This window comes from Cornus florida, unplaced genomic scaffold, assembly GCF_030987335.1.
Source record: "Cornus florida cultivar Cherokee Brave unplaced genomic scaffold, ASM3098733v1 CherokeeBrave_3.0.0_Hap2_Chr04, whole genome shotgun sequence".
Lineage (NCBI taxonomy): Eukaryota > Viridiplantae > Streptophyta > Magnoliopsida > Cornales > Cornaceae > Cornus > Cornus florida.
In genome coordinates this window covers 74,489,221-74,561,309 of record NW_026775574.1, presented here as the reverse complement: position 1 = coordinate 74,561,309, position 72,089 = coordinate 74,489,221, and the positions used below count along the sequence as shown (strand labels likewise).

Here is a 72,089-nt window from a genome sequence, read left to right as displayed (position 1 = left end):
AGGGTTCATAATTACAAAAACAGGTGTGTGTATATATATATATATTTATATAGATCACAAAGCTAATACACGTGTTAATAGATTATACTACTAATACATAAATACCCATATATTCATCTCTTTAGTAAATCAATTCCTTAACCCAAACTAAGACATTTTTAATTTATGTTATTAAAAAATATATGTGTGTGTATATATATATATAATACATATATATTTAATTCAAGTGCTTGCTTGTACATAAAGGTTTCCACTTCTTTATATACAAATTAAATTTAAGAATTGAAGATCCAGTCTCTTGTCTAGTCCAATTCCATTAATTAAATACCGTAACCAATTAATTAAGCAAGAGTCCTTTAAATTGATACTGCTAACTAAGCAAAACTCATAATAAATGAATATATCTTGATACATATAGCAACACAATTCCATCCAAGAAAACATGGATACCAGAACCTATGTATATAGTCTGTATACAAGTGATCTTAAGCTCTTATAAATCAAGTCACAAATAATGGTTCCCAGTACTCATGGTCAGTAATTCGTAATCCAATAGCAGTACAAGTCGACAAAAATGAGTACTTTCTATCAACATTCATTCAATCTGAATAATTAAGCATAGACAAAATTAATATTCTAAGTGCTCCAATTAAGTGCACGTGGAATTACATATATTAGAACCTATATGTATGTATGTGTGTGTGTGTATATATATACTATCAACATTCATTCAATCTGAATAATTAAGCATAGACAAAATTAATATTCTAAGTGCTCCAATTAAGTGCACGTGGAATTACATATATTAGAACCTATATGTATGTGTGTGTGTGTGTGTATATATATATACAACTTAGTTACATCTACCAATTCATTTTACATTTGATTAGAGTACTAAACAGTAACTCAACAATCACAAAATAATCTGCTCATCAAGTTCATAATTTTAATCAAATCATTGGTTAAAATTCGTTAGAACATGATAGATTAATTCCTTGAGAATTTATTTTTCTATAAATCAAGTTGTAAATATATATAAAAGTATAAAGCAAGATTAACTTGCCTGGAAAATATTAATCCTTCCTTCTTAAGCAAATACCCGACCACCGTCCCTTTTTCCAGCTACTGCAAAAGGCACAACGTCAGATCTCTCTTCTCTCTTGCTCTCATTTTTTTTTTTATAGAATATCGTATGTATCCTCTTACTACTGATATAATCAAGTGATAACTAGTAGTTAAGATAATCTAGGATTCCTTCAAATTTAAAAGACAATCATTTATCTCAAGTATTCATTAATTAAAATAACAATATAGATATATAAAAATATAATTATACATAAATTTCGGGTATTACAGATAGGGTTTCGGGCTAAAGGGCCGCCCACTTCTTCGGGACGCAACCCCGCGTTATGCCGCCTTTACGACACCCCGAGCAAACAAGGGCCCTCCGGCTGACTTGATACCCGCCCTTCACAACGGTTTGCACGCCTGTTGAACTTGCAAGAACTTTGGTGCGCGCGGCCCTCCAGCCATCCGATGCGCGCGGCCCTCCGGCTTCAAAGGACGCATCTTCATAGGGAGATGAAGGCTCTCCTCCAACAGCATTGATTGCCCACCGACGCTTTAGTGCACCCACTTCATTCTCAAGACCCCCGGATCGACAAGGGGCACCCCTTTGTGCTTTGCCCCAAGTCCTGCTCTGATACCATTTATCACGGGCCTAGAGATTTGGTGCAGCAACACGGCCCGTGCGGCACCAAGGCGTTACTTCAGCTCGCACAAACGCCCTGATCAGCCACCAAAACCTGCCCTCCCAAGGATACATGCTGACTGGTTTTGACCTGCCTTGGTCTCATCAGGGGAACGGCTCCAGCTCTCGACCAGTTTGTGCAGGGATGGCCAACTCCCTTCTTCATAGTCAAGTCCACGACTAGCGACAAGCACCTCGAACTAAACCGAGTCAACCTGCCTGAACTCTGAAGAGGTACCATCTTGTACTCCTGCACGCCCCTTCCCTGGAACCATTCCCAGTCAATGAATATTCTTAGCCAACCAGTATGCGTGTCGTCTATGCTCATGGCGTCGTTAGGAATCAAAACGTGACAGTAGGCTCAGCTAAACCCACCCCAACTCCTCCCCATTACCATTACTAATTTTATATATATAAAACAATGTGCCACTGTGTTGCTCTGTCTATGAATCCATCTCAAGGACATATTAAAATTCATCACTAAAATGTTCTTACTTTTCTACTTAATTTCCAATCTTCTTACTTTTCTACTTTCTTTTCAATCATTCATGCCAAACAAAGCATTCGAATTTGAAGACTACACAATATCAAAATTCATCACTAAAATGTGAATGTGACCAAAAAATGAATCGAGCAACTCTCCCTAGAACATCCCAACTATCATCGATCATTGTCATTGATGGTGGAGACAGTAATCTACCTTATGATCCCAACTCGGCTATAAAATGTTGGACATCAATAAACACTAATTATAAGAACTTAAACTTTCAAGCTCCCAAAATGGAAGGTTGAGTGGTGACTATGCTCCCACAAAAATGCATGCTTTGCCCTTTAATTTGGGCGACAAATTCAAGCATCCACTTTGTTGTATGAGACTCGAACTATTAACTTTTACTTTAGAAAGTGAGGATGTATCGAAGTCCTAAATTTTTTTTATTTAAACTATTAATCGAGTTGTGTTGAGATTCGATGCAGTATAGCACGGTGTTCTACTGCATCAGACGGCTCACAATGCACACATGAGTGTGCAATCACATATTTGTGGGTTGTGAGTTGTCTGGTACAATACAACACCCGTACTATACTACAGAGAATTCAAGTTCAATCGAGTTTTATATGGACTATAACATGCTTTCGTTCCGAGAAATACTTGCAAAACTTCAAACTTGTGCACCTTTTGAGAAATTAACACATGATCGAGTGTGCGATCACATGTTTGTGCGTGGAGTCGTTCGGTACAATACAACACTCGTACTGTACTACAGAGAATTTAAGCTCAATTGAGTTTTATATAGACTACAACATGCTTGCGCGACGAGAAATACTTACAAAACTTCAAACTCATGCACAAAAATCAACATTTTATGTGATACAATATATATCTAATTGGAATAAGGTTAATTGAGAGAGCTCAATTTTTGCGATGGCGAATATTAATTAGCTGGTAATGTACACTTCTATAGTTGTAAAACTGGTCATGCTGTCATGATTTCTATTAGAATCCACTTTCTGAGACACAATTTTAGAATTGAAAGAAAATTTAACCATAATTGAGAGGGGACAAAAATATCACAAGGGATAGTATTCTTCAACACAACAATAATCAAAATTATTTTTTATTTTTCAGGTAAGAAAAAAATTCAAATTGTTTGTAATGTCTTAACATAATTTAATTGGAATTTAGATCTACTATTGCTAACACTGCTTTGTTCCGAAAGTTTTAACGGATTTATCTGACATAGCTTCAGTTTGATGTGTGTAAGGAGAAATGCGGATTTACTTGACACATCTTCGATTTGATGTTTTTACGAAGGAAAGGAGATTACACCTATTACAAATTAAATGTCATACTTGGTAGCATGGAATTTATGTACATCTAGAAAATTGGAGTAAAATTAGTTCAAGGTTGGAATTATTTTCACCTTTAATTCAAATTCTAAGATGGGGAGGAATGCAAGAAAATGTGTAATTCTAATGTTATCAATGTCCATGAAGATGAAGATCAAATTAACCTACTGTACAAGTGTTAGCTCAACTATTGAAAGATAGGGAGGCTCAGCCCAGTTCTAGGCCCAAGTAAGGCGCCTCTTTCAAAAACATGTAAATCCAAGTCCAGACATTTATGTTAGCAGGCTTGGGCCGGCATGGGACAGCCCGTTTATATACAATAAAACAGTCTCCAACCTGCATTTATACTCCTCAAGCAATTGCACAATGACTTTAATATATAGTAGCTGATGGATTATTGATTCAATAAAAGTATAGAAAAGCCAAATTTATGCATCCCATCTACCTTCCAGACGGAATCGGTAGGGACTCGAGTCCCCATAATAACAAAACAGGTGTGTGAGTTTCTTACTATTCCATAATAAATAAATAAAAAGGAAGAAAAAATTAACAAAAGATGTGTATGTATCTAGACTTGTCAATATATTGAATTCGGACAGGATTTGGCCTGACTCGATCCAAATCCAATAAACATTTTACTCCATCTGATCCGATTCAATAATTCAATGAATTTTTTATTAGTGAATTCATATCTTATTTGTTAATAAACGGATATTCGACCCGATAATCCGATCCAATCCAATAAAGGTATAGTTTTTTTATGTAAAATAAATAAATTAATAAATGAAATTAATGTCAAAAGAGAATAAAAGGCAATGCTTAAAAAAAAAAAGAAAAAAAAAAAAAAGAAAGAAGATATAAAAGAAAAGATAAACAGAATATGGAAGGAAAAAGAAAAAATAGATCATTTACTCTTTAATAAATATTATGACATTATTAGTATATATATTAGGAGATTTATTAATATGTGGATGAAAACACCACATTATTGTACATATGACATTAATCTTTCTTTTTTTTTTTTGATTATTTTAATACAAATCTAATAGGAGTATTGATATATATATATATATATATATATATATATATATATATATATAATTTTATTCGGATCGAATCAGCATAATTCATATGATTTGCTAAGTTAATGAATTATTGAATTCGGATCGCAATCAGGTTATCAAATTTTTTGTTCAATCCATATCCGACTAATCGTATCGGATTCAAATCCATTGACACGTCTGTATCCATAGAGCCACGGATCTATTGATGGCCGCTTTTACTAATTTTTTTTTGTTTTTGTATTATATACCTTTGAATTATTATTTTTTTGTAACATGTGCCCATAAAATTTTGAAATTGTCCCCACCATATAAGTTTACCCTCCTCGTATAATTTTTTGGGTGCTGTATATATATATATATATATATATATATATATGTGCACTAGAAATATAATTGTTGTATAATTCCGTAGATGGGGTACACAATTAAGCTTCATCACGTGAGCGGGCTTGTCATGGGACTTTAACTAGTAGCGCTGGCCATATGAAGAAGACGGTGTGAGGGAGTGAATAAACAGTGGGAGTGGGAGCACCAAATGCAAAATGTATACTACTATATGATTCAATGGCGTGATAATTGAGGAAAGAGTGGATGTGACGTTTGGGCTGTAACACTGTTTTGTTTTTTTGCGCAGGACTCCATTGTCCGTTGACGTTGTTTTCATGCTTTTTCATGATTGCTACTCACTTAGCTAAACGTTACATTAATTGAATGGCACGTGAATATAAAATTCATCTGTTGTGTGTGTGTGTCACTGTGTGTTGTGGTTGCGTCTATGACTTTGAAATGGGGTTGCCAATCTCTCTCTCTGTCATTCCCCATATAATATAAAATATGTATATTTGTATCACAACAAATAACACATTCATACATACATTTTATTTATGATAATATTTATGCCATGTTTGCGGGCTTCGAATTTCTGGGTTGGATTTGGATTTTTAAAAAATTTAAGATTATGTTTGTATGGAATTGAAGCATTTGAATTAAAATTGGTAAAATTGAAAAAAAGTTTAGTTCAATTTTGTAAGTTTTTTTCTTCAATTCCACTAATTTAAATTTTATGTACCCGAACATAGCCTAGTAAATTTCGAACTAAATTTCTTCTTTTATTAAATTCAAAACACTGATTCGGTACTCCTAAACGAAATATAGGATAAATAACACTGATTTCTCCTTAAGTTTTGTAAAATACACTATTTTTTCCCCTTTTAGCCAAATTACAATATTTATTTATCTTCCTTAAAATTTGTAGATAAATAACACATGCATCCTAATCGTTAAGGTCAACACGGTCAATAATAAAAAAAATTCTAATGTCAACAATTTTATAATTTTTAAATTCTAATTCAACCTGTGAAAGACATTTTTATTGCAATTGTAATTTATATATAAGAAAGAGAAAAACATAATTACAAATACGACAATTTTGACAGACGCCCAAAAAGAAAAAAAGCCAACTTTGTATGTGGACAATTTATCTAGCATGAAGAATCTTATTGCCAGTCAATTAATGAGTAGTGAGAGGCGCCACATGTCAATGTAAAAAAATTATTCAATGATATATATCGTTTAGGTTCTGAAGGGCATTTCAACTTGGATCATGATTAAGAAAAGGAAAATGTATCATTGAATCATTCTTTAATAAAAAAGTGTCATTGAATCATTCTTTATTAAAAGTTAAACTTTATTCCTCACAACCATTGAGAATTTTTTTTACATTAACATATGCCCGCTCTCACTACTCATTAATTGACTGGCAATAAGATAGATATGTGTGTGTGTGTGTGTGTGTGTGGCAATTATTCCAAAATGTAGAAAGCGGAATGTTTTGTTATATAATTGTCTTTCACATCATGATTCACCATTCCAATATCATTATATATATATATATATATTTATGAATCAATCGATTTATGACGATATACATCAGAATAACATATAATATTATTACTTATAGTACAATTACGAACCATGATTCATACAACTCATGTATAAGTTTGATATAACTAAACAAAAGTTGTTTTCTGAATAAGATTATATGAACAAAGAGTTAAAAAAACAATTACTTTTTTTCTCAAAAAATAAATGTCTTTCCCATAAATGTCAAATAATAATTGTTCGACTTTAAATAGACTTATCTAAGAATTGAATAAAGTTATTTCTTTTAGTGAGATTAATGAAAATAAAATGTATGCATGAGTTTGAATAGTTTGCAGATGTCTCGATAGTTCAGTATGTTAGTGTCTCTGATAGATTTTAGAGTACCAAACTTCGATTCTCTATACCTACTAATCTAACTCCTAACTCTTCTTATTTTCAAAAAAAAAAAAAAAATTAATTAGGTTAATAGTTCTACAATGTACCCCAACTGTGGATAGGGAACAGTTTAAGTAGATCCCAACACACACTAACACAAATTATTGTGTCTTTTATGATGTGGTTCCTTTATCGTTACACACTAGCAACGAATTAAATATTATCTCAAAATCACCGTGACTTTTTATTGTGATGGTGATTGCTTGTCGTCAAGTTGAGCGTATTTAAGGTAATATATTATTACACATTTTTATAAATTGATCGATTTACGATGATATTCGTCTCAGTCTGTTATACTATAACCACGAACGATACCGTGACCGATACCACAATTATAAACCATAATTCACACAACTCATGTATAATTTTGAGTATGGCTAAACAAAAGTTGAAATGCCCCTTTCAAATTTGTCAAATTTTCTATTAAAACAATTGTTTTCTGAGAGTTAAGAAAACAATTACTTTTTTCTCAAAAAATAAATGTCTTTCCCATAAATGTCAAATAATAATAAACTTATCTAAGAATTGAATAAAGTTAATTCTTTAAGTGAGACAAATAAAAACAAGGGTAAAGTACAGCCACACCCCCTGAGGTTTAGTAAAAAGAGACTCAGAGGAAACTTACTTGTTTTTTGGACAAAGACACTCTTTGAAGGTTCAAAAATGGACAAAGACACCCCTTTACATGAAAAATTGACCAAATTACCCTTTAACCGTTTAGGAGACTTTTTTAACTTTACAATTTAATAAATTGGACCAATTTACCCTCATGAATAATTTATGCATTAAAAAAAGTAAAAAAAAAAACTTTATATTGTTCACTTTTTTTTTTTTTTTTTTTTTTTGTTATTTACTTTATAAATGTCCCGACTTCTTAAAAATGTTGACGTCTAAAAACATTTTTTTGATTCAATACATATATTTCAAATAAATTATATTTTGTTATTACTTCATTTTTTTAAAAAAAAAAAAAAAATTAAGATGCTTAATTCTTTCATCTAAAAAAATTAAACCAATTTCTCTTCCTTAAAAAAAAAATATGATACTAGTATAACTTTATGCATCTTAAATTATAAAGCAAATATTATACATTTCCCAATATAAAAGAAAATAGGTATCAGTATAACTTTATGCATCTTAATTTTATACATACCTTTGATTTTTTTTTTTTCCCTTTGTTTTATTATTATTTTTTTCCCTTTTATGTTGGGAAATGCATAATATTTGATATATAATTTAAGATGCATAAAGTTATACTGGTACCATATTTTTTATTTTTAAGGAAAAGAGATTGGTTTAATTTATTTAGATGAAAGAATTAAGCATCTTAATTTAAAAATAAAAAAGAAAAAGAAAAGAAGTAATAACAAAATATAATTTATTTGAAATATATGTATTAGATCAAAAAATTATTTTAAACGTCTATATTTTTAAGAAGTTGGGACATTTATAAAGTAAAAAAAAAAAATAATAATGTGAACAATATAAAGTTTTTTTTTTTTTTGTTATATTTTTTTTTTATGCATAAATTATTCATAAGGGTAGATTGGTCCAATTTGTAAAGTTAAAAAAGTATCATAAACGGTCAAAGGGTAATTTGGATAATTTTTTTATGTAAAGGGGTGTCTTTATCCATTTTTGAACTTTTAGGGGTATCTTTGTCTAAAAAATAAGTAAATTTAATTTAAGTATTTTTTTACCAAATCTCAAGAAGTGTGGATGTACTTACTCTGAAAATAAAATATGTGCATGAATTTGAATAGCTTAATAGTCTCTAAAATGCACCCGTACCGTGAGGTGGTGAACAGTTTAATTAGATCCCAACACGCACTAACACAAATTGTTGTGTGTTTTATGATGTGTGCCATTTATTCATGTCACAGTAGCAACAAATTAAATATTACATCAAAATCACCAATTATGACTTTTTATTGTGATGGTGATCGCTTGTCGCCAAGTTGAGGGTATTAAAGGCAATATATTAAAAATATGAGGTGCTTAGCACGTGTGTAATCTTATTTAGAAGGTTTCTTGAAATTATTGACCATGATTACCATTTTGGTCCCAGTTCATGTGAAAGGTCAACCAATGGTCAAAACTTTTTCAATTGTTAATACAGCACGACTCTGCTACCAACTACCGTGGATTACCGGTTATTCCGGTATTTTTGTAAAAAAAAATATTTTTCCTCAGGTGAAAAAAAAAAAAAAAAAATTGCAAATCTATTAAAATGTAATTGAGAAAAGACATACTTGAGTGGAATGATAAATTCACTTCACTTCTTTATAAATGCATTTTTTTTTAATCTTAAATTAAATCTAGATTTATATTATATTTATACTATTTATAAAAGTGTATTTTTTTTTTTTCTATATATATTTTAAATGCAAAAATAAAGTAATAAATTTTTTCCTTTCATTAAATTAAAAGTGTTTCCGTTAAATGTATTGTTATATGTGTGTGTGCGCGCTTTTCTTTTTATGGACAATGTTGAGACTTTAAATAGCTTGCACCTTTTGATTTTCCTTTTTTTTTTTTATCAAATAATATTTTAAGTATTAAATGAAATAATTTAAATGGTTTACACCTTTGAAATTCCCCAATAGTTACGCACCACTTTCATAATATTGAGAATTTAAATAAATTTTTTAAATGCAAAACTAAAGTTTATATTAAATGTGTTGTTTTTTAATATATTTATTTATGGAGAATACTGAGAATTTAAATAGCTTTTACTTTTGCACCTTTTGATTTTCCTTTTTTTTATCAAATAATATTTTAAGTATTAAATGAAATAATTTAAATGGTTTGCACCTTTGAAATTCCCCAATAGTTTCGCACCACTTTCATAATATTGAGAATTTAAATACTCCGTAAATTTTTTAAATGCAAAAATAAAGTTTATATGAAATGTGTTGTTTTTTTATATATTTATTTATGGAGAATATTGAGAATTTAAATAGCTTTTACTTTTTGAAAATTTTTGATAAATATATATATTTTTTTCTTAGCAAGAAACACACCAACTCAGTTGCACACACTTTTTACCCACGCCCGGCTCGAACCCCTCCCCCATTTAGAAAAAAAAAAATGTTAAATAGTTTACACTTTTTGAAATTTTTAAAAGTTAATTTATTGAGAATTTAAAGATCTTGCACCTTTTTAATTTTCCTTTTCAATTTTCCCACCAAGTACAAACTACTTCCATAATATTGATTGATTTTTTATATTTTTAATCAAATAATATTTTAAGTATTTAGTAGTAATTTTAGTCATGTCCTATGATCTTATTATTAACTTTTAGGTTAATGTTATTATATATTATTTATAATCATTAAAATATATATATATTTAAAAATATTTTGAACTAGCATGTATTTTCTTAAAAACGTAAAATGTCTATTATACTTACTGTTGTGAATTGAATAAAGGACAATAATGTCATTTTACCTAAAAAATGGAGTATTTCTCACTCATATATATTAATACTTCTAGTTATGTTGCAATGGTGATGGCCAAATAAATTAACCATGACATGTTGCTAAAAAGAAAGGTGATTTACAAAATCGAAAAATTCGTATCAACTAATTCATGTGTGATCCATTTTCAAGAAGCGTGTTACCATCAATGATGGACTAAAAAATTATATAAGAGAGGGTGGTATTGAATAATAAGAATATATAATGGCAATAATGGAGCCAGAAATTCTCATCAATGGGAATAATCTTTGACAATACTTTAATAAATAATTTACATCAGAATAATAAATTTAACAATAAAAGTATTGATATCAATATATTTTTTCATTACACTTTAAAAATGGATTTCATATAACCAAATCTACTTAAATATTCACATTAAATGGATGAATAATGAAATAACCTAGTTAACTGAAATTCAAAATAGCAAAATTATTCATTGAAAAAAAAAACATGATAATTAACATATTTCATTCTAAAATATTAGTAAAATCTCTCTAAGAAGAAGAAGAATAATGGAATGGGTGATGATGTTAATTTTCTTTTAAATTTAATATTGTGGGTCTATAAGGAAAAAAAAATGTATGGATTTTTTTTTTTTTTTTTAACTTTGGGTTGGTAAAAGAGGTCCTTTGACAATTTCATAGGAATTCAGTGGGGACATTTATATAATTAACTAAAAAAATTTATACAAAAAATAACAGTAACAAGAAAGTCCATCCGCCCCCACGGGACCCTACGTGGCTTTGCCACTTTATAATGGGGTTTTATTAAAAATTAAGTGGGGATATTTTTTAAATTTTAACAAAAAATACAAGGAAGTTGGTAAATAAAAAAATTTTAGTGGGGGCGGCCAACCCCATTGCTCCCTTAACAAGTCCTAGAATGTCATGGTTAATAATAATAATAAAAATAATAATAATAATAATAAAGATGAAAATGGTAGAAAAGATGGTCAATGATGATGCAGATACTTCATCTTTATCTTAAGGGAAAAGTGACAGGAACATGATGGCTGGAGAAAAGGATGGTTGGGCGAGAGGGAGGGAAAGAACCAAGAGGAAGGAACTTTTGTTGTTTGGCAGAAGGGAGACACCATAAAATGGGAAGAGGGTGAAGGTCTAGTTTAGACCCATCATTTTATAAGTGGCGCAAAAGAGAAGGGAGGCTTCTTTCCATAGCGTGCACTTTCTTTTTCTTTTTTGACTAAGAATGGTAAGATCAAGTTATATGATACTCTTTCCTTCCTTTTTCCATTTTGGTTATTCTCAACTAAAAGTAACACGAGAAAAATCTCATTTACTTAGGTGGGAGTACCTCATTTATCCCTCATCATTTTTTATAATTTTTTTATTCAACTTATCAAATTAAAAGTGGAAAATGATGAAAAAAATATGATGATAAGTTGTGATTGAAATTCTCTTCTTTTTAGGTTTTATTATCTATTGTAATTTCTTTTCATTTTTTTTTTTTTTAATTTTTTTTACCTGTAATTGTTAGAGAGTTAAGAATTAGTGGGACGAGAATTCAAATCTAGAAGTATAGGATGGGAAGAACTTAAGACTTGATCATTTATCACTCGAGTAATATCGTTACACTTCTATTGGAACTTGGTATGTAAAGTTACTAACCGTACTATAATTTTATATTTTTTCATAAAATATTGAGAATTCTGAAATAAATAGAATATATATATGGGTTGTTTTGTAGGGTGGAGCCATAAATTTACTTAAGAGGGAACAACCAAGAACTATGGTAAGATAAAAAATCTGAACCATAACAATAAATAATAAATTTTAAATATTGATTTGTAATACTGTCTTTCAATACGATATAATTGTAATAAAAATTTAAATATTTCATCTATTACATGACAACCTCATAATTTACGCCATTACAGTTTATTGATGTTAATGAGATCTTTGTCATTTTTTATTTTTTTTCTTAAAAATAGAAAATCTTAATTTTCAAAGAGAACAATATTAACTAAAAAAAAATGTGAATTGGGATTTCTTGTTTGGGGTTTATAGTGAAGATTTCAGATTCTCTTAATTCTGCCTCACGATGCTTTTGCTTTGAAAATAAATTGATAGAGTAAAAGAGAGAAAATTAATGATAGCCAAAATAGAGAAGATGAATAAAAGTTGGAAACTAAGTGGATAGAAAGCCCAAGATTTAAACAATTTTAGAAGCGACAAGGTCACGGTTGTAGCCCTCGGAAGAAAAATGTTCACAATTTCAAAGTTCAAATATGTATTTAAAATAAAAATAACAAAAAGTCTAGTGAGGGCAACTGTATCAACGGACTATATGTGACTCCACCACTTTTAGGGGAACGATTAAAGTTTAAGAGTGTGCAGGGTTCTTTATTATAATTATGTTACTAGTAACAAACGGTGATATCTAAAATAGAAACCTAGCTAAATGATTCAGACAGAATTCTTGGAAGGAAGGAGGAGAAATAGATTAGCCAACGGGAGCTATAGTGAATGTATGGATGTATGTTGCTTCTTCGGGGTTTTGAGGTTGTTCAATCTTGACTATATGCATGTATGAGACCTATTTATAGTTTCAGACTCTTGAGGGGTCCCACAAGTTCATTCTCGAGACTCTTCTCGGGCCGTGCCTATCTCGATAGACAATCATGATTCCTTTAGGCCAATAAGGTAACAACAGTATTTTAGCTATAAAAATGCTCTATAACATTAAATGCACCCATCCCCAAGCTGAGCACATTTAATGTGATTATAAGTGTTGCTCAAGGCATATGATTTCACCATCCCTGTAACGACCCGGTCATTTGCCTTCCTTTCTTTTTTCCTGAAATTTTACGAATGAATTTTTTTCGTTTAATTTTCTTTTTTGAGCTCTGTTTCGTGTCGCTTAGTATCATCTCGAATGCTCAGAATTGGTTTCTGAGATTCTTTCATGTGAATTGACAACTTCCTTTGAGGATCGAGTCATTTTCGCATTTTTCGTTTTTGGACACTATGCGTTATTTCGTCCATTTCCCTATTCTATCTTTTCCCCATTTGTCATATTGTTGGCACAACCTCACTTCTCATGCTCGGAGTTGGTTTTTGACTTCACATGCCTTCATCTTGAGTGGTTTCCTCGAAATACGTATCTTTACTTTTGCAAGAAAGTACTCTAGTTGCTCCCTGTGTCCATAGGGGCATGGATGCAAAGTTTCTTGAAATTATTTTCTTTTCTTGGGGTATTTTTTGTAAATATCTTTTGAAGATATTTTATTTCAGGGGTTTTTAAGAAAATATTTTATGAAGATATTTTCATTCTGGGCCATAAGTGCAGTTTTCACTTTTCGGATGGGCCATTGTGCAATTAATGAAAGTTATTGCAAAATGTCTTGTTTTGAGCCTGGATCCTCATACAGGATTCATTTTCACATTTCGTCGAGTTGTGTACTCTTGGAATTTCCTCCTAATCGATGTTTTCCAGTTTCAGGGTTTCTGGCCCCGGTTTGCGCCAAACTTGTTTTGGACATAACTTTTTACTCGGGACTTGGTTTTCTACGCCGTTTCTTCCATTATTCATATTTTATCATTTTGAATCTTTTTTGTTCACAAAGTTTTTCCATTTGAGCGCGCCTGCTCAAATTTTACTTTTTCAGACTCGACGGGGCCCGTTTGGGGCACTTTTTGAGATTTCTATAAAAGGGGGGTGAGATATTTCATTTTTCATCTTCTCCCTTCTTCATGCACGACCTGGAGCTCCTATGGCAGCCCAAGGGGTGCTGCCATCTTCTCTCTCCTCTTTTGGTTCACTTTTCCTTGATGGAAAGTCTTCGGCCTTAACGTTTGTTGTTCCCCTCGCCGTGCTCTACCTTTCCCCCTTATTAGAATTCAGTTTTGAACATTTCTTAAGTTTGGTTTTGAGGTCAAGTTATGATTTTGATGGGGCTTTGATGGGGGTTATGTTCACGACGTTGTCCCTGACAAAACCTAGTAATTTCGTCGGATTCGGAACCGTTCCATTTTGATGGCTTTTGAGATTTTCATCTCAAATTGAGGTAGGGAATGTTCTAGGTTTAAATTCTTGTTATATAGCTTGCTTGTGATACTTATACTACTTGTTTGCATAATTAAATATAAAATCTAGAGATTTTATTATTTATTTTTCTTGTACGGGATCTAATTTTCCCGGTTGCTCATGACTTGGTTTAAACATGTAGCATAATTTTATATTGCCCCTTGATATGCTCGTTGTCGTGTATTAAAATTAGAACATTTGAATAAGTATTAAAGATTTTATTTAATATGTATCTTAGGTGAAAGATTAATTCACATGGCCTTAACTAGCTTGAAATCAATATGTGTTAGCATATTAAATTAGGTCTTAGCATGCTCTTCAACATAGTTGAATTTGAAAGTAATTGGAGGTATTTTGAAAATTAGTAATTATTAATTAATTTGATTAATTAATTTGCACCGAGTGCACTATTCACTCTATTTAAATTCCGACTTGATATTCTTGATTTACATGCCATATAGCTTCACATATATTTGATTTAGAATATTCGGTTAGGTTTTGAAACCTTTTATTTAATTAAATTCCATGTTTAAGATTTAATCCTCATGGTGATATACAACTTGGAATTGTATTGTGGCATGTTAGAAAATTAAGCTTAGATTTAGTTGTTCACATGTATTAAATTGGGATTAATTGCATGAGAATTGCAACTTTTAATTTATATTTAACTTTAGTGAAAGTTTAATTTGCATGGTCGTAAATTGCATGAACTAAGCTTGTAATGTGATATTACATTAGTCCTTGGCATGTTCTCTAAGATATGTTAAATTGAGAGCATTTGGTTAAGTTTGAAAATTTAGAGATTTTAATTAAAAGAATTAATTAAAATCTATTTTGTGGTCCCATTAGCTTAATTAAGATTTTAACTTGATATTTGTATTGGCCATGATTTGTTTACTAATATATATTAATTGTGGACCATTTGAAGTTGCTTTAGAACCTTGGTAATTAAATTAGCATGATTTAATTAGAGTTCTACTTTATTGTTTCAATAACCTAATTGAGTTTTAGAATGGATATAGGTGATTACCTTGCCATGCCCTTTAACATGTATTAAATTGAGGTTAATTGAAATTGAATCGGAAATCTAGAGAATTTAATTGTGTTTATCTATTTAAATTCTATCAATTTACTCCATGATCTAGTTGTGTTTTAGAAGTGGTTTCTATATTCAAATCATGGATTTAGACTTGTTGTATATTCATTTGGTTATGTTTTGAACATTGGATAACATAGTTGCTATGTTTGTACTCATGGGAATATGTTTTTCTTATTGAATATATTGTTGCCTTGTGTAATGATTTGCACACTTCGTATTTAACATCATTCATGCATAGTGTGTAACGAATCGCACACTGAAAATTCGACATTCATCACATCATATTAGTTGTGGACTTAGAATATGTATTGTATAGGTTTCCAAATTTGGTTGTGCTTAATAGATAGTTGATTATCTTACATATTCCTGTTGATATATGCGTTGTTGCACAACTTGTTGATTTTGGAAACTTGGGGATGTCGTTGTTTGACTATGGCTAGGACGTGGTTCTAGTACGGGGGATAGTCCTTCTATATGGTCTAGTGCGCACGTAGGGAGGTTACCCATGGGCTAGTAACCCTAAAGTAGCTATGTTGTCGGTCTGATCCAGCGTGACGTCCGAGTATCCACTTTGTTTGATTTCACATTTCATTTTCAAGTTGATAACTAGATGATGTTGTAACTTGTTGTTTCTTATTTGTCGTTCCATTTTAAGTTACAGGATGTTAACTTTGCGAAATTGTGCTTTACACTTTGTATTGGAAGTTCCAATGTTGGTTAAATTGTATCGATATTGAAAATCGTGTTTTGACGTTCTAATAAAGCTTAGGATTGATCCTATTGATTCATTTATAACATAGACGTTAGGTGGCATGAACCACTACTGTTATTTTGTGCTTTAGATTCTAAGTTGATGGCTTTGAGAACTTAAACCTTGTTACATTGTATAACATGCTCTTTTGTTGTTGAATTGCATGGATAATGTGATTCTTGTTAACTTGTATTCAAATATGCTTTTGTCATGTTGTATGGATTACTCTAGACCTAGTTCAATTGTTTTGAAAATGCAATTCATGTTAATCTATGCTCAAGCATTCTTCTTGTCGTGTTCTTTGGATTATCCCAACCATGATTCGTTTCATACACGTATGTATATCATGATTCTTGTTGCTTAGACTCTAAGGTAGCTTAGGATGCTCCCCGAGTCTCACTTGGACATAGACGTTAGGTGGCATGAGCCCCTTTAACATGTTTCACCTTAAGGTGATAAATTTGTAAAATGCTAGATCGATGCATGCTCATCTCCTACGAGTAGCTTTATGTTACTCACCCCTACGATACTGGGGCATATTTCAGGTATGAAGACTTGGTTCGTGAAGCCTAGCATTCCTTGGATGTCGTGTAGCTTTCAAGTTTCCATTTCACGCAAATGTTAACATGAAATGTCATTTTGTAGACTTATATGTCAAAATATGTATATTTGATTCCATGTATGTAATGTGTACTTAAGTACACTCCTTTCAATGTATTTGATATTTATAAGATGAGGCCGGAGGCCAATGACCATCATATTGTGTTTTATGTACTTTTTCATTTCATGAAATATTGTGAAAATCTTGAAAAATCGCAAGTCATTGCTTCACCATAGTTGCATCGGGTGTGGGAATTCCATTCTCATTCTTTCATAGGGTCTTATTAATTTTGTATGAAGTGTGGCCAAGGGCCAAACGGTCATTTGACCCCGTTTTATATTTTTGAATTTTGAGTTTTCATTCCAAGTTTCATTTTTGCCTTTTTGCCCGTTGGGGGGTCGGATTTTGTATCGGTGGTATATTTAAGTCATGGACCATTGTAGCACGTCCAAATAGGTAAGTTACGTTTGCATGCATGGTCGTTTCCTGGCAAAACCTTATCGTTTGTGTTTTGAGCCTCTTGTGAATTCATTTCGCATTTTTTTAGCATTTTCTGATCTAGGGGCATTATGGACCTTCTACGGTGGTTTTATTTTCTTCTTTCAACATGGTTGAATAGAAAACATGATTTTAAGGGGGGTTTCTTTTCCGTGTTTTTCCAGAAAATGTCATATTGGCATCGGAAATCGCATCCGAAATTCAGCTCTCAGTTTTTAAATTTAGCAGCTTTTTGGACCCTCTGGACCAGTTTTCTTGAGAGGGCATTTTGGGCATTTCACAGTGAGTTTTTTTCGATTTTTCTTGAAAATCACGTAGAAAACTTGATTTTGAGGGGGGTTTCTTTTTTGTGTTTTTGCAAAAAAATTCATCTAGGCCTTCAAATTCAGCCTTTGATCTGGATTTTTCTGGAAAATAACCCCATAGCAGCTTTTGGGCTGCTGCTGCCAGCCATGGTGCACTCAGCGCGCGCGCGGTGTGCATGGGCACGCGCATGGGTATGCGCATGGGGCTGTCATGGCCCCTCGTCGGGCCGCCACGACGTCAATTCTTTTTTTGGGTTTTTCTCCTTCGTCCGAACTCCGATTCAAGTGAATTTTTTTTTGAACTTGACTAATTTTTCATTGTCTTTCCAACGGTGTGCTCAGTTGCACCTGGTTCTTTCTGGATAATTACCAGTTTACCCTTTTTGTCTGAAGTGCTCGTTTTTCTTTGTCATGCCGTTTCTCCTTCATCCGGACTCCGAATCATCGATTCTTGAGTCCATCTTGATTAGTTTTTCGTTGTCCTTCCAGTGGTGTACTCGGTGGCGCCCGAATCTACAGTTTTCAGAAATGACCATTTTGCCCTTGGGGGCCTGTTCGGTCTTTTTCTAATCATTCGTTCCCGCATTAGTTCTTATTGAGTTCCACGACCTCATGGAAAGTCACTTTGACTTCTTAGAGTCTTGTTTTCTATTTTTGCTTCCGCATTCGGATCCGTTATCGGGTCAACCTTCGGTTCATCACAGGACACGTTAGCCTAAAAATCAGGGTCGTCACAATCCCATTGGCCAAACCTATAGCCAAGGAGAGCTCTAACTTCTCATTCTCCAAACCAAAGGTCTTTTTGCATTCCAAGTAAAGATTTGTAGGCTCTCAAGACTAGCCTACCTTGATCCTCTCTAAGCGTCCATCTCGAGTGCCTTACGGAAGGTCTTGCTCTTGAGCGTGAATGTGGGTTCCTCGACGCACCCCATTGAGGCTTCCTCTTTCTTGACTTATGCCATGTTGCTGTGGGAGTGGGGCCCATATGGTTGCCATGTGGACCCATAGCCCCTTTACTATATTTCATGGAAATCCATTTGTACATCCCCTTTCTTCATCGCATAGTGAAATTTCTTTAATGTTTTTACCATGTAGTTTATAAGTCAAATCACTTTTAATTTCAGTGTTCTAATTGTTTTTCTGGTGGTCTGGCGTAAGAAATGAGATACTGATGATGGAGTATGACAGAGAAAGAAAATATGGAGGATAGAGACTAAGAGCCAACGAGATCGAACACATGAAGTTAATGGATGTATTGTTTTAGTAATTTCATTCACAAATTAAGACAAGATAAGTTGGGGCATATATATATTTTTTAATGTAAAATATCTATTTCTTTAAGCTTTTTAAGGGATTTTTTGAGTTGTAAGTAAATTTTGAGTATAACATCAGCAAACAAGAGTATAAGATTTTATGGCAAGGGAAATCAGTGTTACTCAAACTTGAAGTAGAGGAGAGGTTAGTGTTGTATCTAAAACTAGAAGGGAGGTCCCTGTTATTTTGTAATCTACAGAAGAGAAAAGCGAATTATTGTTAGAAACAGAGTATACAAAACAGAAACTTTGGACGAAATTTTGAGTAGGTCCAGCTAAGAATTTCTTGCGGATTTAAAGACCAATGCATTCCTCTCTACAAAGAGATGAACGTGGTATATTTATTTTCTCAAATTATTTTTCGGGTGAATGAGAAATTTGCTTTAAAAAAAGATGTTTTGATGAGCTTATAAGACAAGAAATATGTATGCAAAATGTGGGAAGTGGTTGTCCCACATTGAATAAAAAGTGAAACTAATAAGAGTATATATAACCCAAGTTTGGAACTTAAATTTGGGCCTAAGAGCACCCAAATTTTTTAGAGTGGGAGGACCTAGGCTAGCTTAGGTCCAAACCATTTACCATACACACGCCGCCTGCTTGACCCGGTTCAGGCGTGAGCTTGATTGTAAAATTTGATTGATTTTTTGAACTGGGCCTTGGCGTTTTGGCTTAATCGAATTTTTTGGTTGGGCTTATTCTAATGAATTTCACGAATGGGTGTGGTTGGTCTGAACCATCGCGTCCTGTGAAGGTGACGGCTCAGGTCTCCCTTCTTTGCATATAGTTATGAGTCCAGTAGGAGAAAGTGTGACGACCCAAGTTTTTCAACCCAGTGTGTCAGTGATGAACCGAAAGATGACCCGATAACGGATCCGAAATGCGGAAGCAAAAGACAAACCAACAGTCTCTAGAGATACATCATGGCTCTAAGACACCATTATGACCCTCAACGAGGTCACGGAACCCAAAGGAATTAAATGGGGAAGCAACGTTTCAAAAACGAACAAGATTGAACCTAGGGGCAAAATTGTCATTTCCAGCTTAAAAGTGGGTGACATCGAGCACACCATTGGAAAGACAACGAAAAATTAATGAATTTGGACTCAAGAATCACTTGATTCGGAGTCCGGATGAAGAAGATATGGCTTACGGAAGAAGAAGGGGCAAAACGGTCAAAAAGTGCAAACCCTAGATCATCTAACCGGTTAGGAGACCTTCCTAACCGGTTAGGAGGCCAAAAATCACGAGAAAAACACTGCCTATGCACATGTAACCGGTTACGAAACCCCTCGTAATCGTTTACATGTGAATGAGGCAGCTCAAAAACCTGGCAGTAGGGATTTTTCTAGAAAAAATAGAAATTTGAGGGCCAAGATGACATTTTCTAAAAAAACTCAAAGAAGAAACCCCCCTCAAAATCGAGTTTTCTACATGAATCGCGAGGAAAATCAAAAAATACTCAAAGAAAAATGCCCAAAATGCCCTCCCAATAAAACTGGTCCAGAGGGTCCAAAAAGTTGCTAAATTTAAAAACTGAGAGCTGAACTTTGGATGCGATTTCCGATGCCAAGATGGCATTTTCTGGAAAAACACGAAAAAAAACCCCCCCCTAAAATCACATTTTCTAAGTGACCATGTGAAGAACGAAATTTATTTCCTAAAGGAAATTTTCAAAATACCCTTAGGTCAGAATATGCAACAAAAGTGTAAAATGAGTCCGTAGGAGGCTCATTTCACCAAAGAAGAAGCTTTGCTAGGAAACGACCATGCAAGCAAACGTAACTTACCTAGTAAGATGTGCTACAATGGTCCATGGCCCAAAAATATGGCTGAAGCAAAATATGACCCCCCCAACGGCCAAAATGCCAAAATGAAGTTTGGAATGAAAACTTGAAACCTAAAATCATGAAATGATTTCGAAATGCCGTTTGGCCCTTGGCCACACTTCATGCATGTTAAATGAATGCTAATGGAAGAAGTTCATACACAATGCATGCTCCGGTGCAAAATAGCATACTAAAACGCATGGTTTTCCATATGTTCTCATTGAAAGCAAAAATTAACATCCATGACATAAATGTAATTTCAAAAAAAGTTTGGCCATCGGCCTCATGTCATATACATAAAATGAGAATCAAAAAGTGTGCTTAGGCACACATTACAAGTCTAGAAGCAAATATACACATTTAACATATAAGGTTATAAATGGCTTTTTAAGCCAACTTTCACAAGAATTGAACCCTTCAAATTCCCAAATCATCCAAGCATGGTGAGAATCTCTAACCTTGAATTCTGTACCTGAAATATGCCCCAGTATCGTAAGGGTGAGTAACATAAAGCTACTCGTAGGAAATGAGCATGCATCGACCTACGTTTTACAAGTTTGCATGATTAATTATTATGGTTCATTCCACCTAACGTCTATGTCAAAGGTGAGACTCAAGGAGCATCCTAGCTACCTAAGATCATTTCTAGCATCAATCACCTCATTCATGCAATTTTAGCAACACAGAGTCATACTTACACAAAGTAACAACATAGGAGCATGCTTACACCAAGCAATAACATAGGAGCATACTTACACAAAGCAACAAATATAGATTCTCAAAGTCATCAATTTGAAATCTAAAGAACGAAAACGACATAAGTGATCATGCCACCTAACGTCTATGTTCCAAACGAATCTATAGGATCATTCCTAATTTACATTTGAACAACACGACATGAATGTACTTGACAACATCAAAAGCTTAGAATGATTCATTAAAATCATAAAACAAGAATGTACTTAACAACATTAAAAGCTCACAATGATTTATTAAAAACCATGAACATGAATGTACTTAACAACATTAAAATGATTTATTAGAATCATAAAACATGGATGTATTTGGCAACATCAAAATCTATAAAGATCATAAAGCATGGATGTACTTAACAACATCAAAATCGTCGATAGCCAAAACCACAAGTCACAATATAAACATGATTGCTAACTTGGAATTGAATGCGAAAATAAATAATGGAAGACTTGGACATCTAGACTCGGAATTCTGCCGAGATCAATGGTTGTTCCGGGCACTAACCCGCAAGGAAAACCACCCTAAGTGCGCACTATCTCAATTGGGGAGAACTCATACCTCCCGCACTAAGGCCGAACTTTAGCCATATCATAGTAACCATGTCCCAAGTGACTCTAAAATGAATAAGTTAACAACTTATATATATACGAAACCACATCCCATGCACAAGTAGTTTGTAACCACACATTACATGCTCTAAATCCACAACTACTATAGGATAACAAATGTCGAATCTTCAGAGCGCGATTCGTTGTGCGCTATATAACATCACATGTCGAATCTTTAGTGTGCGATTCGTTACACGCTATGGCAATATAATATAATATTGAAATCACAAATTCATGAATCCATTACAAGTCAAAAATCATGCTTTAAACATACAACCATTGTCAAATACATGATCAAATCATTAATACAATAGAAACGAAAATTTATCAAATAACCAAATTAATTTCCCTAAGCTTCATATCTCAACCAAATGGTCCCTAATTAAAACATGTTATACAACATATCATGGTATCCACATATATTCACTAAAATCTCAAGTAGGACAATGGTACATCAAGGTAGAATTTAATTATATCATGATAATTAAACTTCTAAATTTCAAGCAACTTCAAATGGTCCCAATTTAATACATACTAGTACACAAGTCCTAGTTCTCATGATTATCAAGTTAAAAGCTTAACTAGGCCTAGGGAACCATTAAATAGATTTTAATTAATGATTTAAGTTAAAATTTCTAGATTTTCATACTTGTCCAAATGCTCTCAAATTAAAGTATGTTAACAAACATGCTTAGACTTAATTTAAAAGTATATTACAAGTTCATTTCATGCAAGGTACGGCCATGGAAATTTATCTTTCACAAAAAAAAAATATTAAATAAAAAACTCAACTCTTATTCAAATAATCTCTATTTAATATATGTTAACAAACATATTAAAGCTTAATTTATCATCATGCCACAATTCAAATCTAAGCTATACACATCCTTGAAATTTAAATCTTACACAAAAAAATAAATAATACTAACTTTCTAGATTTGATACAAGGCATACATATGAGTTGTATAATCATGGAAAACACTCAATACAACACACAAACAATCCTAAAACATTCTCTACCTCCATTTGAGATGAAATCTCAAATCCCCGCCAAAATGAAACGGCCCCGAATCCGACGAAACTTCTAGGTTTTGTCGGGGACAACACGGTTTATATGAATCCCCAAGAAGCCCCATGAAAATCCAAACTTAACCTCAATCCCGAACTCGAAATTTGGTCAGAAATGGTTTCTAATAAGGGGGAAAGGTGCACGGCGTCAAGGCAAGCATTAAACGTTAAAGCCGAAGACTTTTCATCAAAGAAAAGTGGATCAAAGGAGGAGAGAGAAAGTGGCAGCCATGGGAGGGAGCTTGGCCGGCCATGGGAGAGGAAGAAGAAGAAGAGATCTGATTTTTTTGTTCTTAAGTCCCATATTTATAGTAAGTCTCAAAAAGTGCCCCGAAAGGGCCCCGCCAGGTTCGAAAAAGTGGATTTTGAGCAAACGCACTCAAACGGAAAAATTCCGTGAACAAAAAAGATTCAAAATGAGAAAATATGAACAACGGAAGAAACGGCATCAAAAACTGAGTCCCGTACAGAAAGTTATGCCCAAAACAAGTTTGGCGCAAACCGGGGCCAGAAACCCTAAAACTGGAGAAAAACGACTAGAAGGAAATTCCATGAATTTACTAGTCAACAAAAAGTGAAAATGAATCTCGTACGAGGATCCAGGCTCCAGACGAGATATTTTGTAATAACTTTCATTAATTGCACAATGGCCCATACAAAAAGTGAAAACTGCACTTATGACCCAGAATGAAAATATCTTCCAAAAATATTTTCTTAAAAACTGAAATAAAATATCTTCAAAATATATTTACAAAAAACACCCAAAGAAATAAAATTAATTCCAAAGATTTATGCATCCATGCCCCTATGGGCACCGGGAGCAACTAGAGTACTTTCTTACAAAAGTAAAGATACGTATTTCGAGAAAATCACTCAAGATGAAGACACGTGAAGTCAAAAACTAACTCCGAGCACGAAAAGTGAAGTTTTGCCAAACAAGCGACAAACGGAGAAAAGACAGAATAGGAAAAAAGACGAAACAAGGAAAAAGACGAAAGACGCATAGTGTCCGAAAAATAAAAATACAAAATTGACTCGGTCCTCAAAGGAAGTTGTCAATCCATGGAAAAGAATCTCAGAAACCATTTCCGAGTACTCGAGATGACACTAAGCGACACGAAACAGAGCTCAGAAGGGAAAAGACAATGGAAAAAATTTTATCTGAAAAATCCGGGTCATTACAAAAAGTAATACATTGAGCTGGTTCGCTTATTTCTCTGGTCTGAAGTGTTGCCACTGGAGAAAGAAGGGTCGTTATATCCTAAAATACAAATGCTTCGGTATCATGGGAAACAGATGCTACAGAATCCGTCAGCATCATAGCAAAGTAAATATGTCTTAAGGACATGGAATTAAATTTTACCATCGGCCTATTGTCAGGTTCCTTATACATATAGTTTATTATATTCATTTATAATTTTATATAATATTTAATACTATTGTCACAGTATTATATACATGCATATTATTATTTTATAACAATAATTATATATATATATATATATATATATATATAACAATTATCCCATATAAAATCCGTCTAACTAGCTTCATGACAAAAATGCTAAGAGACCTATGCATTGTAATAGATGTACACTTGTGTGCATTGTAATATATGTGCACTCCGTAATCACGTATATGTTCAGGGAAGAAAAAGACCAAAAGAGATCAAGTAAATTTATATAATGAGTTTCGTTGAATCTAGAATCAGTATTTTTAACGAAGACTTTTTCAACCCAAAGCCATATAGAGCAAGGGTGAATTAGATAATCAGAGCTATATATTATATAATTTATCTTTGTATTTAAATTGTGATACTATAGTGTATCATATTATAGACATATTTTATTAACAATTATCCCTTATAAAAAACACGTCTAACTAGCTTCATGACAAAAATGGTAAGAGACCCCTGCATTGTAATATATGTACACTCCGTGTGTGTGCGCGCGCGCGCGCATTGTAATATATGTGCACCCTATATATGTTCAAGGAAGAAAAAGATCAAATGAGTGCAAGAAAATTTAGATATTGAGTTTCGTTGAATTTAAAATTTGTATTTTTAAAGAAGACCTTTCTAATCCTAAGTCATATAGAGTGAATTAGAGAATGGGAGTCCGAAAGCGATAAAATTTAAGTCACATAAAACAAGAGAGAGTGGTCGTGCGCGAAGCCTGTCTTAGATGCAAACTTTAGGTTAAATAAGTAATTATTATTATTATATTTTAAAATTATTTAGTACAGTTTATTTTTCACATTTTGGAGCCTGACTTTGCAATGAGCCTTGGTGGGCGTTTTTAGTTCTTGTTTGGTAGTTTTGCTTCTGCTTTTACGCAAAAACTTCTTCTGAAATGTGTGATGTTGGACTAAAAAAGAATTACTTGTACTTTACTTTTTTAATTAGGCTTTTTTTACGAGTGCATGTCACTCTTCTATAAAATTTTACTTGTTTTGGGCAGACATTATCCTATAAATTTGGTTGTTGTACAATTATAGGAAATGTTCCACTCACCCACTTTTTTTTTTTTTAATAGAAATAATAAAAAAATAAAAAAATAAAAAAGTCTGACAAAAAAAACAAAATTACTCCTTAAAATTGGAATGTAAGAGTAGTTTAGAATAATTATTTTGAAAGAAAACAATAATTTTATATTGAAAAAGTAAAGTGAAAACACCATTCTTCAAAAACAATCACCTCACATTCAATAATTTAGAATAAAATTATGCAAATGATAATTTTTTTCTTTAGCTTGAACTTGAATCCTCACTTTTTACTTTGAGAATTAGATGAAATATCACTAAGTAATTATTATCATTTCATCTACTACTAATTTTTTCGTGAAATTTTACTACTTTGAATATTGAATAGTGAAATTTCGCCTATAAAAATGGTAAAATTCATCATTTTTAATTTTAAATTTCAAAAATGGTAAAGTTTATGGCATTGAAATCCATTAAAATAAAATAAAATTCACCATTTAAATTGTTAAAATTCAAAATGTGTAGTTTATGGTGGTGAAATTTATCACCGAAAGTGATGAAATTTCAAAGTAAATATGAAAAACTACAGTGCAGAAAATTCATGAAAAAATAAGTTAATGGGGAAGATTCTGGTTTGTTACATAACCAAAACAAATAAAAAATTAAAAAAAAAAATATTCTCTTTCAAAAGGTCAAGTAATCTCAAAAAGTTTAAATAATTAATAATAATAATAATAATAGAGAGCTCATGAGTGTAACTCACCTCGTTATAGCTTTCCTCTAATAATATTAAAATAATAATAATAATAAACGTGTAATGCTTTAATAATTAATCAATTTTTAATGTTACTCCAATAAGAAGTATCCAATAGAAATTTTTGTCAATATTAAATACAATTAGTCTCTCCTCTTAGACGTTTAACATTAAACTAGGTAATAACAATTGACGAACATTTTTTTTAATTTTTTTTCCTAGTTAATTAATCACGCACTCCCTCTCAGATTTTGTTTGCACCTAAAATGTCTTTTTATCATTTTATTAATAAATATTAATAAAAAGTTATAAAGTAAAGACACAGGACATAAATACGGTATAGACATATAGACGCGGTGATACATCAAATCTAAAAACAAAATAAAAACACTGATACAACAAGAATATGATAATAAACGAAGTGATACAACACTGTTACAACAATATTTCATACAAGAAAATAATAATAAAATAAAATAAATACTATTAAGTGACCTTTTGATATTCATTCCATAAATGTCCATGTTAGATAGAAATAATATTTATGGTAAAATTGACTTTAATATTTAATTTTAAATTAAAATGCTGGTAGAAATTTTTTAAAATCATTTTTGTAATTTAAAAAAAAATTGTCAAATTTGTAATTGAATAGTATTTAATAGTCCTTTATTATTTTTGTAATTTTAAAATATCAATCAATGAATCAAAAACTGATGTCCTAGGGTTTCCATCTTTCTACGGATCAAAAGAAAAAAAAGATTGACATGGGGTGCGAACACCGTGACTCTGTGCCAAAATCAAGTTTTATGCTTTATTCGATTGGACGGAAATGATTGAAGAGGAATGGATTTGGGGAGGAGAGAGGGGGATGGGAGAAGTGAAGGAACATGTTCGTGTTGATTGGAGGGAAGGAAAAAGACAGTGAAAGCAAGGAGGGATGAAGAGAGGGAGAATGGATTATACCACAAATATGTAGTTTTCATTTTTAACCTTCTCAAAATTTAAAAATAGATATTTAATTTTTATTATTTTATATAATGATGTATAATTGTATATTGATAGAAAGAATATAACAATCCTTTTTCCCTTCCTTCAAAAAAAAAAAAAAGTTTTCACCACATCTATTGTTTGTGGCATTATGCCATCCATCCATCCCATTTATTATAATCAAACCACTAAAGTTTACCAAAAGGGCATTTACGAAATAATTCATTAAATTGTAACTTAAATTTGATTACCGTTAATTTATTATTAGTATTATTATTGTTGTTACTCCCACTTCCACTAAAATTGTTCTTTTTTAAAATCTAACATTTTAAGTGGGTGAATTTTTATGTTTTAATTTTATATATTATATTGTAGTGACAGGAAATGAATTTTCAAATATATCCTTGCCTATCACTTACTTTTTTTTAATTTTAAGATAAAAAAAGTAAATTAAAAATATTAAAAACTAGCAATTTTGAATTGAAATAATTGTTTTTGGCTTTTTATGAGAGAGGGAGTATTATTTTGCTATTTTGGTTGTTTAAGAGAATTTTGTAGGTCTGACTTCTGAGGGTGAATTACATCACTCGAGTTCATAGCGTGTTGTTTACTCTCTCTGTTTAATAAGACATCGAATACATCGAATGCATGTCATATTGTCATGCAGAGTCCAACAAGGACTTTCTCGTTAACTATTGATCCACGTCGTCGTCTTGACCCACCATGTGATTAATATATGATCATGATGGTATGGTTCGTGTACACACGCGCTTCAGTTGCTCATGGTAGTTGCTATCATTTCAGGGAGTTAGGTAGACACGCTTCTCTAAGCATAATTGGGTAAATTGCATTTAACTTACCTCAAATTTACCATAATTATATTGTTTGTCGTTTATCAAATTACACCCTTTCTTATAAATATACTTATTAACATCAACACAACTTATCATTTCATTTGTACTATTTTGCCGTAATTTTTTTTTTAATAAATAATTAAAACGAAATTGATATTATAAGAACAGAATACAATTTCAGTTTTTTTAATTTTTGTGACACGGAACCGTTGCACTTTTGATTGGTATTGCCATTCGCAACCACATATTATTTTTTATGTTGCACCCTCTGAGAGTTGAATGAAGAAATATTTCTTTTTAATATATTTTGACCCCTTCCCTCTTGACATTGGTACGACATTACCCAATGATATAATTGACTGACCGCCCAACTTTCCTAGTGCATGGATTTGGCTTTTTTCCTTCTTCATACACACACAAATACACAAACACATATATATATATATATATATATAGGAATAAATTACATTAACGTTCCTAAGGTTTTAGTCAATGTCACTCAAATACTGATCAACGATTTTTTTAACAATGATACCCTTGTGATTTCAAATGTCATATTTACCTCTGATTATTTAATTAAATTAATTTATACAATATCAACCCGTTAATTGACAAAACTACTCTCATCATTAAGCCTTTTTCTCTACCCTCTCTCTCTTCCCGATCTCGGACATTTATTTATTTATTTTTATTATTATTATTTTTTTCCCTATTGTGGTGGGTTTGGGCTAACCATGACTGTTTTTATTTTTTATTTTTCTACTTTGGTGGTGGTTATAATGGTTATAGTAGTGTCTAGGTTATCAGTGTGTTTCAAAATTTTTATTTTTATTTTTTCTATTGTGGTGTGTGGTGGTGGTTCTGGTAGCGTCTGGGTGTGTAGGTGATGGTGATGGTGATGGTTCTGGTGGCGTTTGGGACGTATAAATATGAGTTGGCCATGGCTGCTTTCAAATTTTTTTTTTTTCTACTTTGGTGTTTGGGTGTGATGATAGTGGTGTACAATTATCTGGTTGTTTTAAAAAAAAAAAATTAGCTTTTATTTTTTATTTTTTTATGTTGTGGTGGTGGTCATGGTGGTATACATACTATTATTATATATAAATTATATATACATGTATGGAAGAGACTAAGATGTTAGTTTGATTTATTAAATTTTGTTAGGAGGTTAAATTTGTACTTTGAAAATTTAAATGGAGTTGTTGACAAGTTAAAGGGTTAAAATTTAATTTTATATGGTTTCAGAGATATGGAGGGAGTGTTAATGCACAGTTTTAAAACTTCAAGAGGGTGCTAATGTAAAAAAAAAAGTTATTGACCATCCGCTCAATGAAGTTGATCAAAATCGCAGGGGTATCATTCTAATTTATCCTATTTATTATTATTATTATTATTTTTTCTTCGCTTATGTATACACGTATACTGCTTTAACCTAGGTGTTTTTGCAAGCGCTAAAAGAGTTAAATGTAGAAGTTCGAGCTTAGGGTTGGCCGCAGGTCACTGTAATTAACCTTTATTTTTGTGTTAGGCACTGTAATTAACCTAATTACAATATTAACAAAAAAATTAATTAAGATAGTAGAAAGTTGGAGCTCACTGTTCTATGTTCCTGCTCCCATCACAGCCACTCTCAGAGAGAGAGAGAATCAGTGCTTTGTATAAAGATAACCCCTTTTGCTTTCAGATGTTATGAAAAAAATGGAAATGAGAATTTCTACAAACTAAAAGAAAAGAAAAAGTTCTGTTGATGCCATTGTAGAGAGAGAGAAAGAGGAACCTTTTGACATCTGTAGTGGGGGAATCTTTGATGTTTTTACTTGATGAAGTGCTCTCTCTCTACCCTTGAAAGGTAAGCTCATCTTCTTCACTGCTAGTGAACCACTTTCTATGGTGGTACTATTTCACTTCTTTAATCTCGTGTTGTTCATCATACCCACTATCTGCAACTTTGGCTTACACTTGTTCCACTTTTGTCGCTGAAATGTCTTGATTTGTTGTTTCTTGCACTCACCATGTGTTCCCAAATAGCAAGTTGACCCTCTTTCTCTCTCACACACAAAGACACACACCAAAATCTATTTTTTTTTTTTTTTTTTGTTGGTGGGAGATGGGTTGATTATACATTTGCATGTGTTGGCTATTTCGATGATCTATTTGGTCCTTAGATAGACCAGCTTAATATCTGTGGATTGTCTGGTTTTCTGTCAAATTGAAGCCTCTAGGTATTTAAGTTAGATTAGTCTTCTGTTATAAGTATTTGTTTAAATTTATTTATTTATTTTTTATTCTTCATTTCACTATTGGATTGTATTCAGTCAAATTTAGCTTCTGTGTATTCCTAGATGTAACTAGAACTCCCCAGATTTCTTAAAATTTTCTGGGTTTTGCTAAAATTACCCTTCTGATAATTGATTTGTATATAATTTCTCTGTGAGGGGGCGATCTTACTAATAAGATTTTTACTTTTTATTTTCAATTTACTTGTTGAGCTGTGGATTACTTGTAAATTTGAATCCAAATATAAGTTCAGGTTGAAATTTCTGAACATAAAAAAGCTTTCTGGGGGTTAGATCTTGTATTGTTATTCACATGTATATGCATATTGCTTTTGTTGAAATTCTCTCTAATTGGACTATGTATATGATTTTAAGTTACTTTGAAATATTCAGTTAGTTCTTGCACTTTCTGTTCTGATTCTATCATGTCATGGGTTGATTGTAGAAGTTAATTCAATTTGTTCGATAAAGGAGGAATCACATCATCTTCTTGCTATTCTCGTTAGAGCATTTGTTACATTTCCATGCTTGATAATGGCTTCAAGGTCATTCTCTAACCTCTTGGATCTTACTTCCGGTAATTCGACAACTTATGGCCGAGGGGCAAAGAGGTTCCCTCGAGTGGCAACTGTTGCTGGTGTATTGTCTGAACTAGATGATGAAAATAGCAACAGTGTTGGTTCTGATACGCCCTCATCCATAGCTCAAGAACGGATGATCATTGTGGGAAACCAACTCCCACTACGGGCACATCGAAGATCTGATGGTGATGGGGGATGGAACTTTAGTTGGGATGAGGATTCCCTTCTTTTACAACTCAAAAATGGCCTTGGAGAAGATGTTGAAGTTATATATGTCGGTAGCCTTAGAGAAGAGATTGACCCAAATGAACAGGATGATGTAGCCCAAACCTTGCTTGAAACTTTCAAATGTGTCCCAGCTTTCATCCCTCCTGATCTCTTTAGTAAATTCTATCATGGATTTTGTAAGCAGCAACTGTGGCCTTTATTTCACTACATGCTTCCTCTATCACCAGATCTTGGAGGCCGATTTGATCGCTCCCTTTGGCAGGCTTATGTCTCCGTAAACAAGATATTTGCAGATAAAGTAATGGAAGTGATCAGTCCCGAGGACGATTTTGTGTGGGTTCATGACTACCATTTGATGGTTTTGCCATCATTTCTGAGAAAGAGGTTCAATAGGGCGAAGCTCGGATTTTTCCTCCATAGTCCATTTCCATCATCAGAGATATACCGTACACTACCAGTAAGAGATGACCTTCTCCGAGCACTTCTGAACTCTGACCTCATCGGTTTCCACACTTTTGATTATGCAAGGCACTTCCTTTCTTGCTGTAGTAGAATGCTTGGCCTTTCTTATCAATCTAAGCGAGGTTACATTGGACTCGAGTACTATGGTCGCACTGTCAGCATTAAGATCCTCCCTGTTGGGATTCATATGGGCCAGCTTCAATCTGTGCTAAATCTCCCTGATACTGAATCTAGGGTTGCAGAATTACGAGATCAGTTTAGGAATCAGACTGTTTTGCTTGGAGTCGATGATATGGACATCTTTAAAGGAATAAGCTTGAAACTTTTGGCCTTTGAACAACTGCTCATACAGCATCCTGATAAGAGGGGGAAGGTTGTTTTGGTTCAAGTTGCAAACCCTGCGAGAGGCCGAGGGAAAGATGTACAGGAGGTCCAGTCCGAAACTTATGCCACAGTAAAAAGAATTAATCAGAAATTTGGGTTGCGAGGATATGATCCAGTGCTTTTGATTGATACTCCGCTGCAGTTTTATGAAAGAATTGCTTATTATGTAATTGCAGAGTGTTGTCTTGTCACAGCAGTGAGGGACGGGATGAATCTTATACCCTACGAATATATTATATGCCGACAAGGAAATGACAAGCTAGACGATGCCCTGAGACTGAACCCATCAACACCCAAGAAGAGCATGCTAGTGGTTTCGGAATTTATCGGGTGCTCTCCATCCCTCAGTGGTGCAATTCGGGTTAACCCATGGAACGTTGATGCTGTGGCTGAAGCTATGGATTCTGCCTTAATTGTCCCTGAGGCGGAGAAACAGTTGCGGCATGAGAAGCACTATAGGTATGTGAGCACCCATGATGTTGCATACTGGGCACGTAGCTTTCTGCAGGACCTTGAAAGGGCATGCAGGGATCATGTGAGGAGGAGGTGCTGGGGCATTGGTTTTGGTTTAGGGTTCCGAGTAATCGCTCTAGATCCAAATTTCAGGAAGCTTTCGGTTGATCATATTGTCTCGTCTTACAAGAGAACCAAGAACCGAGCAATTCTTTTGGATTATGATGGTACTATGATGCTGCAGAGCTCAACTTCAATCAATACGGCTCCCAATACAGAGTCCGTGGGAATCTTAAACAACTTGTGCAGAGACCCCAAGAATGTGGTCTTCCTTGTTAGTGGGAAGGACAGAGAAACTTTAACCGAATGGTTTTCTTCTTGTGAAAAGCTTGGTATTGCGGCAGAGCATGGTTATTTTGTGAGGTAAAAACCATAATCCTTTGTTAATCTTGAAACATATATTATTTGCTTTCCAACTTGAATAAGTAAGTATTATTTTTTGATAAATAACTTGAATATGTAATTATAAAACTTAAATTATTGAGCGTGTACCAGTTATGGGCTTTAACAAATTAAGTATGAACTTAATGGACAGCATGAGCCATGAACAAAGTATTCCATACCTCTAGAAGTTGGTGAAAACCATTAGCTTTGAAATGTTTAGCTCCATGTTTGGAAAACAGAAGCTCTATTTCCTTGGAGGGGGAACGTATGAGTATCAACTAGGAAAATGAAAAAGAAAAAAGAAAACAAAAGTTCTATCCGTTTTCTGAAAATCTTCTATTTTGTTATGAAACAAAACATAGATTGGCAACTGGCAACCTTATCACCACGCTTATGCCATTTGACCCAAATACAAAGCTGATCATATATACTTATATATGTATGCATCATCTTTATTCTGGTTTAAATTACTATCTTATCATTTATTGAGTATATGTAATTTTAATACTTTAATATTATTATCTTCTTGGTTTGGACTTTGGCATGTTAAATAAGGGGGAATCCTTAATTTAATATTTATATTATGTTTGTGTTGGCAATTTTATTCGGATCATATTGTTAATCAGTTTGTAGGTTTTCTAGTGGGATCTGTAAATTAGTTAAACAACTAGCTTATAGCATCATCCACGTTGTTTCCTTCAACTGTGAAAGATAGTTCCCCCTAAATTTCTGGGATAATGTTTTCCCTTCTTTTCATCCATACTGAGGAAAAAAGTTTTGCAGCAATTTGGGAAGTCTAAAATCCTCAAATGATTTTTCTTATCAGAGTCTTCAGTCCTAAAAACAGTGAATGAAGAGAATGAAATTCCAAATGTTTTAAGTTCATAATCTAGATTGGTCTATTTAGTTTTTGTCAATTTGTTAAGCTTTTATAATATGGCGGTGGTAATAGTTTTATGACCATGGTGGTGGTGCATTGGTGATGATAGTAGGTGGGATTTTTATAGAGTTTTGTGTCCTCCAAATCTCTCCATCAGTCCATCAGAGAGTTTAGTAATCCTTTTCATTAATTACCCAATTGAAGAAATTTTGATTTTAACAAAATCTAAAGTAAATTCCTTTTCTATGTTCAAAGGCACGCTAAATTCATCGAAGGGTAGTGAAACCTGTGTCTTTCCTGAGATTTGGAAAGAGAGATTCCTGTTACAAGGTTGTGTTGCTTCTGTTTGTTTTATGCTTTTGGTGGTTGGAAGGAGGCACTGTTAAATGATGTGTCATCTACCACTCATATGTGATGATCTACACTTCTATTCAGCCTTTGTCCTGCCTCTACACTGTTCGGGAAATTTTATTTGTTTGGATTTTATAAGTATGCGATGCTACACATACAAAATTTATAACAAGGTAAATTCGTATGTTATTTGTATATCATAAAGTTACACAAGTGAACAGATATAGAACTCATAAATTGACATGAACAATAGCAAACATAAACTTACACTAAATTTATACACGAGAGATGAGATATATAACTGCTATAAATTACAGAAAATAAGTAATTTAAATAATAGAAATTTGAAAGAAAAAAAACTGGCCTTCAAGATGGAGAGGCGTGCTAGGCACTGTCTTAAAATTGGTATAGCCTCCATGCAGGTATTGACAGTCTACAACAACTCCAAGATACAATCCCAGTTGATCACGGTCGCGTCTCTCAATGACCACGTTCACCAGAAGAGTTCGAAGTCCTAGTCACGTTGCCCACAAACACGTAAAATGGATAAACTAAGATACATATATGTGTGTGTGTTATATATCTATCTGTATGTGCATGTAATGGCTAGAGAAGGAGAACAATATAGTATATAAAGTAAAATGAATAGGAAGGATTGTGAAGTAGAAGACTCATTGAGATATGGTGATGGCCTTTATTTACAAGGTTGGAAGTGTAACATCTTTTAGATAACAAAAATACTAACACCATAATAATATATTGTGTACTGGTTTTTATTATTATCGCTAAGACAACCTTGTCGAAACATTATTTTTCAGGCCAAACCATGATTCGGACTGGGAAACTTGTGTTGCTGTGCCAGATTTTTACTGGAAACAGATTGCTGAACCAGTAATGAAATTATACACTGAAACAACAGATGGTTCTACCATAGAAGCCAAGGAGAGTGCACTTGTTTGGAATTACCAGTATGCAGATCCAGATTTTGGCTCATGTCAGGCTAAAGAGCTTTTGGACCACCTCGAAAGTGTTCTTGCCAATGAACCAGTTTCTGTCAAGAGCGGTCAGCACAGCGTAGAGGTTAAACCTCAGGTTAGTAGTACATTAACTATAATCATTTCCTTGTGATATAATTACATTTTGTTAGTTGTGAAGAAATACTTTGTGGGAAAACTTCAAATTTGATCACTAGCAAACAATTTGTGTTTTGGTCTAGCTTGATTTATCAGTAAAAAATGAGGCAAAGATTCTTCTAATGAAATTACATCTTATCATCTTTAGAGTTCACCACTTTAAGCTTTAAATTGCATATCTCATTTGAACAGAAGTAAACTCATTTAAAAAAAAAGTTACAAGGTCTTTCTGATTCTATGCTTGTGTTGCATGCATATGCATGCCCATATTTTTTAAATTAACTTGAATTAATCATGTTATAAAAATCAAAGTTTTGTTACTCTCATAAACTAAAATGTAAGGAGTTATGTTTAACAACCCTAGCATTTGTTTTTTTCAAGTTCAAAAAATATTTCGTTATTTCAATACAGTTGTATTTGCCCCATTTGTTTATTACACAGGAGGTGCAAAGTTTTCCTTTCAGTTTTATGTGGTAAAATAAAAATGAAAATTGGTAAAATTGACCTTCATGCCTTAAAGCATATGCTGGGCCATTTTATTTTATTTCCCTTTTTCTTATTTTTTCCCAAATGAAGCTTAAAGTTAAAATGCCCATACAAATTCAAGATACTCTGGAAATGGAGCCAAAGTCCAAATTTGGTCATATGGTGTATGCTTAATGTTACCTCTATCCTTTCTATAATCATTTTTCTTCAATTACATTGTCATAAGTGTTCAAGCTTATTTATTGTTCCAACAATTAACTGCAAGATTTTTCTCATCTGTCATCTATAAAAATTCATTCATGTGATGGATGATGAAAACCTATTATGTTATCTTCCACTTTGGGAATTTGATGGTTTTAATATGACCTTTGGGTGCGACTGGAAACGAATTTTACAAAGATTACCTTTTATTGTTCTCTAGAGTCAATAATTTTGTGGATTTTTTTGCCTTCTAATGATCTGTAGTTTGTTTATGGCTTGTTTGGGGAATGTACACTCTGGATCTAGTTGAAATATATGGTTATACCTTCTGTAATGAACATCTCGGCTAACTCATTATGAGTTTGGCCCAAGGAGAGTGTTTTAGAATTTAAATGATTAAAGTGCACACCGAAGGAAAACGGAAGCAATTTTAGTAAATTTTCAGGATCTTTTCCACGAATTTTCATCAAATAAAAAAAATATTGAGATAGATTTGATACCTTTGGACGACTGGGGATAGTCAATACAAGAACACTCTCTTTTGGCCTTGAACACCGGTGAAGCTTCACCTTATGACCCAAAGGTAGGTTTGTGGAACTCTCTTTCTCTCTCACTTTGGCTATTCTCTGTAAAAGAATAACGACTTAGCAATAATTACCTTTTACAATAAATGAGGCTAGAGATAAGGATCCAAAGGGCATCCTTATCCTAGTTCCGATTGGATATGATAGAGTTGCGAGCTTACCAGTATTTTATTTTAATTACACTCTAGGATTTAAAAATTACAACAAGGCCATGCGGTGTTAAGTAATTGCATATAAGCCCCTTCACTAACGGAAATCCATAAGTTTTTCAAAAAAATAAATAAATAAAATATTGTCCCACATAATGTAAGGCTCACTTATATCTTATATATATATATATAGTCCCGTTCAGTTGCTCCCTGGTGTGCAGGGAGCAATATACGCGACTTCAATTTCAGTCGTTGGATTTCATCCAATGACTGAAATTGAAAACAACTATATTAGTTGTTTTTGGTTTTTTAAGACTCCAAAACCTGAGTGTTTTAAATAAAATTAAACACCTTATGATAAGGAGGTATTAATAATGAAAAAATTAAACAAATAATTCCACAAAAATCGTGGAGTCCTTCTATTACGGGGAAAAAAGAAAATTAAACACCTTATGCTCTTTTTTCTATATTCATGTTCTGGTTAAAAAGATTCTCTTCAAACAGTGCAAGTTTTGTTACTGCGTGCTCCGGTAAATTTCTCACAGAGGTTAGTATTTCACTCAACATACTCCTTTCTCGATGCATGACTATGAATGGCTTCACATGGGGGACATTTTTTTTTAGTTCATATCATCGTGTAATCAATTTATTTCTCCAATTGTTGAGGTTTTTTTTTTTTTTTTTCCTAGCTAATATTAAAAATGAAAGAAGATAAAAAAAAATTTGGAAGTTATCATTACAATTGATGGTATAAATAATTCTTAAAAAGACTTCACTACTCTCACTATTCTATATCCAAACGATGTTGGTGGAATTATTTTTTTAACTTTTTTTAATTATTAATACCTCCTTATTATTAGGTGTTTAATTTTATTTAAAACACTATAAAAAACCAGAAACAACTAATATAGTTGTTTTCAATTTTAGTCATTTGATGAAATCCAACGACTGAAATTAAAGTTGCGTATATTGCTCCCTGCACACCAGGGAGCAACTGAACAGGGCTGTATATATATATATATATATATATATATATATATATATTTCTAGTTGGGACACACACACACTGCCTCCACTGAGGTTCGAACCCTTGACCTCCCTTTGGAAAGTAGGAGCCTTGTGCCGCTAGGCCACAAGCCTGTTGGTACCAGTTTAAAACGTTATAATCACTAAATTAAAAATTCTTTAATAAAAGAATTTCCAAAATAAATAATTTTCTATATATAATAATACAAAAACATTTTGTTAAGCAATTTACTAAAATAACCTAGGCCAATTTCCAATAATCAACTTATTAAATTGTATCAAGGATGGATATTCTCCTACTCTTTAAACAGTGTGGATTATGTGTTGAGTATTTGTGTTCCTACCTCTCCAACATTAGCCACCCAAGATATTGTAATATCGACGTTAGAAGACTCACACATTACAAGTGACCAACACCGAAAGCTTGAGTCCACTAAACCTCTCAAGATTTAGAGCTCAATGCATTTAGTATATTAAAATCCCACCAATATAATGACAATAGTTTGTATGGTGTGATCTTGTGGTGATCTAATTCTGAGTGCAACTATTATAATGGTCGAGACAAACCATCCTATCTTCTAAGTCACCTATAATGCAACTTGAGGTCTATGATACTTCTCCCGCAAAATATCAACCGTATGCCCAATGTATGAAATATATATATATATATATATATATATATATATATATATATATGATCCACTTATTTCTCATTCATTAAATAAAATAAATAAATAAATGTCAAATAAAAAGGGATAATTAGCTTTTAGAGCACATAATGCCAACACACACTCTCTAAATAGCTTAATGTCATGGATTCTTGTCCCACATCGTATCTGTATGGGAAGGGTCCTGGGCATATAAGGTTGGGTGGAAGCACCACCCAATAGCTTAAGCTTTTGGGTTGGACCGTGAAGCACTCGGCGGTTCCAGCCCTTGACAATAGTATCAGAGCATGCCTAATCCTTGACCCGATGTAATGCCAAACGCCTACACGTAGGTGTCCGGGTCAAGTACAAGGTCTCCTGCCGTTAAGGTGGACAGTTAGGTAGCGGAGGTGTTTGGATCGAGTACCGGGTCCCCCCACCATTAGAGTGGACGGGTAGGCAGAGTGGACCAACTGCAACAAGGGCGTTGCGGGTTTGGGTGGGGGAGAATGTCATGGATTCTTGTCCCACATTGGATCCGGATGGGGAGGGTCTTGGGCATATATAAGGTTGGGGGTGTTAGCACCTCCTCATAGCTTAAGCTTCTGGGTTGGACCGCGAAACCCCCGGCTCGTGAAATTAATCTTGTATGGTAAATGTTTTTAAGATCAATGTATTGGCTAGTGACATCCTGAACATTATCGTCTATGCATCCATTCAAAATGAGAAGACATGATGGGCTATGTAGAGCATATATTCCAATAATCTCCATATATGTGTCCTCTTATTGGTGGGCCATTCCAATGAACTAATATAATGTTTTTAGGGAAGCTAAAGGTTCGAGCGCTTGACCTTATGGCTTTAACACCATGTTAACAACTATTTACACTAAAAGCTTAAGTAATCTACCCCCTATCCCCGCCTCCAACAACCAAAAAGAAATGATAATAACATAAAATAAAATGAAAGAAGTGTTCCAAAAGTAAAAGAGTGTAGCTGCCTATTTAATTAGGATTCTTCATGGATATGATTGAGTTTTCAAAATGTGCAAGACTACTAATTTCCATTCCTTGGCAATAACTGTGTTTCAATTGTTTTTTTTAGTGCAAAATTTAGATTGTAGTTTGCTATGTTATGGAGGCCCATAGCCATATATATAGTTTAGCCAAGTTCGTGGCAATACCTGTGGAGATTGATGCAATACCAACATGACTACAATGACGGAGTTATCAAGGGGCCAGTGGGGCACTAACCCCAACTCAAAATGTTTAATTATTTATTTATTATATATATGATTTTCAGTAATTCTAATATAGCCACCCCCTAAATTTTCTTTAAAATTTATATTTTCTTTACCATATTTAGCCCTTATCTTTATCAACTTTTTCCTCCTCTCTCACATAGTTTTTGTCTGACTTTATTTTGTTTCCTCAACTTCACATCTTCTCTCAACCTGAAAAATAAAATTTTCATTTTAGTAATAATAATAATAAAGGAGTAGAGTTGCAAAAATAGAAGATTTTGGTTTAAACAATACATATGTTAGCTTCTTGTTTTATATATATATATATATTTTTTTTGAACTTTTTTTGCTAAAAGGAAGATCAATGATATTTGTTGTCCATGCAAGAATCTAATAGTATCACTTGCACTCATATGAGAAATTGGGGATTTTAAAAAAGGAAGAAAATAAGAAGATATATCCAGCATGGAGATCAGGAAACTTTTTCCTTTATAATGGTAAAAAAATGAGAGTTGTGATATTTGTTAGAGTTTCCTAACGAAATAAGATGAATTATATTGTCTGGAAAATTTTGAAAAGGAAAAGAGAAGAAAAAGAAATAATTTATTTTGAATCTAGATCCAAATTTGATTATTCTGTTCAAATGTAGAGATATTTAGCCAATTGAATCATTGCATGAAGGCAATTGCTGTGTTGCCCGAGTGGTTGGGTTGCTCGGCTCCCCATGTTGGGGAGCCTGTGTTCGAGACTTGTGCCCTCCCCATCCCCTCTAACCACTGACTAACCCCCTAACATTCTTGCCTTTAAAAAAAATATATATCACTAAATGAAGAAAGCTACATGACCAATTCAGCAAACCTTTAGAGATATGTGATAAAAGGACAATATATCTAAATTAGAAAAGGAGGGGGGAGGGGGGGAACTAACTCGAGCTGGAAACAAATTTATTCATAAATTTAATTTGTTACAAAATGGGAGTCAATTAGTTGATTTGTTGAGAGGAATTTAAAATACATTCTTAGTAAGGTGTGTAAAATTGGGATCATCTCGACAATTATATGGTTTTCTTTAAAAAAAAATTATTTAGTATCTAAAGTTGCCCCCACTAGAGTAATTTTCTGCCCGCATCACTGCATGAGTTGGTTATGGTTTGTGCCAGAGAGAAGGGGGTTGGAGAGAAACCTAAGGGAGGCTAATGTTTTCCATCTTACCCGAGGGAGGGAGGGAGGGAGGGAGAAAGAAACCCAAGAGAGGCCAATTCTTGGCATTTTAATCACCTCATTTGGAGTAGTTCATGTGAGGCAGTGTACTATAGGTGTGGAAAGATAAGCTGATTATCACTCTCTTCTTTAAAGTTTCGAGGAAGGCATTTCTTGATCCCTTATTTTGAACTTTTTAGACATTCTTTTTTATTTTTATTATTTTATTTTTATTTTTTTTACTTAATTGGTACTCACACCCCCCACCCCTCCAAGGAATTGTGCACACCCAAGAGGAGTCGAACCTTAGACCTGATGCTTCCTGAGGCACCAGAGCTAAGTGACTTACCCACTTGAGCAAACCCCTTAGGGTTTACTTTTTAGACATTCCATTCATAACTTTCTTTCAAACCATTGTATATTGATTCAATTTAAATTATCCCATTTTGTTATCATTATTATTGAAGATTTGTTGTGTCTCCGGCAGTTTTTATTGACTTGTTTGGTCTGCCGGCGTGTTTGGTAGCATTGTCTTCACCTTTGCCATGTCTCCGGCATATTTTATTGAGTTGCTTGAACTGCCGGTGTGTTCGGTAGCATTGTTCTTCCCCTTTGCTGTGTCTCAGACGATTTTTGTAGACTTGTTTAGACTGTCGGTGTGTTCGGTAGCATTGTTCTTCGACTTCTCTCCTCTCTTCATCATCTGCACTTGCTGCTACTCATTTTCTCAATGGAAATTTGGACATTGATGATCCAACTTGAGGGGGAGTATTGAAGATTTGCTGGAGGAATTAGTAGAGGAAAATCTTCCAAGTTTTTAATTTTTTTCCTATTATTGAAGATTTACCAATTACTTAAGGAATTAGTGGAGAAAAATCCTCCTTGTTTCCTACTTTCGACCTCTTTCCGTTCTAATCATTTCTTCTCCTATATAAAGGAGCCTCCACCATTGTATTGTGTATGAGTTGAGAGAGGATTATAAAAATGAAGTAGCCCTTTGGGATCTTTGTGTTGTGGATGTAGGCCCCAGTGGTTGAATCACATAATTATATTTGTTCTTCTTCTTTCATTTCTCTCTTCGCATATATTTTATACTTTACAACAATTATCTACATCCCCATCAAATAAGCCAGTAATTCTATACTTTTTAATTCAACTTAAAAATTCCTTGAATTCTAGCTACTGAAATAAATTTTCTCCATAAGGATGAAGAAGGAAGATGAGAAATGTTCGGATTTATGTATCCGATTCCAAATAGTTTGAACCAAGTCCCGATGAGCTTATTAAAGTCACATTTCATTCATTTGACTCTTAACTCTAAAACATGAATTCCTGATTGAATTACTAAAAGTCATAGAATCATCCGAAAATGAAACATGTTAAAGTTTCAGAGCTTTTGAAACATGCTTGAACAATAAATCGTTCCAAAACTTTTGGTTTTGTAGGCACCTAAAATCACAAGCACATGCTCTCCATGGTAGGAATTGTTTCTTAAGAATTGTTCTTTTAATACTTCAAAACAGCTTTTTGTTTCACAACCAAAATATATCCCCATGAACCTCTGTAATCCCTACTGTAGTGCTCTTTGAAATGATTTCAACGTTATTGTGTGTGTTCTGTTCATTATCCGAACATTGTTAGTTTACTTATAAAACATGGCATATGAACATTGTTAATCATTGATGTGTTCTAAGTACTCTGAAGCGACATATTCAGAAATACATAATCTAGAAATAACACGGAGTTGGAGTTTTGATGAGAAAGTGGAACATGGTGATTGTGGTGAACTTTTAGGGGCAATCATGTTGTTGATGATTGTGGATTTCCCTTGAGAAGAGTGATGCCATTTTATGAACTCACTTCTTGACATTCCTAATATGATAATTTAATTCTTAACAGAGACATATATAATAATGCAAAAAATTTGTGTGGCTGTGTGGCCATAATGTTGGCATTAGTTTCCTTGTAATGTAACCTCGGTTTCTCCACCTTTTTTAAAGTTCTGTTTGACTCTCTTATTAGTTGCTATCATATAAGATTCTTGACTAAAAAAAGGGCTAGGCCAAGGCTTCCTCCATTGCAGGTCTGGGGAGGATCGATGTTCGCAGCCTTTATCTCCATGTGGAGAGGCTGTTTCTGGTTTTGAACCCGTGACCGGCACGTCACAATGGCGCAACCTTACCGTTGCACCAAGGCCCACCCTCATATAATATTCTTAACTCTTCGGGAAAAAAATGATTCTTGAAGAAAAAGTTTAATTAGGCCTGTGCTCCAAATGTTAATTTTCACTTATTCACTATTATCCATCAACAGGGTGTCAACAAAGGTCTTGTAGCAGAACGCCTCCTAGTAACGATGCAGCAGAAGGGAGTGCTTCCTGATTTTGTGCTTTGTATTGGGGATGATCGGTCAGATGAGGACATGTTCGAGGTGATAATGAGTGCAAAGGATGGTCCCTCTCTCTCTCCAGTTGCTGAAGTGTTTGCTTGCACTGTTGGCCAGAAACCCAGCAAGGCCAAGTACTACTTGGACGACACATCCGAGATATTGAGAATGCTGCAGGGCCTTTGCACTGCTTCTGAACATTCTGCTAGAAATGCTTCCCATGCTTCTCAAAAGGTTGTCATAGACAGCGAATAATGAAAAAAAAAAAAAAAAATCAGTTTAGAAGCAGTATATATTGGATTGTCTGTGCAGCAAAGTCTTTTCGACCCATTTTCCGTTTTCTGGTGGCGGCTAAGCTTGATAATTTGATAATTTTGTTTTTCGTTTGTCATCAGAAATTCATTAGCTTTTCTGGTTGTTGCAGATTGTATGTAGTTCCCCTATACTGAGTAGATAAATTGTTACTCTGGTTTTGTTGTTCATATCCTTTCAGTGCTTGGTTCTATCTTATTTAGTTATTGAGTGGGAAAAATGAAACTATGGTTAAAATTTAAGATAGGCATTATGTGTTTTGTTGTAGTATGGTTCTTAGAAATACCTTTTTAACAGAATGTTTCTGTGTAAGGTCCTATTTTTCTTGATGAATTTATTTTCTTTAAGTACCATTTGTTTCAACAATTGGTGGATATAAGTTTAGAATGATAAGCTTTTTTATTTTAATATGTACTTTTAAAACAAGCCCTCGGAAAATCCTCTCCATATATGATACAATGATTCATAGAAATAATGAGTTTAATTGTACCAATTGACAACATATGTAACCCATGTAGGTATCCAATTTCTTGGTTAATATTTGATATAATATGTCTAAAATAAAAGTATTATTGGCATCGAGAACGGAAATGTTTTGACAGTTGAGTTTGGTGAGTAGTGGGTGGGATTGAAGGGTAAATGAGGTCATTTATTTCATTTTGCTACTTTAAACAAAATTTGAACCAAATTTAACCATTGCATTTGCCGTATTGCAAATACTGATCATTACAAATTTGAAAAATACTAGGAAATAATCATAGGTAAATATAAAAAGATTATACATAGTTCTTCTTTTTCTCTTTCTTTATTTTTTTTTAAAAAACAGGCCAATAATGTTGGGGGAGGGGGAGGGGGAGGACGCAAGACTCGAAAATAGAGAATAATTCAACCACTTTAGCAACATGACACTTCCAAGAAATACCCTTAAATGTGTCGCTTCAATATAATAAAATTCAATAACTAAGCAAACTTATATGCTTTTTCATATACATTGAAGAAATACGCTCACACATTTTTTTTTTCTACATTCGGGCTCGAACTCCTTTTAGACGGAGAGGTTATACCATTGGGTAAGATCTCATTCGATAGCTAAAGAGAAAATTAGTCTTTTATGATTAAAATTACTCGTGATTCATATCTATGACATCCATATAAGTTCATTCATATAACCTATCATGTTGTGGGTCGAGCAACAACAAATTTTTACGAATCTAGAGAGGCCAACGAATTTGATTTTAGGCCTGATTTTGGCAATCCTGTTTGGAGCACGGTGGGATGCTCCACCTCTTAGGGTGTTTAAATTTAATATCAATATGAGTTTTATAGCAGATACTCGTGAATCTGGTGGTGGGGTTGTTTTTGCGGGATTGCAATGGCGAAATTGTGAAGATGGACTGGCAACCTATATGCAGGACATTGGGCATTATACATTGGCATAGTTGGTAGTAGTAGGACGTCCAGCTCCCTACGCGCGTATGCTCATGTTTGAGTAAACCCTATATACATTTATAATCTTTTAGTAAGTGGTTGCGGTACCGACTAGCTAGCTCATATCGTGGGATCTTTTGTTGTGAGAAATAGGATTTCTACAAAGATTGAGAGTGAATGGCCTGTAAAGGTTTTTACATAATCATAAAAAAAAAACGATTGTATTTTTCCTCCTCTAGTTTACTAAAATTATGATTGTTAAATAAAATAAAAAAAAATGTTCTTGATTCCTTCTCTGCACCAATAATTATTACTTTTTTATTTTATAGGTAATATTGAATTTTCAATGAATATTGTACACGATTGTCCTTACATAGCAATATTTGTTGTCCTATGAATTTAAAATGAAAATTTGAATAACTTTTATGTTTTCCTTATTATTTTTATATTTTTTATAGGCAAACTTTTTCAAATTTGCAATTAAACTTCTTGAACCAAAAATTTAGCAAATAACTCCCAACACTTGTGTAGAAAATTCAAATTATACCTTACCATTTATTTCAATTAGAATAAAGAAGTTATATATTCATTTATTTCCATTAGAAAAAAAAAAAAAAAAAAAAAAAGTCTCACAACACATTCTATTTGGTCAGATTATCATTAAATGAATAAATCATTAATATTTTTTGAAAATTCCAATATATACTTATTCTTTTGGATATAATACGTAAAAGTTAAAACCCTCTAAATTAGAAAGAATTTATTTCACATTACTCCCTTGTTTTAGGCGTATTAAGTATTAACTTTATATATATATATATGTATAGAGTATTAGCTTTAAAAACAAGCTAATAATTTCGATTAATCGGGTAAAAGGTTAAAAAAATTCCATAGTTGAAAGGAAGTCGTGCAATTGACCATCCTATACTATTACACAGACGCCCCCGTGTAAGAACCACAAACCTAGGGTTTATTAGCTTTAACGTTCTAATATCTGCCTTTCTAAAATCTACTCGACTCACTCGTTCCCTCCTTTCAATCACTTGCTCTGAGTTTCGATTTTGTGTACCCTTTTGCTGCAATCAAATGGCAAAGAAGCCCAAAAACCCAGACAACAAGGAGAAAGCCAATGGCGATTCTAGCTCTGGTTCAGCTTCAGGTTCGTCCAATATTTTCAAAACCCTCTTTGGGGATGTCCCAGAACAGGGTACCTCCGGTTCGATCTTCTCAGACGACAATCCGTTCAGAAGAAAAGCCAATGGTTCGGTTGGAGATGTCGATAACCCTAGTAGTGCCGATTCTGAAAACCCTAATTTTGTTGAGGTGAAGAAGAGGAAGAGAAGCAAAGAGAAAAAACCCAATTTGGATTCGGGTTCGGCTGATGAAGCTCCGGTGAGTCCTTCGGAGATCAAGAAGTCTAGGAGAGATAAACCTAGAGAGGAAGGAGAAAGGCCTGATTTGGGTTTTGACTTGAAGGAATCATCGAAGAAAAGTAAAGGGGAAAACCCTAATTTGGAATTAGAATCGAAGGAATTGTTGGAGAAAGGCAAGAGCAAAGCCAGAGGGGTGAATTCGGAGATTGAGGTAAAAGATGAGGAGAAAGGGAAGGAGATGAAGAAGCAGAAGAAGAGGAAGAGAGATGAGCTTGAAGAGAAGTATGAGGTGAAGCGATATGGGGTTGTGGCGGAGAAAGATGAAGGTGGAGGAGGAGGATTGGGAGGCAGACTTGTAGGAGAGAAGAGGAAAACAGTGGATAATCCAGAGGACATGTTGGTTTCGAAAGAAGATTTTGATGATGAAGATAAGCTTTTGAGGACTGTGTTTGTTGGGAATTTACCATTGAAGGTGAAGAAGAAGGCTTTGTTGAAGGAATTTAGCCAGTTTGGAGAGGTTGAGTCTGTGAGAATCCGGTCTATTCCGATAATAGATGTGGGTGTTTATAAAATTCACTTTTCTTTTCCCTTTTTTTATTTTTTAATTTTTTTCTTTGGTTTCTTGATGATATTGTGTGTCTTTCATGTTAACAATCTATGCCCTTATTATGTATGTCCAAGCTAATTAATTTTTTCACCTGATTATTTTGCCAGAGCAAAGTTCCGCGAAAGGGTGCTATAATTAAGAAACAAATCAATGATTCTATTGACAGGTATGATGGTAAATCACAGTTGCTTTTCTTTGCTTTTGATTAATCAGAGTTTGTTGGATACTGGGTGCCTACTAGTTGAATTGTCCCCTCTAATTGCCAGAGATGTGCCGTATTGATTTTTTAAAATTTCTTTAGTTTGTGTAATAATATGTCTGTGTTCCGATTATGGCTTTTATTAATATCAGATGTAAACTTTTCTAAGTTACTAATTTATTAATCTTCTGCGTGCTTTTGATATTATGTGTATGCTGGGCCGAAAATTTAGAGTTCTGTTTCACTTGTTACTATACTAATATAGCCAACCCTTTGAAATTCTGGCAAAAATTAATAATCTTGTATTTTTTTTTGAGAAATATAAAATATTAAGTAAAAAAACCATTGCTCAATATTGGTTCTCAACTTCCATGAATTGAGGATGATAGGACTGGATTGGGTACAACCTAACTTTTGGCCAAAATGACTCTTCTTAAACTCATACCAGCAATATCTCTCTTGGCAGCCTGAGTTTTACAATTGCACAAAGTAATGACCCGTTGTTAAATTTTAGATAGTAGAATTGTTAATCATCCTTCACGGAACCAAGTTGGTTCCTCAAAATTTTGTTAATTTTTGGAGATTATTTGACTTATTAGCAACTGTATGGGTTTTTTGTTCTTCATATATCTTTTTCTCATTAGTATTCTGATGAAATTTTTTTGGGGGCTTGCAGTGTTCATGCGTACATTGTTTTCAAAACAGAGCAGTCTGCCCAGGCTTCTTTGGATCATAATATGGCCGTGGTATGTTGGTTTCTGATATTTGGTTATCTGCATGACTCTGGGTGCAAAAATTATATATTTTCTCTATCAGAATATTCAAGTGACAGTGTTATGGATTTTTTTCTTATACTCGTGGATTTAGGTTGGAGGAAATCACATTCGTGTTGACAGAGCATGCCCACCTCGAAAGAAGCTGAAGGGTGAGCAGCCATTACTCTATGATAACAAGAGGACTGTTTTTGTGGGCAACCTCCCATTTGATGTGAAGGTGAATTGCTTGATTATTCTTTATTGTCATAATTATTATTGTTATTCTCATTACTATCTTGTATTTATGTTTTAGGGTCCGATTAATTCATCTTGTTGCCTGTAATAATGCACACATATATATATTTTCAGGATGAAGAACTATATCAGTTGTTTTCTGGTATCAAGGATCTGGAATCCAGCATTGAGGCCATTCGGGTTATCAGAGATCCTAATACGTGTGTTGGAAAGGGCATTGCTTATGTCTTGTTTAAAACAAGGGTATGATCTCAAATTTTACAATGCATATTTATCTTCACCTTTATTGCTTTTAACGTGATCCATAGCTTTGTCTTTTCATTCCCTTATTTTATCTGGTGGGATCTCAATGCTTCATTAACACAGCAGATCTGCTATCCGGATAGTGTCATTCAGAAGGGGCTACCCTTTTCCCCAAAAACTCTGAATTTGTGGATCATAATTTTCTTCCTTTATTTTCCCTATTGAAAGCATTGACAGAATTTATGTATTATTATTATTTATTTGGTAAGCAAGCAACACACACACCCATTTTGTCCCACTTGGGGCTTGAACCCTTGGGCTCCCTTTTGGGGAAGTGGAGGTCATGCCACCACCTAGGCCAATGGCCCTGTGGGGACAAAATTTATATATTAAATATATTGAAATCTTATACTTGTGGAGTATTATTATTATTTTTAATACATAACCTTATAGGCTATAGAGTTTTGAGACAAAAGATCTACAATTATGCATACAGTTAGACTAATGCAAAAAGGAAATGATTAATGTGTCTCTCCCATATGGTAATTTTTATAATCACGTAATTAGGTCAAATATGTTTGTGAGTACCACCAAGGGCTGTAGCCTAGTGGTATATCCTCAACCTGCCAAAGTGAGATGTGAGGGATCAAGTCCCATAGGGGCAAATGGGTATGTGAATTTCTTGACAAGGGGGGGGGGGGGGGGGGGGGGGGGGAGGAAAGAAGCTTGTGAGTTGTGTTTGACTAAAAATTGTATTCATTCCAGAGCTCCAATAACACGTCTACCTTTTAGCTAAGCTATTAATGTAAACAATGTACCATGTTTGATGTCGAATTACCCCTTACCCGTTCTATTTTGCATATGGTCGAGATCCACGTTATAGGCATCATATATCTTTTCCTTTTTCTTTTCCAAAAAAATTACATATTAAAATGTAAAGCCATATAGAGGCCACTGTGCACTGTAATACTGTATATAGGAGCAAAAGAAGATATCCTCTTAGATGCTTAAATCTCCTATGAAATCTATAAAAGAGTGTAACGACTTGGGAAATTTTCTAGAAAACCAGAACTGTAACCTATTTGAAATTTTTTTCTCAACCTTGTGAACCTCTCCACCTAAAAAATCCCCAAAGGAGTGCCAATTCTTGTGATCCCAAATTTGTACTTATATATATGTATCTATGTCTACCTAGACTAGCTTATATATGGAGATTATTGCATGCCTTGAACGGTCCTACTGCTATTAGTGTACATTTAGTCCAATTTAATCTTTTTCTTCCCATTCCCATTCTACTTCCCCCCTTGGGACCCATTGTCCTCGCTGTCTTGACCCTCATTGGGCTTGTGCATGCTCCACCCATTTTTGGTTGGGGATTGGCTCCTCTGTCACGATCCGGCACTGTGTAGATACTCTCCGATTTGCACTCTCCATGCTTACGGTTTTCAAAATACGTCTACACAATAAAAAGGCATCCACACATATAAGTGCCATGAACTTCCCATATCATTACATAACGACCGTTACATTTCATGTTCATTTCACTGCAACCGCATCCGCGTCTTTGATGGGTCCTGATCAAAACTATAGCAGTCTCCATTAATTTTTGTCAGTCACGTTCTTGAGTAAGACGAGACTTCTTTTACTTTATATTTTTTTGCCACATCTTTTTATAAGTAAATAACTGTAAGTAAAGGACAAGCCTATGCATTGTTTATATACTACAGGTTTATTCTCTCAAAACTTCTCACAATTCTTTGAAGTGACAGTGGGTCCAATTGTCAAATTACTTTGAACAATAATTAATTAATTATAGAGCATGACTACGTTTATGCCTCCTAGCAGATATTCTCCCATAAACTTTGCATTTTGTATGGCATTTTAAAATTTGACCTAGGGTTAAATTTTCTTTACCATGGAAGTCTATTAGTAATCTTATCACGTGGAAATCAAGCTACAAAATTAAAAAAAATGCACTTTTTTTTTTTTGATAAGTAAAAGAAGATACTTTTTCCCGAGTTAAGAACTTGAAATGAAAGCTGAAGAAAGTTTAAAACCACAGGCATGAGGATATAGATTTTCTAATGCTTTTACTTTTGAAAATTTATATTCCTAGTATTGAGGTCTTCTGTCTTACTGCTTTCTTTATCATTTTTTATAAAATATCTGGTTTCTACCTGTGTCCCATATGCCCTTTGGCCCCTTTATAAACAAATGGTAGGGATCTAATAATTTATTGTTTTACTGTTTTCTTTATGATGCTTCTGGATGATAGTTGACTGAAACCCTTTTTACTAAAATTCTACTAGTTCAACTAAGGAATTAATTCCTCAAGGCTCAGGCTACATCTTGTCGTTGTGTTGTCTTCATTTTTAGCTGATACAATTGAAACTCGAAGCTTCCATTGAGAATTCTTTTTTCGGCTTGCATGTGCAACCTCTAGACTTGACTCAGTGATAGCATTTATAGGGCAAGTTATTTTAAAAATAACTCATCTGAAGTAGGAGGTTGGGGTCAAATGGATCATATTAGATATTTCTTCTGATCATTTTTGGATTGAGGGGGTTGGAAGAAAAGGAACGGAAGAGGAATAAATTATCTCATATTTTGCATAAAAAACGAGTGAAAGGGAAGGAGGAGGGAGGAGGGTTTTGTAAGTTGTCTAAATAACATTTTTATTATCCTTTCATAATAGAGGGATTTGACAGGAAAGGATAAGGTAGGTAGTGATTTCTCCCTTTGTCCCTATTTTTCATAACAACTGATCCCTGTTTGTCCTTTCTACTCGCATCATGAAACATTCTTCATCCTTTCTTCTCCACTATTTTTCCAAGCAGAAAAGGTTACCACTGTCCAATCACAATGAGGGCTTAGTATTTATTATCCCTTTCTTTCCTTTCTTTTATCTTCTCTCCATTTTCCTCCTATTTATCCAAATACAGTATTAGTTTTCTTATGGTGGAAGATTTGGCTGATCATTCAAATCTACACCGTTTGTTTATGTGCCTTCCTTATGCATTAACTGAACATGAGAGTCTCTTGGGAGATAATCTTATGCTAGTCTATTTTCTTCGTGAGGGCTTTCGGTACCATCTTTGCTTCAAGAATGTCCATTAAAGTGGGAAGAACAAAATTGAGGGGATCAAATTGGAAAAATGAATAGGCATTATTTAGGAAATGTAACCGCCAACCACCTGTTTTACCTGCCAGGTATCGATGAGGGATTATGAAGCAGAAACACTTCAGAAAGGAGTTGCAAGCACTTGTGTGCTTGTCGATACGCGTATCATACTTCATAGATTTATCTTTAACTTAAAAAGATTAACATTCCAAACACGTATATGATACTTCTTAGATACCAGCGGACCATAGTTACAGGCTTGTGCCTACGCCCCAAGAAAGCCTAGGCTTATTAGGGGGTTCAGTTACAGCGCCTCAATCTACTTACTACGGGACAGGGTCATGTCAGGCTCACGCTTTTTAATAGGCTCCAGCCTCAAATAAAGCATACCCTTTATTTTCCAATCATTCGTGTTCACGTTGTTTCTTTTCTTTCTTTCTTCTTCTTCGATATATATATATATATATATATATTTGTGTGTCCATTAATTGACATTCTCCATACCTTATTACGATCATATTGTTTAATCTTGTTAATATTTGACGGCATTCATGAGCTTATGGTTATGTACTTACATTAAACTGTATATAGTTCTTTTGATGAATATTGTTGATAAAATAATATATGTTTAAAATTTACATGATTATATAGCTTTTCTTGTTGCACATTCGTAATGGCATTGGATTTTACTAATGCATATTCGTATTGAAAGGATTTATGCACCTTGATTTGCCTGATGGTGATTTAGTTGAAGTTATACGCAAATTGAAAAGGTGTGTATTTGCCATAAACTTTTAAGGGGATATTAGTGTTGTATATAGAACATGACAAATAATCATTATTTAAGATATTTACATGGAAACACAGACCGGGTGCCAAAAAGTGGCGGAAAAGGGGAGGGAAGAATCTTTCTCCCTTTCTGAATTTTTTGCCACTTAAGATTTGTTTTCTTTTTTATTATTCACGGGTAGACGGTCATCAAGCATTCTGTATTTCTTCCCTTCATCATTTCTACCTTCCTTACCATCCAGTTTGTTTATACCAAACAAAACAGAATTTCTTTGTTTAATTTACACCAAAGCATGGTCTTATTGTCATCTATATATCTGGCATGCAGGATGCTGCAAATGTGGTCATCAAAAAACGTAACTTGAAGCTCCGAGATCGTGATCTGAGACTCTCTCGTGCCCAATCAAATGCTACTCCATCTAAGAGGAAAAGCCCATCATCTGCAGAGACAAATCATTCTCCAGCCAAGAAGTTTGCAGCAGATTCAAGAACTCCGAACAGTAACAATAAAGTCAAAACAAAGGCATCTATCTCTTATCAAGGTGTGAGGGCAAGCAAGTCTGGTGTACAGAAGAAAGTAAGTACCAAAATCGCTGAGCCATCGAAATTGAAATCCAGAATTCAGAAAGGAGACCTGCCGAAAGAGCGAAAGATAAAGAGACCATCTGTTGCTGCCAGAAAGGCAAATGTGCTAAAGGGTGGTGGTGGTGGTGCTTCAAAAGAAGCTGGGAAAAAGCGCAAGCTGGGAAGCCAGACTCCAGAAAGTGCTCGCCCAAACAAGAAAGCTAGGAAATTCAGGTAGGATTTACGCTGCAATAAGTTGCGCAAATCTGGACATGGCTTGGACAAGCGCTTAACTGTATGCTCACAAGACTGTATACTAGCTGCCCACTTCATTTTCAGTTAGTCTTTCATACAATATTTATTCATTGTTTTTCCCAAAGAGAAAAAAAGAAAAGGTCACTGACTATATTATGTAACCAGGAATCTATAATCCGTTGCGTGTGGTAATGGATATTTTTCTCTTGCCGTTTGTGTTAAATTTAAAATGTCATGTTGGAGGGAAGAAGTTCTGCTTGGTGATCAAGGAACCATTTAAACTTGAATATTGCTTGTATAGTCTAAACTATGGTTGCTGGCACTTCCAAGATCTTGCTTATTTTAGTCCATTACCAAGTTTGACGTGTGTTTGATAGTGTCTTGGTAGAAAGCTCTTTTTCTGAGTCTTACTAAATCAAGGAGTGATAATTTGGAACAACCATTTTGGTAAGTAGAATATGCAATTGCTTTTTTGAAGAGAGAGAACTCATTTTTGGATGACTTGTCTACAAACAGGCTAATAATCAAGTAGATGAAAATTTGCCATGGACTAGCACTCGCGCGCGCGCGCACACAAAAAAATGCAGTGGAGTAGGTATGAATCAACCCTGGCCTACTCGCCATTTATATGCTCATCCCAAAATCACCATATTCATATAAGCACAAGGAAAAGTAGCAGCGTGTGACATATCCAGTCATGTTCGATGTGAGACTCTGTGTCAGTGTTCATGGTTGATCCAAGGGAGGCATGTATGATCTGAATGGACAAATTGGGTTATGAGAGTTCATCTATCACTGGCCAAACTAAGCAAACTTAAGTGACTTCATGAATGATTCATAAACATTTCTGCAGACTAATTCAAACAGATAATAAGAATGTTTCTGTCATTACAAAATACAAACAAGAATGCCGTTCGAAAAAATACACAGAAGAATAAGAAAAGTGAAAAGGAAGTCCAAGAAACATTCAGAAGATGATCAGTCACTGACCACAAAGATCTATGCGAACTAACTTCATTTTAGAGAACTGAAAGCCTATCCAAATCATACATACATTCAGAGTGAAAATTCATCAATCCGTCTCTCCTTTCATCACAAGTACTTCTCACAAAAGAAACAGAAAGAAAGAAGTAATCACTAACTACAAACAATAAATTAATGCCCGGGTTCTAAAATTGAAGGCCATGTTCCCGAGCAGCAGCAGCAAGGGCTTCAATGCGTCCATGATAAGGATAGCCACCTCGATCAAAGGCCACCTTTGTGATTCCTTTCTCCAGACAGGACTTTGCTATAACTTCACCCACTTTCTTTGCCACATCCTGACACCAAAAGCTTGCAAAGATCAACATTTCTGCTTTACATAGTCAAAGTCATGGTCCTCCTAAACAAGTAGAAGAAAAACGAATCCATAGAAAAACCTCTTAACAAACGAGTAATTTATAATCGAGATCATCTCATCCAAACTTGATATAATTTTCATGAGAAAGCACTTAATTTAGTTGGTCAGAAAATTGTATTCTAGTGGTTTTTTTGTTTTTTGTTTTTGTTTTGTAAGAACATGTTTACAAACAATGTTTTCCAAACCTTTACAAAATAGGAAGATCAATACACAAACCCACCACCCCCCCCACCCCCAAAAAAAAAAAAAATTTCTTTCCCCTATTTGGTGGTAAGACATCAAACATATTATCTTTTACTTTTTATTCAATAAGTAATAATTCATTGAAGTGCACTCAAGAAAGGAGCATATCCCATATACAAAAAAACAAGGAAACCCAAAAGGGCCCACTAATACCCTCAACCTATCCACAATATCATCTATACTGTTTATGACAAATGCCGTGAACTAAGAACGCAATCAAGAATCACGACAAAAAAGTAAACAAACATGCCACACACAAAGATTTACATGGTTCGGCAAAACCCACGTCCACATAAAGATCCGGCGAAAGATTTCACTATGCAAAAATCAGGAGATTAAATTTCAGCCCCAAATCCTAGCTCTCTCTCACAAACATATAGTAATACATTTACAACTCCATCCATGGGTCCAAAAAAAACAAGGAGCCAAGGATAAAGAATTCTAGTGGTCAAAAGAACCTCCATTTTACCGTGTTTGATCTTAAGTGGTACCAGAACCTTCAAAGTTCCAATAACATTTAAACAAATCATCAACCAAGGGGACAAGATTTGAACATAAAATACTTCTTTTTCCGGTCAGGAAACAGAAAATAGTTTGCCACAATGTCATACAAACTTCTGATACAACTAAGAAAATTGATGGTACTTATAGGCAGAAACTTAATTTATCAGGCAGACTCTAAGTGGGGACTAAATGACTGATCAATAATGGGGAAAAACTGGCTCCAGATTCTAAATCAATTAATCATCAAATAATTATTATGACAACAAATCAATAAATAGAGAGGCCAATGCAAGAAGAACTTGGCTAGACATACACAGCTACATTTTACTAAAAGCATAAGGATTTATGTACGAGCGAAAATACAAAGTTCAAGAAATTTTATATCACAGAAACCATCATTAAAATTAAAATAGTTTTTTTATTTTTTATTTTTATAAATATCATTAAAATTAAAATAATGGAAATTAATTTTTTATCATTAAATTAACAAAGCTCTGCAACCGCATTGAATTCTTCAAGTCAATTGTATTGCATTTAGTTGGCCCGGAATATATACATATATCTGTGAACATTTTTCTTCTTCTTTTAATTCCTTTCCTTTGTGTTATAAACATTTGTGTCTGTGAACTTACAATAGTTGGACCAGAGCTGTAATCGAACTCCTCAGAGATGGGTTTCTGCATTGTTGAAGCTGAAGCCAGAGTATGCATTTTAGAGTCATCAATAACCTGGACATAAAGATGTTTGTTGGAGCGGAATACAGCCAATCTCGGCCTTTCTGGCGTCCCTTCAACCTGAGAAATCAAGAAATTGATTGCACAAATGACAGTAGTGCATCGCCAACAATCAACAACAGCACATTTCATCTAACAGATACAAGGAATGAATCGCAAAGGGAAGAATCACTTCAGGCTCCCATCCAAAATAATATTCAAGCAGTAGGAAAATAGAATGAGGTCATACTGAGACTCAGCTAGTAAGATCAATATACAAGTGTATATAGCAAAAAACCAAGAAAACAATTACAAACTTAACGACCATAAAAGAAAAAGGACAGAAAGCACCAAAAAAATAGTAATTTAGAAAGGAAGAGCGAAATTATTGTTGTATCTAAGCACAAAGGTTTTGCACTTATAGTATAACCTCCTTGAAAAAATACTTATTTATATCCAATTTGCAGAACACAAATTTTCAAACAGATCCATATGGGTCACCTATTTTTGCTGTTCTTAATGCACACTTCTTATTTATTCCTTGCCAGAAATCCACATGCACAATGGCGATGGATTAACTCCGGTCAAATAGTGAATGTCATGTCAACCCATCAAACTGGTATATAATTTTTTTTTTAAGTTGCAGCTTAAATTTAGTTTCACAGGCTTCCACATTCCCTGTCATAACAAATTCAAGTTTACATGATCAACTCAAAGGGGGGCACCGCCAAAACCCACGCGAGGTGGCAATGACATAAGCATTGGAGAAGCACATTTTGCCTTGGGAAAAAACTTCGACAAACAAAAATAGTACAGAAATCAATAACTATTGCTGGAGAAACTCAGGAATACATGCTCCCAATGTGAACTACTTAAGGGCAAAGCTTATATCCACGAGCTGAAGTTCTAAAATCAGCTTAGCTACATATCTCAAGTTTTTCTTTCCATTCATTAGGTGCTTCTCATGCATAATGAAAACCACAGAAGAATCACCCATGCATGCACACCTATTCCTTTAGACATAACTCATTCAGGATATTTCTTACCACCAAATTAAGAGCTTCAATGGTTAAAATAATCCAAAACGATTATAATTAGAAGCAGCAAAATTGGGTCACCTAGAGACTTTGTCAAGATAACATTGAAATTTGTTAGTTTATGACTTGGCAGACAAAAAATGATAGCCTATAGTCCAGCACACCATCAAGACGTATATTTCAGATGGTGTTTGAGTGTACTGTAGTAACTCCACACCACACGCCAAAAAGATGCATATTCCAAATACTGTTATAATGAACTGTAACAACCTTACATTTGATTTAACCACACAGGAATAATGATAGTGCTTCCTAAGGATCGACATAGAAACAAAACATTATCCAACAAGTCTATTTCACTATTTGGTCTAAATCAATAAATGCAATTGTATACAACTAGTATCAATCCACATTTTACATATCAATAGTACACATGTTTGCCAAGGGTCTCACAGGATAGAATTCAGGAAGCAAATTAACTAATCACATCTGGCTTCTCTTACTTAGGGCGCTTTTTTTTTTTTTTTTTTTGTGTGTGGTTTTCTCTTTATCCTCCATGGCAAAAAGGTAGAAGGACCTCAAAACTCAAAGCCAAAATCCCACCTCATTCTTCATCCAAAGCCATGGTTAGGCATTACCTCGATTAGCATGAGTAACACGAAAACAAATTTTAGGATCCCAGGGGTAAGTGGGTAACACTAGACCAAATAGGTCAAATCATGCTTTTTCAAGTCACTTGATAAGTGAAGCAATATGATAAAGCTAGATGAAAGGGTAGATCCAATGGGGAGACTCCCATAAAGTGGGGGAGATGTTCATAATCCCTTAAAAGGGATTTTTTTTCTTTTTTTTTTTGGTGAATTTTTTTTTTTTTTTTTGGGCAACATCTACACAATGTAGAAGGTGAAAGAGTCAGAATGACACAAACCATCCAGATTTATCATATATTATATATCTACTTAAATTCAAACAAAAAGGTTGCTCTATAAATAGAAATAAAGTAGGATGAGCATTGCTTCATATTATCAGCTATATTCCTCCCAAACAAAAGGGTGAATTTCTTTCTAAGCAAAGATGTTATAATTGTGCCAAATTATCAATAATCACCTACCTCTATGGTGTTTGCCCGAATCAATTCATGTTATTGTTTTCTTTCTACATTTTCTAGTCATTAATTAATAGAGAACTGAATGCACACCCCAAAAAAAAAAAAAAAAAACCACAAATTGTTCAAATGTCAAGTAGGAAATCATATAAAAGACATCAATGAAAAAATAATAATAATAATAATTAATCAAGAATAGAAATGAGTTGGGTTTGTTTGGGGCAAGAGAAAACCTTCTTTCTGATACGAGAATGGCGGGCGGTTCTGTCCTGTCTTTTGGTTGTGGCCTTGGCTTCGATGACAAGAGGTTGGTACTGAAACTGGGCCGGCGATGCCACCGGCATAGGACGACGGAGGGGAAGCTGCTGCGAATAGGCGCAAGCGCTCTGAAAGAAGGATAGTGAAGAAGTAGACATTCTCTCTCTATCTCTATACACACTCAATTCCTCTACACTGTAACTCACCTGTCCCTGGAAGAAGATAGATAAGGTGTCATATACGAAAAAGAGATTATACGACGTATATACAATATTTGGGCTTTGTAAGTGACCCGACTCGAAATTTTGGGCTGTTCGGGCTCGGTAAACCAATATTTGGGATGTTTGGACCTTTTAGAGAAATTCATTATTCAGCATCAAATATTGGGCTCAAGCTCAGGCTAGGCTTGGACTCAATTAGCTCAACTCAAGCTTATGTATTTTTTTTTTTGGGTAAAGTATAGTCACACCTCCTGAGATTTAGTAAAACGACACTCAGAAGAAATTTACCTATTTTTTGGACAAAAATACTCCCTGAAGATTCAAAAATGAACAAAGGCACCCCTTTATATGAAAATTTGACCAAATTACCCTTTGACCATTTGAGAGACTTTTTTAACTGTACAATTTAATAAATTTGACCAATCTACCCTCATGAATAATTTATGCATAAAAAAAAGTAAAAAAAAAAGTTTATATTGTTCACTTCTTTTTTTTTTTTGGTTATTTACTTTATAAATGTCCCAACTTTTTTAAAATGTAGACGTCTAAAATGATTTTTTGATTCAATACATATATTTCAAATAAATTATATTTTGTTATTACTTCTTTTCTTTTTTATTTTTAAATTAAGATGCTTAATTCTTTCATCTAAAAAAATTAAACCAATCTCTTTTCCTTAATAATAAAAAATATGGTACTAGTATAACTTTATGCATTTTAAATTATATATCAAATATTATGCATTTCCTAACATAAAAGAAAATAGTTACCAGTATAACTTTATGCATGCTTTTGTTTTTTGTTTTTTTATTTTTTTCCTTTTTTTTATTATTATTATTTTTCCTTTTTATGTTATGAAATGCATAATATTTGATATATAATTTAAGATGCATAAAGTTATACTGGTACCTGGGACATTTAACTTATGAAATGCATAAGTTTCATTTAAGTGTCATTTTGCCAAACCTCAGGGGGTGTGGCTGTACTTTATCCTTCTTTTTTATTTTTATTTTATATATATATATATATATATATATATATATATATATATATATATTTTATTTTATTGTGACATGATAATATTGAACCTCTCAGAGCACTCCATAATTCACCATTGAATATCAAATCTTTTAAAATACTTCATAATTCCCCGTCGAATCTCTGCCCATATGTACAAGGGGACATTCTTTGGAGGTGGCCTCAAATCTTTAGATTTGAATGTTTTCCAAGAGACAAGAAAAGAATCTCAATTTCAATTTGTGATTTTATTTTCACGTAACAAAGCTTTTGGATTTCAGTTTGAATGATGAAGAAAAAAAGTAAATGGAAACAAATTTGAACAAGAGTTTGGTAAGTTGGAAAAAGGAAGCTTAACATATAAGAAAATAATTTCTTGAGAATTTTTATAAACTTACAAAGTGCAAAAAAATTTTTTTTTTGGACAATGAGTAGGTCATTCCTACTAATCGTGTAGTCCAATCACAAATACAAAAGTAATCTATAATTACAAATTAAAAAAGTGATGAGGACAATAACTTTTTTTTTATAGAATAAATTCAATCACCTTCTCTAAGTTCTTTATTTATCTTTATTTGTGCATTGTGTGATTAGACAGGTAGGATGACTGAATGTGAAAAATGGAATGTGAAAATTGACTTCAAGCTCAAAAACTGAAACGGAACCGAACTGAGACGGAACGTGAAAATTAACTTCGAGCTCAAAAACTGAAACGGACCCGAACTGTTCACAACTAAGTTTATTTGCAGCTCTAATACTTTGGAACTCTATTGAAATAATTTGGAATTCCCTTGTACAGTGAAAGAAAGATCTAAAGTTCCTTGGTATGCCATATATTCCAACAATTCCTTCAATCATTCTCCATACAAGATGCTTAAAAATAACAATGTCCTTCCCAAAATGACTTGGAAGTTTAGCATATAAATAATGACAGAAGCTGAATTAGAATTACTTACATCAGAACATCTTGAAAATGATAAATACCGTTTTTTAACACTAATACATGAACTTTTACACATCTTGACAATGATAATATTTTTGGTATTAAACTAAGGTAGCTGGTACTTGATGTACCACAATCTAAAATGCTAGTAACTTCTCCATCTCAATAGAACACATAATGGAGAATCCATCTAAATCCCAACACCATCTTCATACCATCACCAATAGACCCCAGCTTCAGCAGTGGAATCTGCTGCAAAGCCGAATGGAGCTTCAAATTGACCTATTTGACGCTCGTCTGTACAGAAATGGAGCGATAAACAAATAGTTTCCTGCTATCAAGGGCACCATGTAATAGCTAATGAATCTTATGACTTGTTCTTGCTTAATAGAGTTGGGGTAACTGTTACAACCCCAATGAGGAACAGAGTAGCCACCGAGTGGAAGTCATAAAGGTCGCCAACTGATTGCAACTCTCCGAGAGTGATTCCAGCCTGCAAGCACACCACCAGGAGTTTAAAATTCCGCTTACTTGTCAACAAGTAGTATTAACATAGATAATCCAACACTGGCGCAAATAATTCAACAACAGTACAGAGAACATATGGGCTATATGTGACATGTTCTTTTTCATCTTTAACAAAAGTGATCTGACACTAGTTGCAACGTGCAAATAGTTCATGAGTAGTAAAAATATCCATGCCAACAACGCTAAGAGAATAACTTTCTGTTTTTGGGTTCGGGTCACAAACAAAATCACACACACAATGTATTATCACAAGTATAACATAACATTCCCAGCCTTTGGTAGTTTTTAGATGACAATGTCCACCCCCTGGGCACTAGGCGTCACACTTTTTTTTAACCTTAAATGCAATGCTGCTATAATCAAGTTCAATATTATCTCAGTTGACCACTGAATTTAGAACTAATCTGGACAACAAATAACTCCATGATCCAAAGAGACCACCACAGAATATATAAACTAAAATTCCAATAGTGATGAAAAAAATTATAATTTCAAGAATAGTACCCTGACAGTGACATAAGCAGCGGGAATGATTCCAATGAAGGTTGCCAGGAAGAAAATATGGTAAGGCACATCCACAATTGGTGATGCAACATTAATAAATGTATTTGGCAAGGTTGGGGTCACTCTGAGGAAAAGCATGTAGTTCAGCAACCCCCCTCGTCTTTTAGCCACCTGATAAATAGTAATATGTATTTAAATATTTTGGTTGATAGAGAAAAGGTGGTTACGGCAATGAGTTGACATTCACCTGGGCTTGGAAGAAACTCAGCTTGTCTGGCCACAGAGAGAAAACAAGGGGACGCCCAATTAATTTGGATAAGAAAAAGCAAGAAGATGCACCGGAAGTGGCAGTGAACACAACCAGAGCAACGCCTTTGAAGACTCCAAAAAGGGCTCCAGCAAGCAATGACATGAAAATAGTCCCTGGAATCATAAAAGTCTGCATGAAAATGTAGACCATGCAGTACCCAACGAGGACCTGTATAGTGTAGTCACTTGTGTAGTTCTCAAGGTGATCTCTACAGGAAACACCAAAAAATTTATCAAAAAGAAATTCATAAATCAAATTTGACAATTTCTGTACAAGCTTGCTTAAGCATATGTAGCAGAGCAACAATGTGATAGGCCAGGTACAGAAAGAACAATGAAAACAATGAATGTTATATTCCAAAATAAGCCCCAGTCCCAAACCCACCATCCCCAGGAGGATACTCCAGGGCTCAAGTAAGGCCCAGGGCAGGGCCGAGCTTGGGCTTGATTTAATTAAAAGTAGAGAGAGAGAGCGAGACTTCCTTTATCTTTTTCTAGGTTTTAGACCTACTTATACATAGAGGTGAGGCATGTGGAATTTGAATGAGTTACAACTTACATCTTGGAAACAACCAAATATTCTGTACATAAATTGTTCATGTACTTCTCCAAATGAATATAGTACCTCTATACACGTATACATAACAGGTGCAATGTAATATACACATACATGCGCATATAGGGATATATACACATTCGTAAATGCGTATTCATATGCATGTCCATTAGGATATATTTCATATAGGGAAATATATCCCAACTTATACATATAGGGATATATTCATCCCTCCAGCTGTCCATCAGGTTTTCTCACCCCTACTACCATCATTTCTCTTTCCCTTTTTTTCCCCTGAATTTCTCTTTCCTTTTCACTAGCTAGACTAGAGATCTACCATAGATCTAAAGTAAGAAAAATAATAATGATTTGTTAATGAGCACTAAAATAAACTCAATCAATCAAAAATGACTATAATAACCAGCTCATCCAAATCAGCTGTGGTATGTATTGTGATTGCGCCCGCTCATCAAAATCAGTTGTGCTTGAAGTCAGATCAAATGCAGAGATAATAAGATTGTTAAAATTTATAAATGAATGCAAATAAAAGAACTCAGATTCGTTTAGATTTAAAATTCCAAATTATTGATGGATTGTAAAAGGATTTCATAACTTGATAAAATTAGTTGATAAAATTTTTGTCAGACTTCTTTTTACTTCCAATTGTTACAACATTGTTATCCACATAATTAAGTAATTCAGTAATTGCCTAACTAAGTTAACCAACTATAAAATGAATGTTGCATTCATGTTGATTTTGATGTGAGAACAACCTAGAGATGCTTGTGTGAAAAGAAAATGAACCTGTAATTTTTCCTAACCTTACAACATTCCATAAATATAATAGTAGGCAATAAGTCATTTATTAGAATTGCTACTTTCAGCCAGCACATAACAAGTTACAATTGCCAATATAGTTGAGGAACAATCCAATTTCAACCTAAAGAGTAAATAGTGATATAACATGCAAAATTTTAATATATTAAAAAATTAATAAATAATGGAACATTTGAAGAATAATATGTTATATTCTGGATTCTAGGACAAATTTTCAACTAGCTTAAAGAGCGATTTTATGATGTTTGCTGATAACAACAATAGTGGAATGCTAGAACCTAAGTCAAACCATCGCAATGCCGGTTACAAGAGATTGAAGTTCGATGTCGTGTGTATCAAACATTCAGCAATACTGGAAGTTCACGGCGAAAGCCCTGACATAAATTTCACAACTCGCCAATCTCCATCTAAAAAGCCCAAATTTCACAAGGAATCCTGAAAAGAATTCCTACATAGTCCTCAGTCCCAATTGCTTATGCTCAGCTCCATGATCCTATTTGGCTATTATAGTCTATTTAGGGCTCTACATATGTATATGTGTGTGTGCGTGTGCGTGTGTGTGCGCATACATACATGTCAGTGAAAATATCAATGGTCCACCTAAAGGCAGCTACTTATGCACACAAATAGACAGAGAAAAGGAAAAATCAAAAACAAAAACAAGGAAAAAAAATAGTGAGGCATATATCAAATATAACCTTGTGTTACCCAAAGAATCAACAAAAGAATTAGTAATAGAATGAGTTGTTTTTTAACGAAATAGTAGGAAACTTAGATTTGAAAGTTTCAGCTTTCAAACTGACATTTCCTGACATTTTCTCCTCCTTGAAGGCTCCCATCTCAAATAGTCTTCTTGTCCCTCTACAAACTCTAGACATATAACATGGAAAAAAAAGCCTCTATATTTCTTGGAATGCCCTAATGAACAAGGGACCTGAAACATCTAAATAAGTTGACAGCCAAAGATAATTAGAAACCATTACCTTGTCAACAGCAATTCTACAGAGATCTAGGAATATACATCATAACAAGGACTGGTCCCTACACCAAACATCATACTTAGGGCCATACTTTCAGTTATTTCAAAAACACCAATGTGGCTTTCTCCAGTACCTCAACATCCGTATTGGTGTTCCTTTTTATTAGAGATCGGGCAATCAGTAAAGGGATATGTCTATTAGGAGATTTCTCTCACAGAAGTCTCAACACAGGATCTAAGAGATGACACTTAAAAAATAAAAGTACTTTAGTACCTGCATGCATATCACAGAAATGAAGACCCTACTGAAACTGTAAGAACTAAAAATATATATCAGTAGAAGCCATAAATAAATCATAAAAACCCCAAAATAGATATAAATAAAAATAAAAAGGAAAGAAAAATAGCAATTTCAGTCCATAGACAAAAAATTATTAACAATATGATCAGGGGCAGAACTCTGAAGGGACAAGGGAGCCCAAAAAAAATTTAACATCCTATTTCATAAGTCTGCTTATAAAACATTTAACATCCTATTTCATAAGTCTGCTTACAAAATTTGATAGGAGATATTTGACCACTTCGTTGTTTTATTTTTGTACACATTTACATCATACTTGACTAGACATAAGACAAAATAGCTATCTATATTTTGCATGAACTTAATGGGTAATGAAATACTTTTAGTTTATAGATAATCATCCTAATCTTATCTTAGATCTTCTTATATATTGCTGTAATTATATAAACTAGAACCTTAATTGAAAGAAAAATATGCTGCTGTTTCTATATTTTTTTTCGTTTAAAAAAAAAAATTTCGAATCAAATTCATACCATTAACTCCCCCAACAACAGTTCAGAATTCACAGTTCAGAATTCCTGGGTCTGGCTGTCTATGATGCTCTCACAAATTAAACCAATAGATGTGATAATTATCCATCAAGTTCATTGCCGTGATAGCCCCATATGTCTCCATGGAAAATGGGTTTCCCGGATGGTTATCCAAAAAGATTAAATTCTACTATATGTATCATATTACATTTTAAGCTCAGAGAAGATCTAAATTCTATTAGATCTCTTGCGTTTGCTTAGATAAAATAAATTAAAATAATAAAAAAAGCAAGAAAGGAAAAAGATCAACTTTCCACAACCATAACCAAGGATATCGAAAAATAAACAATATAAAAATCTTCAAATAAGCAACTTTTATAGATTAGACGTATATGTGCGTGTGTGTAAAGATAATTGAAGTACCTGAGGATTTGAAGATCTTCGAGACTACGGGGCAGCTTGAGGAAGCTGTAATCGGAATCTGGCATCGTTAGGTAGACGCAAAGAAGCCCTAAAACGAAGCCCAAGACGACGCTGGAGGCCATCGCCATCTCCCAAAATCTCAATGGAAACTTTGACGACGACGACGACGACGACGAAGGTGAAGGTGATGATGATAAAGATGATGATTTATCATTAGTAATCACAACATTAGCATCTACAATGCCATTGCAACAAGCAGTTCCCAATTGTTCCTCCATCTTCTCTCCTCCTTCAAAACCAATCCCAATCACAAAAAATTATATGTATATATATAACACACACGACACAGTCAGAATATGTGTTTGTGCAGTGAATTGTGACGTGAGGAAATTGAATTGGCTATCGAATTTGGGAGAAGAGAGGAGGAGAGTGAAAGCGAGAAAGAGAGAGAATGAAACCCTAACGTAGGAGTATTCTTTCCCTCTGTTTCTCCCTCTTCTTCTCAGCCTTCACCTTATCAATTTCTAGAGAGAGATAAAGAGGAGAGAGAATATTCGCAGTTATGCCCAATAAAATTCCAATAAAACAGGTCAGGGAAAGGAAAATTGTTTTGTACCGTATTTCTTTTTGTATATTTTTTAATTTTAATTTTATGTTTTGTATGTTTTTTTTTTTATATATTTTTGTTTTGTTTATAATTCTTTTCCTTAATTTCTGTGAGCGGTGTTGTCGGTATTGCACGTTTATTGTTTCGAAAGTGTGAGGAGATAAAATAACCTCACTTGCGCTCAACAATATCCTCGTGTTGCGTGGTAAAATAAAATGGCATGGTCGGTCATTTTAAATCTTTCACGTTTATTATTTTACAATTTACTTAACTTTTCTTACCCACCATCTCTTTCCTCTAAATGAAAAATGATGAAGTTCAGAGAACTTTCACGTTGCCATTGCCGATGTTGCATAGCCGATCTTACTTTTTGGAGTAATTTATCTGATTAATTTCGTTAACAGATGAGACTTTAACTTGCTAATTAGTTATGTGGTTAACAACCAGCTTTTTAGAGGGACAAAGCCTTTCAAGTCACCACTAGCGTGCACACCAGTGCCCACAAAGGTGCACACCAACGTCCACCAGCGTGCACATAAGTGCCCACCAAGGTGCATGCCAACGCCCTAGTTTCCTCGGTGTCATGTTCCGTGACCTTCTCTTCTAGCTGGAGTCATAACAACCTCAGTCTTTAAATACTTGGTCGAATTTTTAAATCTTTTAAAAATTTCACTATAAATGATTTTCTGAACGTCACATAATTAAAAATTATAATTCATTATCTATCAAAAAACAATCGCCGCCATCTCTCCAATGTAATTTATTTAAAGTTTAGGGGAATTTTGAAGTTGATGAAATATTTTTGCAGAAAATAAAAATAAAAAGAAGTGGTATATTGGTGGAGGTGGTGGTGAGGAATATTCAACGAGACAAGCACGTGACAATGGCAACGATTTGTTGACGGACAACCATTGCCGTACGCCAAACGAGGCTCACATGGCCTTGCACTATTCTACGCCACGCCATCCATGCACTTCTGTATTCTAATAATGCATTTTAGAGAGAGAGAATTTTCAATGACGAAACTGCCCTTGTTTTGTTGCTTTCGCAAGACACAAACAACGAGTGACACACGGTATCTTACAATTGATTTTGGTGCTTAGAAACAAGAAAAAGAAAATAATAATGGAAGGTGATTAAGACATTTTACTACTAATAGAAAATGAGCCCAAAATTCCGAAACTGCCCTCCCTTAAAGGAAAAGTGATTGATTCCAAGACAAATATATTGATGTGCTCGTTTCGTTTATACTAAGACACTTAATGTCAGATTAAGTATCCAAATATGTTTTTGAGTGCCAAGCTATTCTTCAAGAAAAAAAGACAAATAACTATGCTATATTCAGTATAAATTCAATGTTTATAACAAGATAAATCATAATTCAAATCCTGATTTTGTTTTATTTACCCAAATGACAGGTAATTGATCCAGTGCAGACCATTATTTGAAGGGAAATGTTATTTTAAAGGCCTTGGAATTGATAAATTTTTAATTAGAGAAAAAAATACATGATTGTTTTGACAATGTTTTTTTATTCACAAATTTTGAATTTTTTTTAATCCAACAAACTTATAAGATATCTTGTTTTGTTTCATTATTAGGTGTCACTCTTAAATTTTCTCGCAATTTATTATTAATTTGATTTTTTAAAAAAATTTAATGTTTGTCCATATTCAAATTTTGGTGGGGGGAATTGTGGTACTCACCACACAAGCACAACTTGACGATGAAGGAGAATTGGAATTTTAGGGTCTGTGGAGCTGCTGTTGAAAAAAAAAAAAAAAAAAAAAAAAGTGACTTTTATTAACAGAGTTATCAAAGAATTGAAAGCTCTAAATTCTAAATCTATTTAAATCTTTTACTGAACTAAATTTAATAGTTATTAAAAATACTTATAATAATTACCGAATACATTTAAATACAATTTTTTAAAATAAAAATACTTTTAAAACACCGAACATAAGAGGGCGCCACTTTTGAACTCGGACTTCACCCGGATATGGATGGCTGGCCCTCAAAACCTTCCACCTCATGGCATTTTTTACCAGTTGACCACAGTGCCCTCAGTCTTTTATGTATGTTTTGAGCAATTGACCATAATGCCCCTAGTCTCAATCTGAGATGATTTCTTTGATTAGGTAGTAGTAGTAGTTGCCATTGTTGACAGCGTATTGTCCAATCATTGTTGATCATAATCATTCACCATCAGATAGGAGACGTTAAATTGAAGGTAAGGGTACTTTGGTATTTTGGCTCTTTTAGTGTTAAATGCACAAAATATAGAGGCATCACACACACACGCACAAGTGGGCGGACTAGGATTGGCCATTGTTGCCTGCAATGAAAACCAACGAAACGGCCAAAGTGGGACCCAATTCGAAAGTGGGGGTGTTGGTGTTCACATGGGTTTAAGCCCATTTTAATTAAACGCCTAGGAGTAATAAATTTAGACATGGGAATAACGTTCAAGGGCAATAATTTCTTCTCTTTTTTTATCATTTTGTTTATTATTATTATTATTAGTACTAAATTTTTTTTTAATAAAAGTGTAAAAAATTCCCTAAACTATTTAAAAATTGTAATATTTGCCTCTAAAATATTACCGATTGCAAATCAAGCCTTAAGTTATTAAAAAGTTACAAATTATCCGTCATGTGTCATTTTCTGGCTTCTAGAAGGTAAAATTACCTAAATACCCTCATGAATTTACATAAAACTTATAGAATATCATTAGATGTAAAATATCTATAATACACTTCAGGGGCATGTAATAGTTCAGGTTTTTTTTTTTTTTTTTTTTTGGGTACTTTTACCTAATAATAACAATAACTAATAATCAAAAGCTCCAATCACTCTGACAATACCGTACTTGTTGATTAATTGACTTAATAAATAAGCGTGACGGAATAGTCTCTAGGTTATATATAAACAATTCAGGTTAACTTGGTTTTCCTTTTTAAAATTAATATTGCACTTAATTCAAACATGTTACTGAGCTTCAAAGGGTATGACAATGAGATTTTTGAGCTTCCAAGAGTATAACAATGAGATTTCGATGGGCCTTGGTATGAGAGTGAAAATTACGGTTGGGCTTGGTATGAGATTGAAAATTAATAAGCCTATAGATCTAGAATGGACCCAATTCCCAATATTTTCTAATTACGTCCAGCCCAATCCCTACAAGTTCTGGGCAAACCATTTGTTTCTGACTCTCAATCTTTCCATTGAATGATATGACTCTTGGTAGCGGATTGTATCTAGGTTATTTATTTATTTATTTTTCTTTTGATAATCGGGGTGTTCGGGGCTTTGGGACTATATTCGGGTCCTGGCGCTAAGGAATTGTTCACACCTATAAAAAATCGAACTTGAGACTTAAAACTCGTGAGGCACTAGGACCCAAATATTTTCCATTAGGCCCACCCCTTATAGTTATCTAGGTTAAATTTTAATTACGCAAATTAATATAAATGATGTCCAATTGATAATATTTTGAGCGTTTGATAAATAATGTAAACAAAAACAGGAGAAAGTTGAATATGGTGCAATGTGGATCGAGTTAATTTGGCTGAAACTACCATTTGAAATCATCACCGTTATAAATTCTTTTCTTTATTATAAAAACGGCCTCATCAAAATCAATATATATATATAGATATATGATGAAATTAATGTGAAATGAATTTGGTACAAAACATAAGAGTCCTACAACGCTTCTTCCAAATTCAAGTGCTTTGTTAATTATGGGTGAAAATGACATGAGAATTAATGATAAAAAGGGACACATCACAGTGAACGATGGAATACACCTTACCTAAGGGACATAATAATATAGTCCACTTTGAATTGAGGCAGTATTTGGGCCAAGAAATCATTATCGTCTTTTTTGTCTTAATTTCATATGAATACAATGAACCATACTAACAAAGATCGACAAACAATATGTGAAGCTTACCTTGTAGCTTATATACTTTTTAGGGATAAAAACTTGAACAAAGTCTTAAAAATGAATTGAAAGAATATTGTAAAGGCTTACAAGTATTTTGTTAGGAGTGATGTCACAATTTCAAATTGGAATGACCTGCCTCCTGCAAATTGTTTCAAAGAATCCAAATGAAATGAAGTTTTATCTTTCTAGGGTTTGGAGGAAAGAGAGGTGGAGGAAGGGCCACGCGAACAAATTTGAATCGCTGAAAAATGAAATTATATTATTTGACGATGTCATGTGAATCTCGCGTTGATTTCATCATGCGTGTTTTAAACATGCTGTCAAATGTCTTTTTCCATAGTGAAAATTACCTCCCAATGCAAGGTTCTTTGTCTTGATTTGTTTTTGATAAAGAAAACCCATGGACAGAGAAACATTGATAGAGAGAGGGACACACCATGGTTGAGAATTGTTCATATTCCACTCAGGTGAGGGTGGTTTATGATGAAAGTGGATGCCCTCATGTTTGGAGGGTCCTATTCATTGTCCTATGCACCAAATGATGTCATTTCAGTGCACCAATACCAAGTCCAATGCTGCCCCGAATTACATTACGAGTTATAGTTTCATACGAATTATTTTCAATTACGTGTTGTATATCAAAACGATATAATTATACATAAGACCCTTCAAACAAGAAGGACTCAAGTCCAATTTATGACATAAATCAATCATACAATGCATTAACGAACCAATTCTTTGTATAAATGTTCCATCTTATGCTAATAGGTAAGAAGCAGGGAGATTTCTTATCTGTCTTGACTCATGACATATGAGATTAATCTAGTGTGTAAAAGTGATTAGCAAATTGGTTTATATTTTCATAGTCATATAGATTTAATCATGGTCGGTTTTATAGCTAGGCCATTAAAGCCTTCGGCTAGGGTCCCATATAAAAAGTAAGGCCCATGTGAAAAATGCCTATTATCTTTCCTAAAAGTAGGACAACTCTAAGTGTACTTTATTATAATGTAGTTCATTTTTTTTTTTTTTTTTTTTTTTTCATGGAATCCTAAAGAAAACTTGAGTGCTCATGAAAGGTCCCATGTCTTAAAATATTTCAATTATTTATTATTTATTATTTATTTTTTTATTTTTTTATTTTTACATATTAGAAAGTAAGAAAAATGGATTTTGCCCCAAAACTATAGAGTTGATTAATGTTGCTTATATTGAAATATTAACATTTAAAAATGTCTCTAAAAGTGTTTTGTTTTAGGCCTCAATTTATATTGAGCCAATCCAAGATTTAATGGAAGTTCTAAGGTGACTGCATGTCACGCTATCTATGATATTCTCTCTCTATGTTTCTTTCTAAACTGGAATTGACATTGTAAAGATACTCCCTAAGCACGATATTATCGGATTTTGGTGTAATATAAAATGAAGACAATGAACATTTCTCTGCATTGGGAGGCGATTTTAATGTAAAATGTTCTTTTTATTTTATTGTAAAAATTACAAAATCAAAAATAATAATAATTTTAATGTAAGATATTTTTTTTATTATTATTTTCTGGTGTTTGGCAATGGTCTGTAAAATATTTTCTAAATTAGCTTTTGTGCATAATTAACTCTCTTTCTTCACTATTCCTCACCAATAGGGAATAGTACCCACAATTAACTCTCTCTCTCTATTCAGTGTTTCTCACTAATAGGG

At 33.7% G+C, this 72,089-nt stretch overlaps 4 protein-coding genes across 6 annotated transcripts; 2 read left to right on the top strand and 2 right to left on the bottom strand.

The window, feature by feature from the left end:
• Window positions 1-30,008: 30,008 nt before the first annotated feature.
• Window positions 30,009-44,008, top strand: LOC132303552 (alpha,alpha-trehalose-phosphate synthase [UDP-forming] 5-like). 3 transcript variants are annotated; one of them, XM_059800858.1, is made up of 4 exons: window positions 30,009-30,263; window positions 31,139-33,221; window positions 35,292-35,565; window positions 43,455-44,008. In XM_059800858.1, the coding sequence occupies exons 2-4, from the start codon at window positions 31,225-31,227 to the stop codon at window positions 43,779-43,781; spliced, it is 2,598 nt and encodes an 865-aa protein (XP_059656841.1). In that variant the 5' UTR covers window positions 30,009-30,263; window positions 31,139-31,224; the 3' UTR covers window positions 43,782-44,008. The 3 variants fall into 3 exon arrangements, with proteins under 3 accessions (XP_059656841.1, XP_059656840.1, XP_059656842.1); XM_059800857.1 differs by having other exon boundaries at window positions 31,136-33,221; XM_059800859.1 differs by lacking the exon at window positions 30,009-30,263 and adding an exon at window positions 30,320-30,636 and having other exon boundaries at window positions 31,136-33,221.
• Window positions 44,009-46,204: 2,196 nt separating this feature from the next.
• Window positions 46,205-53,677, top strand: LOC132303550 (nucleolar protein 12). The gene is made up of 6 exons (XM_059800855.1): window positions 46,205-47,195; window positions 47,354-47,412; window positions 48,122-48,191; window positions 48,313-48,438; window positions 48,570-48,698; window positions 52,937-53,677. The coding sequence occupies exons 1-6, from the start codon at window positions 46,353-46,355 to the stop codon at window positions 53,408-53,410; spliced, it is 1,701 nt and encodes a 566-aa protein (XP_059656838.1). The 5' UTR covers window positions 46,205-46,352; the 3' UTR covers window positions 53,411-53,677.
• Window positions 53,678-54,293: 616 nt separating this feature from the next.
• LOC132303551 (large ribosomal subunit protein uL18c-like) lies at window positions 54,294-58,925 on the bottom strand. The gene is made up of 3 exons (XM_059800856.1): window positions 58,662-58,925; window positions 56,206-56,367; window positions 54,294-54,746 (listed from the first exon to the last, which is right to left on the bottom strand). The coding sequence occupies exons 1-3, from the start codon at window positions 58,842-58,844 to the stop codon at window positions 54,597-54,599; spliced, it is 495 nt and encodes a 164-aa protein (XP_059656839.1). The 5' UTR covers window positions 58,845-58,925; the 3' UTR covers window positions 54,294-54,596.
• A 1,835-nt stretch (window positions 58,926-60,760) lies between these two features.
• On the bottom strand, window positions 60,761-66,418 carry LOC132303549 (uncharacterized membrane protein At4g09580). The gene is made up of 4 exons (XM_059800854.1): window positions 65,835-66,418; window positions 62,147-62,417; window positions 61,900-62,070; window positions 60,761-61,360 (listed from the first exon to the last, which is right to left on the bottom strand). The coding sequence occupies exons 1-4, from the start codon at window positions 66,110-66,112 to the stop codon at window positions 61,235-61,237; spliced, it is 846 nt and encodes a 281-aa protein (XP_059656837.1). The 5' UTR covers window positions 66,113-66,418; the 3' UTR covers window positions 60,761-61,234.
• Between the last annotated feature and the right edge of the window lie 5,671 nt (window positions 66,419-72,089).

What these genes read in the sequence shown, in the direction of transcription:
- LOC132303552 (XM_059800858.1), top strand. Translation starts at nt 31,225, where the DNA reads ATGGCTTCAAGGTCATTCTCTAACCTCTTGGATCTTACTTCCGGTAAT. An exon ending in GAGCATGGTTATTTTGTGAG is followed by an intron (nt 33,222 to 35,291) that starts GTAAAAACCATA and finishes ATTATTTTTCAG; the next exon opens with GCCAAACCATGATTCGGACT. An exon ending in GCGTAGAGGTTAAACCTCAG is followed by an intron (nt 35,566 to 43,454) that starts GTTAGTAGTACA and finishes ATCCATCAACAG; the next exon opens with GGTGTCAACAAAGGTCTTGT.
- LOC132303550 (XM_059800855.1), top strand. Translation starts at nt 46,353, where the DNA reads ATGGCAAAGAAGCCCAAAAACCCAGACAACAAGGAGAAAGCCAATGGC. An exon ending in ACCTCCCATTTGATGTGAAG is followed by an intron (nt 48,439 to 48,569) that starts GTGAATTGCTTG and finishes ATATATTTTCAG; the next exon opens with GATGAAGAACTATATCAGTT. An exon ending in ATGTCTTGTTTAAAACAAGG is followed by an intron (nt 48,699 to 52,936) that starts GTATGATCTCAA and finishes TCTGGCATGCAG; the next exon opens with GATGCTGCAAATGTGGTCAT.
- LOC132303549 (XM_059800854.1), bottom strand. Translation starts at nt 66,112, where the DNA reads ATGGAGGAACAATTGGGAACTGCTTGTTGCAATGGCATTGTAGATGCT. An exon ending in TGAGTTTCTTCCAAGCCCAG is followed by an intron (nt 62,071 to 62,146) that starts GTGAATGTCAAC and finishes ACTATTTATCAG; the next exon opens with GTGGCTAAAAGACGAGGGGG. An exon ending in CTGCTTATGTCACTGTCAGG is followed by an intron (nt 61,361 to 61,899) that starts GTACTATTCTTG and finishes GTGTGCTTGCAG; the next exon opens with GCTGGAATCACTCTCGGAGA.
- LOC132303551 (XM_059800856.1), bottom strand. Translation starts at nt 58,844, where the DNA reads ATGTCTACTTCTTCACTATCCTTCTTTCAGAGCGCTTGCGCCTATTCG. An exon ending in ATTCTCGTATCAGAAAGAAG is followed by an intron (nt 56,368 to 58,661) that starts GTTTTCTCTTGC and finishes TTGATTTCTCAG; the next exon opens with GTTGAAGGGACGCCAGAAAG. An exon ending in ACAGCTCTGGTCCAACTATT is followed by an intron (nt 54,747 to 56,205) that starts GTAAGTTCACAG and finishes TTTTGGTGTCAG; the next exon opens with GATGTGGCAAAGAAAGTGGG.